This window comes from Musca vetustissima, unplaced genomic scaffold (assembly GCF_032173495.1).
Source record: "Musca vetustissima isolate MV318-11 ecotype Yass unplaced genomic scaffold, APGP_CSIRO_Mvet_v1 utg900, whole genome shotgun sequence".
NCBI classification, from domain to species: domain Eukaryota; kingdom Metazoa; phylum Arthropoda; class Insecta; order Diptera; family Muscidae; genus Musca; species Musca vetustissima.
The window spans coordinates 335,504-405,932 of NW_026885828.1; the positions used below are offsets into that span (position 1 = coordinate 335,504).

At 35.5% G+C, this 70,429-nt stretch overlaps 9 protein-coding genes and 1 non-coding gene across 10 annotated transcripts; 8 read left to right on the forward strand and 2 right to left on the reverse strand.

Annotated features, from left to right (window-relative positions):
• Positions 1-7,805: 7,805 nt before the first annotated feature.
• Positions 7,806-10,875, forward strand: LOC133333109 (uncharacterized). The gene is made up of 5 exons (XM_061541453.1): positions 7,806-7,979; positions 8,781-9,020; positions 9,094-9,194; positions 9,710-10,029; positions 10,178-10,875. Exons 1-5 carry the CDS (start codon positions 7,839-7,841, stop codon positions 10,873-10,875), a joined length of 1,500 nt encoding a protein of 499 aa, XP_061397437.1. The 5' UTR covers positions 7,806-7,838.
• A 623-nt stretch (positions 10,876-11,498) lies between these two features.
• LOC133333079 (WASH complex subunit 2) lies at positions 11,499-16,784 on the reverse strand. The gene is made up of 5 exons (XM_061541410.1): positions 16,695-16,784; positions 16,352-16,558; positions 16,144-16,289; positions 11,692-16,082; positions 11,499-11,611 (listed from the first exon to the last, which is right to left on the reverse strand). Exons 1-5 carry the CDS (start codon positions 16,782-16,784, stop codon positions 11,499-11,501), a joined length of 4,947 nt encoding a protein of 1,648 aa, XP_061397394.1.
• A 1,154-nt stretch (positions 16,785-17,938) lies between these two features.
• On the forward strand, positions 17,939-21,589 carry LOC133333080 (protein phtf). Its single transcript, XM_061541411.1, has 11 exons — positions 17,939-17,983; positions 18,077-18,219; positions 18,528-18,823; positions 18,886-19,082; positions 19,153-19,852; positions 19,906-20,083; positions 20,150-20,284; positions 20,346-20,745; positions 20,803-20,932; positions 20,988-21,245; positions 21,313-21,589. Exons 1-11 carry the CDS (start codon positions 17,958-17,960, stop codon positions 21,538-21,540), a joined length of 2,691 nt encoding a protein of 896 aa, XP_061397395.1. The 5' UTR covers positions 17,939-17,957; the 3' UTR covers positions 21,541-21,589.
• Positions 21,590-23,157: 1,568 nt separating this feature from the next.
• LOC133333081 (SRSF protein kinase 1) lies at positions 23,158-29,544 on the forward strand. The gene is made up of 4 exons (XM_061541413.1): positions 23,158-23,248; positions 24,026-24,948; positions 27,475-28,452; positions 28,525-29,544. The coding sequence occupies exons 2-4, from the start codon at positions 24,207-24,209 to the stop codon at positions 29,442-29,444; spliced, it is 2,640 nt and encodes an 879-aa protein (XP_061397397.1). The 5' UTR covers positions 23,158-23,248; positions 24,026-24,206; the 3' UTR covers positions 29,445-29,544.
• Positions 29,545-34,106: 4,562 nt separating this feature from the next.
• LOC133333082 (ubiquitin conjugation factor E4 B) lies at positions 34,107-38,597 on the forward strand. Its single transcript, XM_061541414.1, has 10 exons — positions 34,107-34,166; positions 34,271-34,391; positions 34,480-35,286; positions 35,363-36,069; positions 36,177-37,157; positions 37,233-37,345; positions 37,416-37,593; positions 37,660-37,806; positions 37,869-38,211; positions 38,282-38,597. Exons 1-10 carry the CDS (start codon positions 34,116-34,118, stop codon positions 38,578-38,580), a joined length of 3,747 nt encoding a protein of 1,248 aa, XP_061397398.1. The 5' UTR covers positions 34,107-34,115; the 3' UTR covers positions 38,581-38,597.
• Positions 38,598-39,918: 1,321 nt separating this feature from the next.
• LOC133333103 (N-alpha-acetyltransferase 35, NatC auxiliary subunit homolog) lies at positions 39,919-42,546 on the forward strand. Its single transcript, XM_061541446.1, has 6 exons — positions 39,919-40,306; positions 40,363-40,936; positions 40,994-41,175; positions 41,240-41,778; positions 41,853-42,342; positions 42,406-42,546. The coding sequence occupies exons 1-6, from the start codon at positions 39,962-39,964 to the stop codon at positions 42,544-42,546; spliced, it is 2,271 nt and encodes a 756-aa protein (XP_061397430.1). The 5' UTR covers positions 39,919-39,961.
• Positions 42,547-42,610: 64 nt separating this feature from the next.
• LOC133333083 (programmed cell death protein 2) lies at positions 42,611-43,853 on the reverse strand. Its single transcript, XM_061541415.1, has 3 exons — positions 43,680-43,853; positions 43,430-43,609; positions 42,611-43,354 (listed from the first exon to the last, which is right to left on the reverse strand). Exons 1-3 carry the CDS (start codon positions 43,851-43,853, stop codon positions 42,611-42,613), a joined length of 1,098 nt encoding a protein of 365 aa, XP_061397399.1.
• Positions 43,854-46,472: 2,619 nt separating this feature from the next.
• Positions 46,473-49,362, forward strand: LOC133333084 (protein tamozhennic). Its single transcript, XM_061541416.1, has 3 exons — positions 46,473-46,615; positions 46,691-46,890; positions 46,954-49,362. The coding sequence occupies exons 1-3, from the start codon at positions 46,492-46,494 to the stop codon at positions 49,360-49,362; spliced, it is 2,733 nt and encodes a 910-aa protein (XP_061397400.1). The 5' UTR covers positions 46,473-46,491.
• A 4,202-nt stretch (positions 49,363-53,564) lies between these two features.
• On the forward strand, positions 53,565-53,636 carry Trnat-ugu (transfer RNA threonine (anticodon UGU)). Its single transcript has one exon. It is a non-coding gene; the product is annotated as a tRNA-Thr (tRNA).
• A 1,057-nt stretch (positions 53,637-54,693) lies between these two features.
• Positions 54,694-57,796, forward strand: LOC133333119 (SET and MYND domain-containing protein 4). The gene is made up of 7 exons (XM_061541461.1): positions 54,694-55,024; positions 55,130-55,325; positions 55,829-56,185; positions 56,260-56,502; positions 56,564-56,899; positions 57,181-57,520; positions 57,597-57,796. Exons 1-7 carry the CDS (start codon positions 54,703-54,705, stop codon positions 57,789-57,791), a joined length of 1,989 nt encoding a protein of 662 aa, XP_061397445.1. The 5' UTR covers positions 54,694-54,702; the 3' UTR covers positions 57,792-57,796.
• The last annotated feature ends 12,633 nt before the right edge of the window (positions 57,797-70,429 follow it).

Genomic DNA, 70,429 nt, shown 5'->3' on the forward strand with positions numbered 1-70,429 from the left:
ATAGACAGACAGATGGACATTTGTAAATCAACTTAAAATTGTCTGCAAACGGGTTTGGTCATGGAGTCTAAGACCAATATTTTGATGAGGCATATTTTTGGCCTATCAAAGTGTAGCAATAAACAAAATAGATAATCAAGTTCTGTTTACATAGTTTTTTGATTTTTCTAAAAATATCAGCTATTTGATGTAGATTGTGAAAATTTGTTTCTACATATTTTCCATAAAATTGGTTTTAGTATATAAGGAAAATGCCAACCAAATGTATTAAAATAGGAATGAATAACAATAAATAAATATTTCTGTAAAATATCATGTCATTAACGATCAGATCGATCGTTTTCTATACTCATCTTGATAATTTATATGTTTATTAGAAAATATGCACACACATACACAAATATTTATAATAAATCTGTAAAACAACAAATCGACCACCTATAGAGTTCGAACACAACTCTGTTTTTTGTTCAATAATTGCCTAATGAAGTCCAATGTTGGGCATTCACTGAACTTGAAAAATCATTAAGAGCCGCCGATGATACAACAGTTTGAAAATGTTGTGTCATTATTATGACAACAAGAGACAACAAACCGCCATCAGTTATACGATATTAATTCAATACAATAGTGCAGAAAATGAAAGTATTTTTTTGGTTTTGGATTGCAAGATGTTTGATATTAAAATGGACCAATAATATTTAAAAATGCATCGCTGTGTGATATCAATTTGTTTTTAAATAAATAAATCAAATTCAATGTATTTTTATTAACATTTTATATTGAAATTATTTTTTATTTATTTATTTACTTTTTTTGATAAACATTTCTTAAAAATACTTTCTTCATTTATATTATTTGTATTATCTTAACCACTGTAGCACCACACACCATATCGAAAACTCTCATCCTACACAAAATAATTCATGTTTTCAATTTCATTTTCAATTCAAATCAAACCAAACCAAATGCGTGTATTGTCATAATTAACGTAACAATTATGCACAACAAACCAAACCAAACCGACTCACAATGTTCGCTGAAAAGTTTATTGGCTTTTCATGGTCTAAACACACACGGTTTGTTTGTTTACAATAGGGAGGAGTTAATAACCAATTACAAGTACCCACAATAATTGTATTCAAAAATAGATATAACATTTCATAGCGGCAAAATTCAAATTGAAATACATCATCATCAGCACCGGCATCATCACAATTATGGCAACTTCAGATGTGAGATGTCTTCTTCAATGTTAGCGTAGCACTCCTTCCTGTATGCCAACAACAATCAATGACTGCCCACATGAGTGGTGGCACACAAAAGCAGACATTATTCCATATCATCTTCCCACAAATATATCAATCTACATTGAAGTTGTTCAATCACAGATATTAATCTCAGATCTGCCAGCAATCTTATCGCAGTTTATAGAAGTTTTTTTTTTCAATTGTCATTAATTGTTTTGTTTTTATTTTTTTTTTTCATCTGCATCCATCAGCAACATTTGATTAGACGACAGGTTAAACAATGTTTGTCCAAATAAGGCCAATGTGCATAATGGGAGTGCTTGTCATACCATTTAGTTGACACGGATGCACATAAATGTAGGTGAATACTGCATAAATATATATTTGATAAAATATGAAATATTTTTGGCATAGACCGATCCTAAGAGTACACGATGAATATAATATATTTATAATACGTACTGGTGTTCTTGGTACATGGTGTAGTACAAATATTGCAGATATATACCCTAAGTTTATTTCATACTAACCCCGACTTTTGTAAGCAATTTGTAATTTGCTGATGTCTACGGTTTAATTTATAATTTTCCAAAATTGTGAACATTTGTGGGTGAGGTTCCAAAGATGAGGGACTTATATAGCCAAGAGTTGCACTAAATATTTGATTAGTATTAATATTAAGGTCAGCCAAATTTAGACCACTTGGGATTTGCTATTTTCTTTATATTATGCATATGTTTTTTTTATCATCTATAGTAAGATACCAGTAGAAGTTACGCTATATTCGGATTTCGGAAAAATATTACGATATCCATTAATTCATTAACTTAATATAAAATTTTAAAATTGGTCTAACCTTCGGAATTTGGCAAAGTACGCTCAATATGGGATTTAAAAAATTTCGAATTTTTTACCCTTTTTGATGCTAGAAGAATCGCACCGATAAGTCCCATCTTCAAACATTATTAAGGCTTAGTTTGAAAAAGTGCCTGTAGAAGGATTACCTCAAGTCTGTTAGTTTGCAAGTTGTTTTAAATTTATATTCAGCGAAATTTTGACCATTTTGTGAGGGAGGTATCATAAGAGGTAGACTGATATTCGAGATGGTACTAGAAGGAGTGGATTCGTAATTATTTTTGAACTTGATTTATGTTCGGAAGAATTATTACCATACACACAATTTGGACCAAATCGGCTACTTCCTTTGAGAGTTATCATCCGCATTTGTAAATCGTCTCTAAATTCCCTGAAACGTATTTTGGGCCAAAGACACTTGGGGTCAAACACCAATACTTTGAGTTTGTAAATCGATGTGAGTGTGTAAACTTCATATTACCTAACGTAGGGGTTTTACTAAACTCATTTTTTATACAGGCGAGTTTTCCATTCACTACGAAGAAGAAACAAGGACCTGAACAGCCATTTTAAGTGGCATTCCAACCCAAAATATAAATTAGACGGACGATCTTAAATAAAATAAAAAACACTATAAGATTTAGTAGTTGACATTTTTCCAAGAGGAATTAGGCGTGTCAAAACTCAGTTTGATCAGCATCAAACATTTTGAACTTTCCAAACGATTTATTTATTTTAGTATTATTTTTTATTTGCAATTTATTTAACTTTTAATTTGTGGGGGTCCTGATTCTTTTGTTCATTTCATCAAAGTACGTTTCAATCGATTTATTACAATTAATTTGCATATATTTGCATATAAATAATACGAAATTGCAAAATATCTCCGGGGGCTATGGATTGTGGTATCGACATATTATATGCAATAAAAGTTTGTGTCTTAAATCTTTTGTTTACTGTGTAATTTGCAATATGAAAAATGCTATGCATGTGGACACTTGTGTGAAGAAAATCACACAATGTATCTATATACTATATTCGTTGACCGGAACCCACAGTTAAAAGAGGAAATTAAAAAAAAAAAAAGCTGTTTGCAGCAAAAAAAAACGAAAAAAACCCGTACGGGCCTGAATGATTTTACATTACTTTAACTGAAAAATAATAAACAGTATTTCAGAAATGGTTTACAACGTATTTTGTTGTTGTATTATTTATTCACATTACATACAAACATATTTGCAAACCACCAAGAAATTATGAATGTGTATGGCGGTAGTGGTGCAGACTTTTTGAACGGCTCAACCCAGAACACAAAGTGACTAATGTATGTATTGTACTAAGAATTTGTAATCGAATAGGAAAAGTCGTTGATTTTGTCTGTAATGGAATAATTTCACTCAATTTTCGATAAGGAAGTTGGATTTAATTGCCATTGATTTTATAATTTCGGCACGAAGTTCAGAAAATAAACTACTAGTTATCCATTAGTTCCGCATACAAATAGTCATTTATGCAGGTGCACTCTCACACAGTATGTTTACCATAAAAACCGGAGGCCGGATATATGAACATTTATACTAAAAAACAACAACAAAAAATAAAATAAAAGAAAAACGTCAGTTAAGAATCTTGGCTCAAGTCAAACCACAGGCCCAGACAACACCATACACATATACAACAAATTCATATTCCAACATTCAATCACCGTTCATCGCTCGTATTTAAATGAAAAACATAAAAAGAATAAATACTATAAGAATGAAACAAAAAAGGCCTGTACTGTTGTTTTTTGTTTTATGGCAGCATAAACGGTCGGTATTGGCCATACTTTTGTTGTAGACGCAATTTAATGTTTAATGCGGTAACGCATATTACGGCAACACGCATGCTTATTGAGCAGTTTTCCCTATTTGTCGACAGCAACGGCAATCGGATTATCATAAACGAATGAACGAACGAGCGAACATACACATGAACTGACACCAACGGCAATAAATGAATCTTTTCTTTCTTTCTTTGGCGTCAAGTCCAGTTGAGTACTTTACAGTCATGACAAGCTAAGCGTGTAAGCGTTCGGATTTATATGCAAAATATGAAATTAGAAATTTATGGTCATACAGTTTTCGTCTTTCGTTTTACGTCAGAAATTTCTTTCAATTGAAGACTCAACCGAAGAACAGTTATTCCATTTCGTTTCGTTTCCCTTCTCTGGTTTTATTGTTGCTGTTGTTGTTGTTTCCTATTCTTTCACCACTCTTTGCCCTACTCTGTTTTTTTCTTCATCACCCAATTTTTTCCGTTCCGTTTCTGATTTGTGTTTTTTTTTGTTGTTGTTGCTATTGCTATTCAATATCAAAATTCTTTCTTTTGTTATCCATTGATAAATGGCGTTCTTTTTTATTTATAGACAAACACACACACTCTAGTACACAAACAATCTATTGAACAACCTCAACATAACCGGCTCCGAACTGAATGGCCAGAACAGCAAACAAAAAAAAAATGGTTATTATTTAAATTGAATAGAGGTGTTTTTCTGCTAACCACCTGATAATGAATGTTAAACGCTTGGAGAGAAACGTAGAAGCTTGAATTTATTTAATTAAATAATCCAAAAAAGATTTCAAATTGCTTGCCAAAAAAAAAAAATAATATTTTATATATTGTGGTCATGAATGAACTGGGTCATGTTCAGATCATAAAGAAATAAAAGTATAACCTAATAAATTTAATACGAATGATGGTATAATTGGGAGATGATAGGAGAAATGAATATTTTCATATTTATTATATTCGCAGAGTACACAACAGGAAGGAATTCTCTGTCCATATTGTATTGTAATTTTTCCCAGTGTATTTTGCGAAATGCATGTCAACAATAAATATATAATTGGTTGATATGCCATAATCGTTAAGAGATTGAGCAATAGCGCCAAAGGCTAAGGGTATATCCCGCACTGATACAAATTATCTTTGATTCGTTTGTGATGTTTGTGTCTTAAGTCTTTTGTTTTCTATTCGGTTTCGTGAATTTCACAATCATTGGTTTGATATTTTATCGACATTTTCCAATAGAAAATAGTTAAGCGGCACCGTTGTTGTATTACAGATATGAAGATTTTTCCTTAAGAGGGTCCCACCCATTCTCAGTTTAAAAAATAATAATAATTTTGTTTTTTGATTTGATTGGAACCTAAATTAATTCGAGAATGTCTCTATAAAATTTCAAGTGAACATCTCAACAACTCATGAAGATATAGCCGGTTTATTGTGTCAGCATTTCAAACTTTAAAAGCACTTTTCTCGAAACTGTATTTTTAGGAATGGCGGGCACGATAACTCAAAACTAATAATCTTTTCAAAATATTGACACGTTTGTTTGTGGGTGTATACCTATCGTAGGAACTAAATCCAATCGGCGAATATCTTCCCTATTTTTTAACATAGTTTGTGGTCCAAAATAGACTATTTTTTCAAACGTCCGCCATTTTGTTAATTTTTGAGCGAAGTCAATAATATCCTAGTTCCTACGAGAACCAGGCATGAACTCTTCCTAACACCGTTGGAATGTTCCAGTGAGGAGTTATCATGTCTGCCATAGAAATAAGGTTTTTTCTTTAATCACAAAAAAAACAACAAGCTCAGAAATTGACTTTAGAATCTGCTTGCCGTTTTCACTATATCGAGGGTTAACTACACCCAAACATGACTGTATATATTCGAGAAAATGGCTGAAGTTATCAACCTTTTTAAAATCGAGAAATACCGATATATAGGTTTCTAAACCAAATCATAGATCAATCTAGAATAAACAGTGAAAGCGTTAACTTTATTATTGCCAGCTTCATAATTGTTTAAAATAAATAACTAAATAAAAAATATCTTACAAGCGAATTAGAAATAAAATATACCCTTCCATATAATAATAGAAGACTTTAAAAGGCGTATACGGGTTGCTATTTATTTCCGTAGATATCAGATTATAAAAATAGTTCTTACTTCGATTTAAAATATAGAAGTATTAATTGCTTGGATATTTGAGGGTCACTAGACAAGACATCCAAAGCTTTCTATTTAATTTTCATGAGCTAAACATTAAATCACACCGTCATCATCACATCGTCGTAAAGACTGAATTTCTCTTCAATTTTACAACACCACAATAAAGATATCCACAACAAGAATGCAATAAAACACAAACTTTACAATTTTGAAAATAAAAAAAACGCACACACACACATACACATTTGCAAAAAATTCTTTAAATTCTTAATGCATTGGACTTCGTTCGTAATCCTTCTCCTCGGTGATGACTTAAATAATTCAGGTTTTCTACATTAAACAAAATCATTTGTCACCTCGAATATATGTCTCAAACTAAAGTTGATATGGTTCTCGATGATAATTGTGTATTGCTCTTCTTCTTCGTCGTCATTATTATCAGTTACTCGCACAAATTAAGTGCAACTTAAAAGAAAACAAGATTTCATTATAACAGTTTAACAGCAAAGCTGGTTAACCAGTTGCCAGTTGCCTTGATCTCCCTTTGTAAGCTATATGGACACTGATATGATATTATTAAAACGTTTTAGTCCACAAGTGTCCGTCGCTTTTTTAATCGGCAACCTTGAAGAAAATAGTCATTGAAAAAGGAGAGGTCAAACAATTGTTGAAAATACAGTCGGGAATAGTACATAACAGGAGAATTTCAGCTATAGTTCATTTCATTAATATTGCTTAGAAATAGAGGGCATCCAATTTGGAAAAAAATAATTTCTTGTTCAATTTTCTCCTTTTCGTACCACGGTGTGCGTGAAAGAAATCCCTCTAAAAACTATATAAACCAAACTTGTTAAAACATTTAATTGCATTTATTGTTTTATTACTTCTTTTGTGTAATTTTTTGTTTTTGTTATTCCATTTTTTTATTTAATTTCTTCTAACTTTTAACAGCTTTCATTTTATCGCAACACCATTTTTAATAAAAGAAAATAAAAATTAACTTAAAATATACACAAGTGCAAACATTTTACGTTCAAATATCAACAGAAGTCATTCCTACATACATGAACGTACATGTGTACGAGTATTTATAATCAGCTTACAACACCTGCCGCCAGTAAACCAAAAAAAAAAAAAATCAGCCCATTTGACAAAATAAACTAAAAAAGAAAGAAACTTGGAAAACATGCGGCACAACCAACGAAGATGATGGTGCTACGCCGCTCAGCATTTCATAAAACAACAATTATACGAAACAAAAAATAAAAACTAGACTGACTTAGAACTACATTCGATGCTCTAAAAAAATAATTTTTATAAGCGAATAAAAAAAGCATTACAGCTACTTAATACTCCAAGCAGTGCAAACAACAAATCCAGCGAAGAAAGTAAACCAAACAGAACAGAAGTATTGCTTTCAAAAACAGACAACAACAAAAATAGAAAACAACAACATTTTGGTTTCCTACAATTTAGTTTTGGTTACTTTGAAAAATTCATAACCCACCTCACCGCACCGTACGGCAACAGAGAATTTTGTCATAAGCCTATGACTCCATTTAACAGAAGCTACGCGTAAAACGTTTTCATTTTCCACCACAAAATAAGCTCTTCAAGAATCATCACAACATTGGAATTTGGCCACTCTCCTCCTCCATCCTCAGCTTCAACCTCAATCCATTTATTTGTTTCCCATTTGTCATCGGACAATAACAAATTAATAATCGTGCAATGAATTGTGAAAAACAGAGTGAGACATTCAAAAGCGGCGGAACGGATGGCATAACAAGCTTTTGGAATCAGCACATTATGGAGCGCTTTATAAAAGCGAATCTCTTTGTTATATGCTGTGTTGCAGCCGGTTTGCTATTGGTAAGTTGCACCACATACAAATGTCAAATAATTAATAATATATTTAATTTAAAAAAAAATTAATTTTTTAATCGAAAGGGTAAACAAAAGATGAAAAATGCAAAATAAATTACAGGGATTGTTTAACAATTATTATTGTATTAGGATTTCAATTCAATTTATTTATTGAATAATATGGAAGCCTAAAAGTATTTGGGATTAATAAATTATTTCCTAACAAAATTAAAATTGTTTCGGAATAAATTTAATTCTAAGAGAAACCATAAGCGATGAATTCCGGAAGTAGTTATTTCTATTGAATAGAAAATATTACGATTAAAAAAAATATTGTACAGCAATTGTATAAATAATGTAAAATTTAAATTGGGTATATGCTGGATGTGCTCTCCCATTAATACACTAAGTTTCAATACAAAATTATAGGAAACAAATATATGAAATCGCATTTTATTATATTCTGGAATGACCTATTTATTTTAGCATAATTAGAACAAGTTTTTTTATCTTCATCGACATCTCAATAGAACCAAAAAAGGTTCTAGACAGTTTATTTATTGTGATATCCATAATTAGATTGTTATTTCGATTCACCAATAAGCTGTCGTTCATGCAGGTCCATAAAGAAATCACCCAATTTCAGTCCTCAAAGCTATATTTTACCTCAAAGCTATCTTTCAAATTCTTCGCAAACAAACCTTCGTTTGAGTCAAATCTGAAATGAAATACAAATAGTTGTTTTAATTCCAATTTAAATAGTATTTCTAAAACATACAAACCACATTTCTCTTTCTCCCATTTCAGATTGTATACCTGGGTGCATTTTCCTGTGAAGTTTCATGGATTTTAGAGGCGCGCGGTGATTTACCCTATGCCGCTTACGTTCTCTGTACACAGTATTTTATTGTCTTTGTGGCCACAACGATACTCATCCATGGCCTGGTAACTGGTCTACCATGGGGTTTATTCGCATGGTCGGTGGTTATTGGGATACTATCGATACCCGAGTTGATATTTGTAATGATTATGACAACACAACATTGGGTAGGTTAACACATCATTGCTACTTGCAACAACACCAATAACAACAAATATTTTATAATTTCTACATTTCTAGGGTTTGCAATCGGTGCACGGCCTAACAGAGTTAATAGCCTACCTCATACGTTTGGTTATAAATTGTTTTGCTTTAATTTGCGTGATACCAACTGGTCTAAGGTATGTTGAACCAAATAATACAAATAGTATACGTATTTATAACAACAAAAACAACAAATTTTATTACAATAACGAGTTGTAGAAAATATTACACAAATTTCGAAACATTGAACTAAATCCAAATTAAATAGCAAAAGTGAAAGAAACATCTGAAATATTTAGCTGTTGCTGCTGCTTCTGCTCCTAATGTAGATTAATCTATCTATGGCTGTGTTCAATGCCGATGATGGTTCGCATTGATAATTGATAATGTTTTTTTGTTGGTTGGCCATTAAATGACAGCACTTTCATTTGTTTGATGTTGTTGTTTTTTAGCTCCAGGGAAGCTCTTAATATAATCATAAATTAATAGATTATAGATAGACACAGTTTTAGGTCATCTTACCGTACAACAAAATCAATGATTACGTTAATAAAGAAAATTATTACTCAATACATCTTACATATTAATATATGTAAGATGTATTTTAATGTTCCTTCATTTGAAATTCTATACAATTCTGTATATTTTTTAGATGGCGTCGCGAGTCTCAAGTCCTCACACAATTACAGGATTTGGCAACACGACTACAACTACAAACACCGCCACCTAGCGTACCAATGCTGACAACAAAATCTGACTCAAGACGTTCGAGCAAACGGATACAAAATCAACAGAGTGCTTTTGAAAATTCAGGTTACCAAGTAACAGAGGTCACCACCAAACCCGTTAATGGTGGCTCACAGCCACAAGGACTAAATGTATTCGGATCGCAGAATGAATTCAATGCCAGCATGTTTGCCCTGCCATTTTTGCAGCAGCAATTTAATCCAGCAAGTGGTATCAATCGTAATGGTAAGACAGAGATGTACACATCAAGTATTATTGAAACTTAGAGATATTCTATTTTCAATACAAAATCCATTCACATAGATTCTAAAGAATTCATTTGTGTATTACGCGACAGAAATTTGATGAAAATTTATGTCTATTATAATTTCAGGCAATCGCACCCAATCATTAATGGATCTTCGCTGTACCCTGCCGGGTCTTTACAATCCTCGCTATGTCATAGAGAACAGCGATGAAAAGAATGGAAAATATTTCAATATAACAATAGATGATTTGAAAAATAATCTACAAGATTCCCACAAACAGCCTGCCTCTCTGGTCGGTTCCAATGATCCCATTTATTGTTCTATTGAACCAAAACAACCATCACCTCCCACACAACCAAGGGGACAGCGAGAACCAATGGCGTTGCCAGGACAATCACAATCGCAACCGCCAACAAAGTTGGCCCGCAATTGTATATCATTGGAAAATTTGGAAGGAATAAACAAGGTACAAAGTGACCTGGCAGCCTATGGACACAATCTGCTGCAGAACTATAACCAGCAACAGCAGTACTATTTGGCCATGTTGGGCTATTTGCAAGAGCACCAACAGCATTCGCCCCAATTTGCCATGAATGGTGGCATCTATCGGAGACCCGGTAGCCAGACAAGCCTAAATCCTCAAGTTTTGGCAGGCAATGGGGTAATGCCACAACAATTCCAGCGACGTAATTCCCAACATCTACAATATTATGGTGGTTTTGGTTATGCCAACTATACGAATCCCTACATTACAGCCAATTCGAAATTATCACTGGGCAATGAATCCGACGATTACCGCAAATATCGCGATGTGGCTCTGTAAATAGCAACCACCCAGTATAGCAGTACTAGTTTAAGTTACTACTTGTAAAATTTTTTTCCTTATTTTTTTGTTTGTTACATCTTAAGGTGCTAAACTATTCACACGGAGTAGTATAGTGTTTTCCAGTCATCAATGTTCGTTTTTTATTTTATAATATAAGATTTAAGATTTTTTATAAAAGCAATTTATAATTAGTGTTTAGCCAAAGATCGATAAAACCAACTAACTCAAGTGAAATACCAACCAACTATAGGCTATTTTTGAAATTACGATCCACAAATAAACGTATGGCAACCCAGCAGTGTTTGCCTCTGCTCTCATTCGAATGAGAATAATTATGCAGTGCAATTGATTTTTATTAAGAAACAATTGATATTTATTTATATATTTTTGTAATAACATTTAAAAATTAAGTTTACTATAAAGAACAAACACAACGATTTTAGTTTACAATTATTATTATTTTTTGTTTGCTTGTGTAATATAACTATTCGTATGTTTGATATTTCTAAGATAAATTCAATGTAAATACAAAAAAATGGATAACTGAAAATTTCTTATTGAATACAATTCGTTATACGAATTCTGAATGCACTTTTGCCTTCTCTTTGTTTGTGGGGATGTTATAAAAGATCTGCCAAGGGATTATCGGCAATGGGGGTTTTCATGGTTTGTTTTGTATCCGAAGAAGCAGGAGACGTGATTGCACGCGTAGTTGCACTGGGATTTATCGTTGCTGTTTTGGAATAAAAAATATGAAATTTCAATTTAATACTCCAAGCTTTATATCGGATCATATCCATCATTGTGTCTTACCTTTGGGTGTACTCTTGAATAGATCATTATCATCATCATCACTATCTATGTCGCTAAAAATACTACTGGAATGTGTTGCTGTTGTTGATTTGGTTTTACTTTTTGATAACTGGAGTTTAGAGCTCGACTTCAAGAAATCTTCATCGTCGTCACTGTCATCACTGAAGATGGACGTATGTTTATTTGTTCCGCTCTTTCCATCGATTGGACGAATTTTTTCAGTTGCCTCAGTGATACTTTCTGTGGTATGACTCGTTATATTTACTTGTTTTGTTGAACCTATCTTGACAAAGAAATCATTTTCACTTTCAGATTCGGAGTCTGAGAAGAGGGGTTTAGTAGAACTGTGTTTTACATCTTTGTTGAGCGTGGCTGATTTCGAAGACACTTCGTTAGAATTTGGCTTTGATGCATCAGATGTGACGGTTGTTGCTAGAGGATTCAGATTGCCTACATGACTAACTAATGGGGGCAATGGAGACTTAGGATTGGAGTCAGAATTTACTGACATATCTAATGGTTTTATCTCTGTATTTGCATCCATAGTTATTGCAGGTTTGGTGGTTGATGATCTCATATCTTTTGTGGTATCTGTTGAGCTTTCTAACTTCATAGCAGATGAACTCGAATTGCTATCTGTCTTACTGATAAGTTTTTTATTTAGAATACTTTTGAATAATTCATTATCGTCTGTTTCATGGTCATCATCGTCCAGAAAACTAGGCACAGAAATTTTTTTCACACTTTTTGCCACTTGTTCTTTAACATTTTCAAGATCATCCTTTTCATTTGCTGGGAGGTCTTCCGTCTGTGTGCGAGTAGTAGAAGGATAGTTGTTGACATCTTCCTCTAGTAAACTAGGCACGTTTGCTTTTTGTACACTTTTCGTCACTTCTTTGACTTTTTCCAGACTGTCATTGTCACTTTTGAACACATCTTCATTGTTAGGGAAAATGCCGATGTTTTCCTTAGTCGTAGAAGAAATTACATTCGACATATTTGTTGCATCTTTTCCATGCTGAATAGTTGCTTCAGTATGGCTATCAAACATCTGTTCCTCCAACAAAGATTTCCGAATATTTTCTTGCCTTGCCTTTCGGGTCGAGGGTCTTCGATTAAGTGGTGCCCTTACACGATTTTTGTTTACATTCGGCAAAATGTGATCTTGTTGAATGTGTGTAGCGACGTCAGTTCGAACTTTTCTTTCGTCAACATTGTGTTTTGGTTGTGTTGGAATCGGCATCGAAGGTGGTAAAATAGTTTCACTTGGTCTTTGAATATCTTTCTGTGTATTCGGTTTACCTACACTTCCAGGCAACAAGGCCTGTACATTTATATTTAAATTGGGCATTTGCAGTTTTGAAATGGGCCGTTTATTAAATGCACATGTATGGGACACATTCTCCTCTATCTTCTTCTTTTCAAGCTTTTCATCCTTCACAGTATTATCAGTTCGATTTTTAGATACAACTTCAGTTTTATCTTCAACGATGGGATGTTTATTAGGCGACGGTCTTCTAATCAAATTTTCACCTTGGATTTGTTCAACATTAATATCTTTTTCTGTAATCTCAGACACATTGTCTTTGTTTCTTTGACTAACAATCGTTTCTTCGCCACTACTCTCCTTTTCGACAGCGGGTGGTTCATTATCAAATACTGGATATGTAACTGTTGCCTTTTTATTTTCACTCCTTTCTATGGCCTCTATAGTTTCACTAAAATCATCATAAAATACACTGCTAAGTTGTTTTGTGCCCTCAGCTTCTTTGGTGTTTGGTTCAGTCATATTTTCAAAATCATTATCTTCCGGCGGAATATCACTAAATAACTGCAATCCTTTATATTCCGATAACTTTTCGGCTGGTGTTGTTGAAGTTTTAGGTAATTCTGGTTCGGAATATAAATCGTGCTCTAAGTCAAAGCCACTAAATTTCATAGTGGGGGTTTGAGAGGATTTTCCAAGAGACTCAAAGAAATCATTATCATCTGGAGGCTCATCAAAAAGAAGACTAGAATCAAAATTGTATGTCTTCTTATTGGAAGATGTGACATCATGTGATTCACTGGTCTTAGATGTACTTGTATTGGATTCCAATTGAGGAGTAGTGTCTGTAGTAGGAGAATCATTGTCCATCGTAGTGTCAGGCACAATGCTAGTTTGGGCATTAACATTTGGGATATCAGTTGTCTTTCCTAAATCTGAAGTGTAATTATTTGAATGCAAATGGTGATCATTGTTCGCCGCTGTATCGTTATCTTCAGCAGATGAAGGTTGCATCACTCGTTGAGCTATATTTTCGGTACTGGCATTTGAAGACACACTTTTATTCACTGCGTTTGTGACCTCAGTGTCCGATTCATCATCCCCATCGAACAAGTTTGTAATCTTTCTTGGATGGGGGAAAATATAATCGTTTTTAATGCTTCCACCGACATCAAATTCTTGTTTTTTCAGAGAATCATTTGAAATATTTTTGTCTTCAATAGCATTACCAGACATTGCTTGAGAATTAACACTTTCAACATTAGCTGTTAAAGGCGTATTTTTATCAACTACACTGCTGGACTTTCTTGGCATCGCAGAAGGTATAACATGATTATCCTCAAAAATAGCTTTCTTACTTTCAGAAACTACACTCTGATCTACAGGTGTTTCGTTTAAAGTCACAGTGTCATCGAATATATTGTTGATTTCCAATTTACCAGCCATACTTTTAACATTCGAATTATTTATTTCTTCTGGATTTTTACTGGGTTTTCTTGGCAAAGGGGGAATTATTTTTTCAACATCTTCTCCTTCCATGTCTGTATTTAGAACATTATCAAACAAATTAATGCGTCTATCCGTTGAAATGTTTATATGATCTTTTTCTGAATTCTGTTGTTCTTTCTGGACTGTTTTTATAAACTCTACAGATTTCTGGTGAATCTCATGTATAATGTTGGGTTTTGTAGGCAATGGAAACATTTTGTCGAAATAGTCGTCATTTTCTCTCGCATCTTCGGCTTTTGCTTCTTCATCATCTTTAAATAAGTCGATTTCTTTTGCCTCTAATACCGAAATATTTGTTTTAATCGTATCTCTTTGCTGTGAGTGACTTTCGCCGCTTTCGATTTTAGATTTTTCTTCGTTTTTATCCAGACCTGCTGAAAATAATTTTGGTTTGACTTTAAAAAGATTTTCTTCATCCTCATCTTCGTCATCATCGAAAAGATTTGTGGTTTTTAAACTACTGAACAGACTCGACTTAGGAACCGGCTGCTGCGCTACATTTGAGTGTTTAGGTGTTGAAATTATATTCTTCTCCGTTATTAAATTGGCATTATTATCGCCATCATCATTATTCTCTTCAAATAAGTTTATATTGCGAGTTGCAATAGTAGGCGTTGTGGGTTTCACTACACTTTTGTTAGCTAAAGAGGGTACAGTATCGGTTGTTGGTGGTTTTTGCCTTTTCACAAAAGCACTTAGAAAATCACCATCATCATCCTCATCATCAAAAAGATTTGTGCGAATTTTTGGTAGAGCAACCGGAGGAATATTATCCTCTTCCTTCTTACCAGCCGATGCAGTGCTTCGGGGAGTATCTGCTGTTTTGTTGAAGAGTTTATCTTGAAGTTCATCAACAAATATTGGTTTAGATATTTCTTTTGTTTTAGGCTTAGCAACACTTTGTATTTCCTCTATTGGCCTGTTTTCAGTATAACTGGATTTGGATTCTTCAGCCGTATTTGCCTCCTTGCGTTTACTTCCGGCAATGCTCAAATGTTTGTAAACCTCATCATCGTCATCGTTGAAAAGATTAATAGTTTTTCGCGAAACACTCGATGATGGAGTCGACTGCACATCCTCAGGAGGATCGGAAAACAAATCCGTATACGGGGGTATGTTTGATTGCAAAGTTCGAGATTTTGGTAATGGTGTGGCTTTTGTTACAGCAGGCTCAGGTAAACTCGGAGTTTTAGAAGTCGTGGAACTGCTACTTTTCGATCGTTTAACATAATTGTCAATAGGAGTATGGATATTTAATATCTTGGGATTTGACGAATTTGCAGAACTTGTTTCACTAAATGACTGGGAATTTGAAGCTTTCTGGGGCGGCAACAACGTTGATGTGGCGTTGTGGACTTCAAAATTGCCACCAAATGTATTGTTGCTTACCGAAAAACTTGAAGCGCATTCTGAATTAGTCTCGTAAGAATCATCGTTGTCGGCGGCCGCAGACAATGAGGATTCGGAAAATGCGTCCGAAGCCTCATCGCCAGAATAAGAATTTTCTCGCTGTTCATATTGAAGGCCAACGTGTGATGTCATATGCCAGTCTTTGGAACCAAAGATGTGTGGCAATGGTCTTTCATTGTATGGGTTAACGGGTTGGAAAATGCACCTGAAATCGTGCAGATATAAATGAATAAATACCGCAACCAATTGTGTTTTCCTAGACTTACGTCTTTTGGCGTTTTCTCTCGTCCACATTGTCATCATCATCTGAATCGTATACGTCAATGGAATACTTTTCATAAATACGTAATAACTTTAGATTATTATCCAAAAAGGCGGCAAAGGCTTCCTTTGCTGTTGGCTTATTCGATTTCTAAAAAAAAACAAAGACATTTATGTGTTATAATCCTCGTTACCAGCGGCATGAGGGCTTACATCAACCCCATTGATGGGTGTCTGTTCGTTTCCGACAGGTGAAACTGTTTCATCGTCGTCCTCAACGCGGCATTCCACAAACTGATTACCGTATTGAAGTGCCGTCAAACTGTTGGTTACATTATCCAGAGCAATGTGAGTACATTTTATATTATTATTTAGGCGATCGAACTTCTGGGCTGTACTTGCGGCTCTTGATTCCAGATTCTAAAAACACAAACAAGTAACTAATTCCATTGTACATAATTACAATCCCCAAAACAGCTATCCCAAAATGACATAGACACGAGGTCCATGTTTTGAAATAACCGGGAAATTTGGGTTTGGTACTCAGTTAATTAACCTGTGATATTGTTTTCATCCATTGCAATAATTGACAATCCCCAGCAAATGTCCATTCGCCAGCCTGATTTAATATTGCCTCTAGATTCATATCAGTTGGGTCTGACTCCATGTTGATAGGTTCCTTAACTCATTGAGCACTTTAATGTCGAGAAATACTGTTTCCTTTGGGTTACCACAATCTTCACTACGTTGTTTAAACTACCAAATAGCAGATCAACAAAATAATATAAACAATTTACACAGTTTGGAACAATTGAAACCAAGTCGTCCAAGTCGTAAAACAAAATGATTATCAATTCCACTTTTGTTTTGATACCATTCGCTCATCAGCTGCTAAACAAAATGGATTTAGCGATTAGCTTTGTTTTGTTTTTGTTATGCTATGTTTACATCACAGCTGTCCTTCATCGTTCGTTCGGATGCATCGGCAATATATTACCATTTAGAAATGTATTCCGAGTCCATTAAAGTTGAATTTTTATTCATAATTTTCACTTTTTTTTATTTTAAAATACTAAAACTTCTTTGACAACTAATTGCACTAACTGTTGATGCGTCTATTTTATTATATTTCATTGGTTATAGAGTTGCGGAAAACCATACACTGTGCCATTAGGTTAAGTCAAAATTCAAAATATCGTTCATTCAATACAATATAAATAGAAATTACATTACCATGGACCATTGGTCTCCGGATGAAGTGGCCGCCAGATTGACGGACACGGGCCCTTAAAACTAACCTATGTAGAAATTAAAATTATAACTTTTTGCGTGGTTAACCTACTATATCCGGCAATAGATATGCATCTATTGAAAGTTTACCGATCCCCTTATCACTAGTAAAGATAGAAAACTATCCAACAGCTGATGAATATCACAATTATGCCTCACCCTCATTCGTAAACAATTGGAGCCTTTCGCATTTGTATTACTTGCTGAGGTTTATCAATAATTCTCTCCTGTCTCCCCCTATTCGTAGCATGAGGAACGTTTTTATATTCGATCGGTTCATTCGGCTACATCGATATATACATACATCGACATTCAGACATTTATTTATTTGGTTTGGAATTGAAGAACAAAAATAAAAATAATAAAACTTGGCCAATGCTGTTATTGCAGAAGCACTCCGTACCAACAACAATCAATAGTTCGGTTAAGGCTTTTTGAAATTCGCAGCTGGCCAAAAGCAGAAATCACAATTTTAATTCATTTGTGCTTAATCAATAACGAACGCAACAGAACCCTTGTGATTGGTATTATGATATTGGATGAAATTGTTTCATGGTATGTGGTTGTTGGTCGGTTGGTTGTAGCGATAAGACAAAGCAATTCTGAAATGCAGTCACATCATCATTGGATTTCTTTCTTTATTTATAGGTATCAGAAAAAGATTGGCACTTACGATAAAGAACCATGGGAGAAGACAGTTGAATTGAAAATATTGGATGGCTTTAATAGCGGAGTAACATTGAAGACAGCAAAACTGAAGACCGAGTTAATTGATGTCGACTTGGTTAGAGGTAAATTATTTACAATGGTCGTAGAATTATTAATCTTATTAAAACCAAAATAGTTAGCCACTCCTACGCTTCATTTGTAATGAGGATTGTGGTGTCATGCACTTTGAATACTAAAAATGAATCTTGCTATGAATGCACTAAACAAGAATGATTGATTCATTGAATTCAACAAAGAAGTCTTCGTTAGACATTTATCTAGTAAATATGTCCAATAGCATAAGCAAATTAACATTGTTCATAAAACGGCCTTGACAATAAGATTCAGTTAATAACATTTGTGTGCGTGTGTATGCTTATTTATTCTGCAGGTTCAACCTTTCCTAAGGCGAAGCCAAAACAATCATTAACAACTGTGATACGTTTGTCTATACTGCGTTACATATTTCTGCCCCTTTATGCACAATGGTGGGTGAAACAAACCTCACGCAATGCATTCGGCCTATTGTTCTTCCTTTATATGACGCAAATGATAAATTGGGCTGTTTATACGTGCAATGTAAATCGTTTGGAAGCTGCAGCAGCATTAAATGTAAGCGATGGTATTTCAATGACGACAAATATAACACAGACAATAGCGAACAACGACGACAAGTCGGAGAATGATGTAAGGCAGCAATGAATAACCGTGTAGTAATTTTCTAAAAAATCATTGTTTTACAATTTCAGCATATTGTTTCAATTTCGGAGCTTCTAATTCCTATGGCCTTAAGTCTGCTTCTAAGTTTAATACACTCTCAGATAGTCGCCACCAATATAGCACAAAGTGGCGGGGTCAAGTGTAAAAGAAGACGCTATTCCAATGCAAGCCAGAGCAGCAATGGACGGCAAGGAAAATTATTGCGTAGACGCAAAAAGCTTGTCAAGTGAGGCATAATCTATTTGAGGGGAAAACATGTAAAGCATGACAATTACATTTGGTTGGTTTTCTTTCAGAATGAAAAGCCACGATCAATTGGATAATAAGAAATATACAACTGCGAGCGTGAGCAACAGTGACGTGACTGCCACTACAAATCCATCTAAATCCATTTTGGAAATACCATCATCCGCATCCACCAAATCAAATGCTGGTGCAACGATACATCAACCGCCATCATCGTTAAAACTGAATGTGGCCACAACACAGCCGCATTATCTATCACAATTGAAACTAGATCTCAGTGATTCAATCACAAATTCTGAAGACTTTCTACTGAACAATGCAGCCGAGTGTACTCTGCGCAAACGTAATGTCAAGTTTGCTGTTACACAGGAAAAACAACAACAAACCTCACCACAATCTGTCTCAACCACCAGCAGCACACGAACTTCGCTAAGAGGTGACAATTCCAGTCCATCGTCGAACAGTCCGTGTGTATCGCCCACCAAGACTGTTCGCATTGATGACTGCGTACAAGAATTCTATGATGATCTAATTAGCAGATCGTCAGCGCCAGCACCTCAACAATTATCAAATGTTCCGTCAGAAGGGCAAAATGTGTCGAATACGCGCCGCATTGTGGGAGACGATGATGGTTTTGAGAGTCTCAATGGCAAAAGTTCAAGTGGCGAGGATAACAATGCTTCGCCACATGGCTTGAGATTACGTACAAACATCGGTAGCAATCATGAAAGAGTTGAACTCTTGGCAGAGGTATTTATTTATTGTGGAACACAAAATGATGATAATACGTTCCCTTTTTTCAGCGTAAACTTAAGCCTATCAACAGCGACGTCAAATCTCGGGATGTTAGCAGCGATGAAACAGAGGAGGATGGAGATGATGGGGATTTGATTTCAAGTCCAGCGTCACAAGGCGGCAACACATCGAACTGCAATGAGTGTACAACTTCTGCCACAGAATGGCTGGGCATAACAACAAACAGTAAGTTCGCCAGCCACTAACCTGCATTTACAATTAATTATTACTATGCGAACACCCATTTTGTAGGTGATGAATGCAGTTACAGTTCCGAGTACGATAACTCGGATGATTACAAAGCAAACCAATATTCTGACGAAAATTTATCTGATTTGGATTATACACCAACGGTTATTCTAAATCCCCATGGGACCAGTGATAGAAGTAAATACAATCTACAAAATTCTATTTGCAATAAAATAAGCTTCTTTAATTGTAATTTTAGTTAGCTGTACTATTTGGGATCATCGTGAAATTAAAAAGGCACAAATGTCTGTTTTGGAAATTTCTTCGGCTATTATTGAAAATGTCGAATTGATGCCCGAGACAAATGACTACATTTATATTGGTATATTCTTTTCGTTTGTATTATCACTGATACCTGTATTCTGTAGGCTGTGCGAAATAACAATGGATTCAGAAAAGTCTAGCGATATCAATTATTTTGACTTGCCAATGATGTTGTGGGAGAAGGCCTCATTTTCATTTACTGCCATATTTCGTTTTGCCTTCGGTGACACAAAGTGGGAGAGAACCGTCTTGATAATAGGATTCCTTAATCGTTTGTGTTTGACGCTGATACTTTTTATGTTTTTCAGTGTGGCCGAACGTACTTTCAAGCAGAGGTAAAGTATAATGCCGTCGATGTTAAATGTAACCAACAGGTGTCTTATTTTTTCTAGATTTCTGTACGCCAAGCTTTTCTCACATTTGACATCATCAAGGAGGGCCAGGAAATCAAATTTACCTCATTTTCGTTTGAACAAAGTGCGAAATATAAAAACCTGGCTAAGTGTACGATCCTATCTAAAGGTAGGGCTATTTTGAATTAGCAAAAAATGTGTTTATAATTGCCCTATACTTTTAGAAACGTGGGCCTCAACGTTCGGTGGACATCATTGTATCGGCTGCTTTTATTGTAACGTTGTTGCTTTTGGCTTTCCTGAGTGTTGAATGGTTGAAGGATTCGGTACACCTACACTCACATTTGAACCTGGAAGCATTGTTGTGGTCGAGTACAATTGGTATCTTTCTGTTACGATTTATGACTTTGGGCAATAAGATTCATCATAAATATCGAAGTGTGTCAGTTCTAATAACTGAGCAAATAAACCTTTACTTGCAGGTATGCCAAAAGATAATGGATCTACAAATATATTGCATATTGATGTATGTTTTCGTATTATTTCTAGATTGAAAAGAAACCCAAAAAGAAGGACGAACTAATGGTCTCAAACAGTGTTCTGAAACTAGCATCCGATCTATTAAAGGAGCTAGAAACGCCATTTAAAATTTCCGGTCTTAGTGCAAATCCATATCTTTTTACAACAATTAAAGTAGTGATTTTATCAGCCTTATCTGGGGTTCTAAGTGAAATGCTGGGCTTTAAGCTGAAATTGCACAAAATCAAAATAAAATAATGAATGTACCTTTAGAAATGTAGCACTTGATGTCTGTACTTTCGTAGTTCATAGTATCTATACACATTATTAGTAGATTTCTGTTAATGTTTTTGTTTTTTCTTTTTTTTCAAATGAATTGAATACACAGGATTGAATCAAATATTTACAGAACAGACCAATACGGTTGTGATTTCTATGTAGTATAAACGATATAATATAATATAATGAGAACAAAAAGATGCCATAGAAATATTAATGTTAAACTAACAATATGTGTATCTGTCTATTTCTCTATTAAGAAATGTATATTTTTGCTGATGTTGTATTTGTTTTCAAATCTCACAAAAGATATTCTCTGAAAATGTGTAGTATATAAGAAATATCCATCTGAAAAGAGGCAAGTTTAGAAATCATTCAGTAATAAAAAAAATATTTAAAAAACAATGTTTTTTTTAATATATTAAATAATAATTACTCGGTAAGGTATTTTGTGTGAGAAAGAGATATTCTTGTTCCAACAATAACCATGACATAATTAAACGAGGTAATCTCATGCAGTCAAAAAGTAAAAGAAAAAAAAAAAACAAAATTTAGTACAATTTTTCAAATTCAATTTCTCTATATTTTATTGAAGTTTTGTGTAATATATAAAAAGACAACCAATAATCGTAGACAATATCCAGTACACAGACACTCTTAAAGACATGTGGTAATTAATGGTATGTATTCACTAGAGTAAAAAAAGAGGCACAGTCACCGTTAAAATACATTTTAGATCCATCTTTCATTAACTCAATATATTTTTGAGAGGTCTTCATAAAATCAAATTTTAAACATAAAATTAAATTACTTAAATGATAATTTTTAACTGTTATTAATACAGTTTTCCAAATTGCTCTCAGCTTTGAGTAATGGAAAACATCAGTAAAACTAAAAAATTAAATTGATTATTTTTAATATTACAGTAGATATCGGATATAAGAAACTCAAAAAAGCCGGCGATTTCTCTCTTATATGCGTTTTTTTTTCTTATATGGAATTATTGGATATAAGACAATTGTTTGTTTTTCAAATACCATTGTCAGCTTTGGTGTTTGACAAACATTTCTTATATATGTGTTTTTCTTATACGCGTTTTTCTTATATGAAACAATTTTTACACTGATGAGATGATAAAAGGCTCGGTGTTTTTGACAATCTTTCTTATATGCGATTTTTTCTTATATGCGATGTGCTTATAACCGATATCTACTGTACTTATACGTTTGTCATTAGTCCTTAGATATGTATGTATTCTGTCATTTAGGGTCCTCAAAAGAAGATACTGAATAAATATCTAGAAAAGTACGAAAACCAATGTTGTATTTTCCTGTTGCCTAAAGTACGGAAACAGAACTATTAGCTAACATTTCATTTCCTCGGTTAAAAAAATTAGTAGATTCTTGCAGTGCGCGAGCAGACCACCATATCTCACAAAACATTAACCGAATTTTAAAACTAATTTAAATGCAAATTACCGTTACTATTAAAATCATTGATTTGGACGCTTAACAAACCTACATGCCAATCGCGCTCAGTTCAATGACGGCGACAAATACACATACCGGACGACTTGGAGTTTCGTTCAGTAGTGGTTTTTTCGCATTTTGTGTCGTTTCTAGTTTTTCTATCAAGCAACCGAACCAACGTGTTTTTACCACTTGGTTAATGTTGTTATTGTACCTATGTAAGCAGTTTTTCAACAATTGGAAATCACATACTTTACAAAAAACCCAAAAACAAATGTTTGTGCAATTATAACAAGATGCTAGTGATGTAAAATAAAGTGTGCAGAAATTTCTATTTGTATGTCAAAGAAAAATATGCGAAATATATTTCAAGTGGCGGGGTAGAAGTAGATAGCTATAGCCACCAAGTTACTGCGACCTCCATCACAGTCTGCGCGAGAGACAAGGACGAACATATGTCCAATTAGACATTTTACATTGTTCTTGTTGTGTGTTTTTTGTTAAATGTGTGTGAATGTGTCTGTGCCTGTTTTTTCATAAAATTCACCAAATCAATCGGTCTTGTGCGGAAGAATAGAACTTCGGTCTCAAATTATTAAAGTAAAATAGCAAAGTACTCCCTGAAATATCAATAAAACTGTGAATTTAATTGTCAATCGTAATACCTAAGGATACAAATTACTGGTTCGAAAGGTAACTGGGTCGTTGCTTCTATTCCGAGTGAATAAACGTCTGGGTCTCTCTTTTTTATCGCATCCAACAACGTCAACGTTGTCGTGGCCGTCGTCGTCGTTTTTGTCCTAAACCACCCATTCCGCTGTAAGTTCGAGTGATTGATTTGGATGAGAGCATAATAGTAAAAGTGTGCGTGCGTGTGTGTGTGCTGTTTGGTTGCAAATAACACAATTCTTTTCCGAACACAATAAATAAATAGATAAATGGTTAATTTCTGTTTGATTTATACTGATATGTATGTTGTGTTGTCGTATGTTTAGGAGTACAAAACAATTTTTGTCGTCAGGACTCCCGGAAGAAGGTCTATGAAGCACTGATAACATAACACGGGGTGCAAGTAAACTGCCTGCAGCGAGCAAACCGAGATAAATTTGACCCCGATTTCTAAATTTGTGTTTTGTTGGTCTGTCACCGCCTCTGAAGAAAAAATATAACACAGAAATGAACAAGGCTGACGTCAACAGACGGGTTTTGGCCATCCAAGCCAAAAAGAAGCGACACAAGCCAAATAAGAAGCGTGGTAAAGCCAATGGCAATGCTGGTGGCGGCGGTGGTGGGGGTGGTGGTCAACAGCAGCAGCATATGTCGCAGAACGATGCAACATCGCCATCACCGACCGATGCTGCGATCAGCAATCAACTGCTCGAGGACAATCTTGATTTGAAGTCACCCAATTCCATGCCCGAAGTCTGTGGCATTTCTACAAAAATCTCAAAATCATTTTGTGCTGCACCCTCGTCAAGTGGTTCGAATTCATTGGCGGGCAATACACCCATAACTGGATCATCGAATACTTTGGATGAGTCGACATACATCGGCACACCTTCGTCCAAAAAGTATTCAAATTTTATACACCCCAATGAGGGTTCCAATGACGATTATATGCCGCAAGACAGCTACTTGGAACAGCATCATTTGAATCATGACGATTACATGCACTATCATCAGCAGCAGCATTATGTCGATCCCATCTATCATGCTGAATATGTGAAGAAACAACAATTGCTGCAACAGCAACAACAACAGCAGCAGCAGCAACAACAACAATATCAATATCCACCACGTAGTTCTTCCAACGATTCTGAAGAATCAGAATTGAATAGCGAAAACGAGGAACAAGAACTAAAAGAAGACTATTGCAAGGGAGGCTATCATCCAGTAAATATTGGAGATCTATTTCAAGGTAATTATCAATCATTTTTCATTTCAACACCGGCAATGGTAAGAAAAGGCAAACTTATTTGTTTATCAATTTAAAAAATACCCCTAATAATAGCATATAATCTCCCTAGTGCTTAGAAGCAATCGGGCCACACCACCTGACAAACGTTCTTCGTTCGTTCATGTAGAAACTGTGAAAATGATAGTTAGATTTTGTCGCTTGCTCTGTGATTCACTCGGACCACAAATTTGGATGTTTCGAGAAAGAGAGCAAGAAACGACAAGTATCGCATTTTGTTAACAACGTTTATAAACGTATATCAAACAACTAAATATGTGTCAATTCGCCTATTATGTAGTCAGTCAGAATTTTTATTTTTGTTACGATTTCTCATCATCATTATCTGGCTGCACAACCCTACCCTACAGACGACCGACCTACCTATTCTAATGTTCATTTGCATTTATGCATTGTTTTTGTTTTCTATTTTGTTTACATTGCGAGCAACAACAACAACAAAAACACCAGCGGTGACTGCCCCTCGAATAGCAGACAAACACAAACGTATATATGTCTATAGAAGAGAATGAATTAATACGTATGAACGCCCTAATCAGCGATAGAGGAGGGGGAATAATACAATGTGCTTCCAATTATTATAACACCTGTTTTGTTAGATTCCGGAAATTTGAATGGAACAGAAATTGGTTTTTATTTTCTTCCATAATAGGATAAGAACATTACACTTTTGAATTAACAATTTTCCAAATGCTGTCAAATATCTCCTGCTTTTTATATTCCGAAACAAATTCGAGTCAGTATTTCGAAACTCGGCATACTTGTAACTAACGAAGAAAGCAGAACATAATCTCTTTTGTTAAAGCCTCCTCTTTATAGAACAGTTCAGTTAAGACTTAATGTTGAGCATGCTAAACGATCAGAATAATGTTCATGAAAGTCTATTACGCATATTCAAATGCTATTCTGCTCTAGAGCATAGACATGTTTGTATATTTTACATTAATTAGATGGAATTAAAAGTTAGTGAGAATGACGACTATAAGGTCCCTATCCTGCAATTTTTAGCAAATCTAGTTAATGTAAAGATTAGAGAACAGGTATAAAACCTTCTCTCACTTTGGGTCCGCGCTATATACCTATATGGACTAAAATGTTTCCCAAACTCCAATAATCCGCAATCGTCATCTAATATCATTTGAATTATTTTATACTCATGTACATGATTTATTAAACGGCTTCATAAATATTGTTGGAAATATATTGCCTTGCAATGGTACTGCCACATTTTATTATATTCTATAAGAAGAGCAACTCTGCCACAACAATAATATGTTTTGTATATTGTCTTGTTAAATAAAGGTCCATTAAATCGTACAATTATTTCTTTTTTGCAATTACATTTAGTCTACGTTCCGGACGGTATTGTCAAGTCCGTACATTTTGTCACTTATCATTTTTTGAAATATTAATCGGACATTTTTAAGTATTCTCTATACTACCAACTCATGTCCAAATATTTTTGTGAATTCAAAAACCACAACGGCATTTTTTGAAGCAATCATGCTGCTTGCCAGCCAATTTAATGTTATATGTAAAGTATTTTTAGAACTCATGTACTTTTTATGACTGAAGGAACTGAAAAAATATATTTCAGCAAGACATCGTTAGGGATATACATACGTGTTGGTCAAACATCCATACATATGTAATCAATTTGGCAATATTTAAAATATGATGTAATATTGTACATTACAACACATACAGTGCAGGAAAAATATTGTGGAGCATCTAATTTACAATTTCAAGAATAAGATATGATTTCTTATAAATTTTAAATGTATTCTAACATCTGAAATATGTTTCAAACAGTATTGTCAATACATATTGCGAAAAAAAAACAGTTTCAACTGAAATTTTCCTTCTTGTCATGTTTTCACTGTCGTTAACCTCTCTTTCACTGTGATAATCCGCAAACTGATAGCAAACGAAGCTGTTGGATTGTGGAATTACAGACCCCAAGTTCAACGTAATGTGACATTACTACAGAATAAAAATCCAACAATTCAATGATTCACATACATATACATATTTGCTTGCCTACATACATATATTTGCAATTGAAAAGAATGCAATGAGGAGGTCCGACCATAACAATGGTCAATGGCTATGGTGATGACGATGATGGGATAACAATAACAATGTCGCGGAGGTGAGAGATCGACTGTGGTGTATTTAGTATTAAAAAACGTATTATCGTTACATGAACCATGTCATGGAATTAGTATCAAGCTGATAGTAACATTAAACAGTCAAATCTAGCTTTAAAATTTCACGTCGGATTGTCTGACGTGATTTGCCAGCCAAATGGACTTACTCGATGATTACATTAGTTTTACTGACTTTGTATATCTGTTAGGTGGTTATAATGTATATATGTACATAATCATCTTTCACTCAGACAGACTATCAAAATTATTGGAGGTCATGTTTTCTATAAGTATTTTATGGTTCTATATGCATTCACAGGTCGTTACCATGTTGTTCGAAAACTTGGTTGGGGTCATTTCTCTACAGTCTGGCTTTGTTGGGATCTAGAGGAAAAAAGGTACGTGGCCATCAAAATCGTCAAATCAGCTCAACATTTTGCCGAAACAGCTAAGGATGAAATAAAAATACTCAAAGCGGTGCGCGATTCAGATCCAAATAATCCACGCCGTCAAAAAACCGTCCAACTGTTGGATGACTTTAAAATATCGGGTGTTAACGGAACTCATATATGTATGGTGTTCGAAGTACTTGGTGACAATCTCTTAAAATTGATACGCAAATCCAATTACCGGGGTATTCCCATCGAAAATGTGAAAACAATAACCCGACAAGTTCTCGAGGGACTTGATTACCTACATACATGCTGCAAAATCATTCACACCGACATAAAGCCTGAAAATGTCCTCTTGTGCGTCAACGAGAATTATGTGCGGAAATTGGCCAACGAAGCCACCGAACTTTATGTCATGAACTTCAAGATGTTTCCCTCGTTTGTTAGTCGGGCTCCCAAGGAATACAGGGAACCTCAAATAACGGGCAAAATGAGCAAGAACAAGAAGCGTAAACTGAAGAAAAAGGCCAAGAAACGTTTGGAATTATTCAAGAAACAATGGGATTATTTGGAGCAAAGTGGTGCTACGGCCAACGGGGAACAGCCGCAGGAAAAACCTGAGATTGACGGAAAGTCCCTGCAGAATGGCGATGCATCGGATAATGAGGAGGATGAAGATATTCAAGACGACATTGCGGAGGAGAAGGCTGCAGATGCTGACGCCGACGACGATGATGAACATGCAATGGAAGAGCCAGCAAAGCCCACAAAGCCGGCCAAAGCATCTAAGCCCAACAACGGAAAGCAACAACCACAACAACAGCAACAAGGTGGTGCAGAAGAAAACAATGCTGTGCCAGCCCCAGTAACGGAAAATAAAAAGAAGAAGAAAAAGAAGAATAAGAGTAAGTACAGATTCATTCAGTAATTATGGTTATAGTAGTTGTCAAACTTTTATCTTTAAACTTGTTTTACAGAGAAAGCCAATCAGCAGCAACAACAACCACAACAGCAGCCCTCGACACAATCCGAAAAGACTACAAAGGTTGTTGCGGCCAATTCAACAACATCGTCGAGCAGTGGCAGCAATACAATCAAGGGCGAGCAAAATGAATCAACCAGCAGTTCATCGGCTACACTGAAAGGTCAATTGTCCAATGATTCGGGTGGACAAAGTAAACAGCAAAAACAACAGCATCAAAACAAGACTCCGGCAAAGGGCAACAACAATAACAACAACAGCAAAACAAATAACAAAGCAAACCCGAAGAACGCCACTACCAATCAGCCAGCCCAACATAGCCCAATGCAACCACAGTTGCATCAACCTGTGGCAATGACCAATGGGCCTTCAACGGAGCCTGAAGCCCGGCCAAAGGATCCAGCCTTAGAACCTTGTGATTTTGAGGTAAAAATTGCAGATTTGGGCAATGCTTGCTGGGTGCACAAGCATTTCACCGAAGATATTCAAACTCGACAATATCGTTCCTTGGAAGTGATATTGGGCGCTGGCTATGATACATCGGCCGATATATGGAGCACAGCTTGTATGGCCTTCGAATTGGCCACGGGTGATTATTTATTTGAACCGCACTCAGGTGATAACTACACCAGAGACGAAGACCACATCGCCCATATTATTGAACTGTTAGGACCCATACCTCCCCATATAGTCTTTAGGGGAGCCTATGCAACGCATAGCTTCAACCGCAAGGGAGAATTGCGTAACATTACCGGCTTGAAACCATGGGGTCTAGTAGCTGTACTGCATGAAAAATACGAATGGTCATTAGAGGAGGCCGAGGCATTCGCCGACTTTTTGAAGCCAATGCTACAGTTTGATCCTGCAAAACGGGCAACTGCAGCTGAGTGTCTGAAACATCCATGGCTAAGATAAGATACACTTAATAACCCCCGTAACCAGACCCAATTTCCCCACCACAGCCACTCCTCTACCAGCAGCTCTCACTCAGCATCAAATACAACCATAAATACAAATACAACTTCGAACGACGATGACACGGTATCGCCTACCTTATATGTAGTAAGTCGACAACAAAGAAGTTTATTGCCCCGTTTGTCATTACCTCCTCCTCTTGATAGTGGTGGTGGTGGCGAATCCTTAGCAGTTGCGACTACATCGTCGGCAACTACATATTTACGATCGCCATCATTGCCCGCCGCAATACCATCAGTAGCTGCAGATTTATTGTCCGAAAGTAGCAGATCTCCCTCTCGATCATTGATGACATCCTTTTGGCGGTTGTCGACCTCAAAATCCTTATCACCTCAACCGGTAGCTACAACAAATGCTGCGCATAATTTGTGCTGGCGCAAAGCAAAAACCTGGCGTCGCATTTTCAAAAAGAATTAATAAACCCGTGTTTGATCATCGGGAATAGCAACGGCGGTTGATCTCTCGATACCGATGATGATGATGCTGCTGATGATGATCGAATAAAAAACATCAAAACTCGTCGTATAGGCACCATTTCCTTCCCCTATTTATTTATGTTCGTATATCTATCTCCCAAAATTAAAAAAGGAATAAAATACATTGTGAGAAATTCAATAAAACTCTCTCACAAAACATAATAAAAATAAACAACAGCAAACTGCAACAACAATAATTTTGTTTAGAGTTAAAGAAAGAAAAAAAAAATAATTCCTTTATATGCGAAACCCTTTATTATAGAAAGGACCCTAATAATGACAACCGAACACTATCAGTTAGCAAATAATATAAACAAATAAAAAACAAAATAATATCGAGATAATATATCTTTAATGTAACAGCAACTCATAAAACACCACGAATTATTTTCTGAATATTATTTATGTTCCATATGCATTATTTTGTTTTGTTGTTCTTTTTATGAGATTGAATATTTGGAATATATATAAACATATGTATGATGACTGCATAATAATTTCAGTTTTGTAAATTTTCAAGAAGCCAACCCCACATGGAATACCACACGCAAAGTTTCCGAAGCAATTCAGAATTTCTTTTAGTTAAACTTTGCACTTTAAATTGTAAAACATTTTAAAATAACTTTGTTTTAATCTTAATAATTGTAATAATAAATTAACTTATTTTTCTCATATAAATATGTATGCTTGTTCTTCTTTTGTTAATTTAACAAAAAACAGAAACAGAAAAAAAAACTTAAAAAAAATAAATTAAAGTATTGTAGATGAAAGAAAGAAATAAGATACCTTTCGACATATAAAATTTATAGATAGATTGATCGATGGATGAATGGATGTTGAGCCCTCCTCATCTGCAAGCAGCCTACTAATTTAAAGAAGTTAAACAACACAATTATTTAGCAAAAAAAAAAAACAAACAAACTTAAGAAATACGAATATATAAATATGACAACTAACATTACTCACAAAAAAACATTGTAGTGAATATTACAATATAGAAAAAGAAAAAAAACAACAACAACAAATAGCAAAAAATAAAACACCATATTGCAAAAAATTTTGAATGCAAAAAAAAGAGCAGAGTATATACATGTATGTGTGTTATTTGGCGTTAATGGGTTCTCTTGCATTACTTTTTATAACCATGCGTGCCCAACAAACAATTAACCCATTTTAAATTATCTATTATGGAAGGAGAAAAGATCATTTATTTTTCTGATAACAATATTTATTTTTTCAAAAATTATTCTATTTTTATTTTATAAATGATTATTTTTAGTAATTCTATGAATCTTTTCTAAGCACTGCGAGATATTGCAATATATTAGTTTGAAACCAAATTCATTGTATATCTCAAACAAAAAAATCTCTTCCGTTTAGACAGATAGAGAACTATGATTCTACTATACTCTGTGGTCTTTGTTTCAAAAAATTTATTCGCCCAGGCATCAATTACTTCGAGTAGGTGGTGGCATAGGTAAAGTCAACGCTATTAAAAAGTTGACAAAAAAGGTGTGACTCTTTCTTTTGCCCTTGAGATGAATTCCAAGAAAATATCATCAGAATAATTAAAAAATTAGTGATATATAAGTATAAATTTATTTCCTTTTTTACACACAGAAAGATTAAACCATATTGCCTTAAACATTTTTGGTAATGCCTGAAGAAAGATAAGTTTTCACAGGTTGTATATTACAATTATTTGCCCTTGCAAAACAACAGGTGTAAGTGTGTTAAGTGGAATACTTATCCGGGTCAATCACGAATACAATTTCTGTATTTTATTGTATTGCTTATTAAAGAAAAAATCCAATAGACACGATAGCCCTGAACCCGAACCCATAACAGTTGCTTACAGCCTTACCTAAAATTCAACTAGCTCGTTCGACGTTTTTCACCACAAAAGTAGAACACATGTATTTATATGAATGTTACCGAAATACGTCGACGTCCGAATTTTCAAAGTTGAAAAAATTCAACTATGACAGAACGTAGTTTAGTTTTTTTTTTTTTTTCTTTTGTTGAAAAAAGAAACAAAACATATAGAAATATAATTTTTTTCAATAAGAATATGATCAAATATTTCATATTCTTATTGAAAAAAATTATATATTTTATAATTTCTTAATTTTATTTCGCGATTTTGTTTAGTTCGCTAAGAGAAGTGGATTCGACGTATTTGGGTAATACGGCCGTACAAAACATTTTGCCATAGTGGGGAAGTTGAATATTTTTGTACGCTTCGTTGAATTTTAGGTAACTTTGTGAATGTTACCGAAATACTTCCACCGTACAAAATTTCAAGTTGAAAAATTTCAACATTGACAGAATGTGTTTTTCATTTTTTCATTCAATTGAAACCCACTGGGTTAACGAAATCCGGTTAAATGTAAACGTACTGTAAAAATATGTGGATTAATTAAATAAATTTTCAATTTTGTTTTGCGGTTTGTATTATTTTCTTGAAGATATGGCTTCGACGTATTTGGATAATACGGCCGTACACAACATTTTGCCATAGTGTGGAAGTTGAATATTGTTGTACGCTCCGTCAGATTTTAGGTAACGTTGTTAGGTTACATCATCATCTATTTTCCATAACAAAAAGAAAAATAAAACAAATATGTAATAGTTGGTAATAAAATGGAATATTTTAAGGATGATCAACCCCATCAAATATTACAATATCGGAAATAAATAAAATAACAACAATTAAACATATCAGTTTATCATTGAATATTGAAATGGAATTCATACCAATGTAATGACAGCCAAGGAATCGGCGAAATTGATCGATATAAGCAAGTTCAAATAAAAGTAAGAACTTGTTCTGACACTTTTGAATACCGATGTCCATAAAAATTGTGTTGTTACAAACGATTTCGTCTGTTCAATCACACTCAGTATAGAAGAGCATGTGTTACGATTGGTTCAAATTCGGATATAAATATTGCTTCCAGTAAAATTATCGTTGGGTTTTAATATAAATACTAAAGCACCTCCTACACATTCCCAAAGTGGTATAGGGTATCATATAGACTCCCCGATCGTTACTTTCTGGCAGATATTTGCAGAAAACAGTTTATTTATTCTGTCCATTTTTAAGTACAGTTGAGTACGGTTATAACGAACTTTTCTTATTGTGAACACATTTCCTGGTGCCGAAGTTTTAAAACATATTTTTCATACTACGGATATAACGAACTAATTATTCGGTCCCAAAATTCAGTTTTCATATGTTTTAATTCCGTTATAACTTGGTCCTTACTAGTTTAGTATAACCGTACTCGACTGTATTAAGTTTTCTTCTGGGCATTGTCACAAAAAATCACCGAACATCAAAAGAAGTAACCTTTTGATGCCAAGGATTTCGTTTGCATTATGCCAATTCAGCTACAGATTTGAGGGTTAATCCACACCATGTCCGCGATACCGCATCACTAATCGCACACACAATCGATATTTTTGTCAGTAACCATAAATGTGTCGTCGGTAGTCTATAACGGTCGGTTACTTGAATGCAAAAAAATGTTTGTCATTGTATAGATGTGTGTGTTTGTGTGTGGTGGGCATATTTTTTGTTTTGATTCAGAAGTTCAGAAGCAAATTTAGCTTCGAATATTAACAATAACGGGAAATTACAATTGCACTTCGTAATATTATCAATCGTTAGCGGGAAAATAAGTGTATAAGACACTTGACAAAAGTGTATAAGAATTTTCCAATTAGAACAAAGGACAAACGCACCGCAGCAGCAAATATCTCAAGAGAACTACATATGTACATGGTGCAAAAAGTGTAAAGCCGTCGAAATCGAGCAAAAGCAAACAAGATTTAATTGCGTTAGCTGTCATTTCGGTATTCGTATAGGAAAATTAAGTGTAGAAGAAGAAGAATCAGCAAATGTAGCGCAGAGGCAGGGAATCTATTATCTGCAGTTTCTTTGTTTATTTTTTCATTTCACATCAGAATCAGGACTTCCTCAGTTCCTCGGATTATCTGGAACGGCAAAATAACGATTTGTCATTGTTTATTCGAAACAAAAAGAAAAAATTAAAAACAAGAAGTAAGCAACAGCAGCAAACAGACAATATATATATTACATTGAATATAGAAGAAGAAAAAAAGAGTCAAAATGTCGGAACAAGAACAGAACAAAAAATTAGGAGAATTAACAGCAGAAGAGGTGAATATCCGCATTACTTTTTATGATCGAAGCTAAACAAGAAAATTATATAAAATATATTATTTATGTGTTTCTTTGCATCCTCCCCCCTCATCGGACGACAGATGCGAGCGAGAAGACTACGCACTTTGGCCAAATCAACAAATAGTGCCACATCTGCTGGTGCCGCAGAAAGTGGCAGCAATGTCGCCAACGTACCTCTTCCCTCCACCAACAAAACTGAAGGTATTCCACATATATTGACTGTGTAGAGTAGCGTAAAATAGTATGGTAATAATGTAATTTTGTTTTCTCTTGTTTTTCACGCTCCAAGTGTGTGGTGGCCAACGTCCAGCCACCAACGTTTCAAATTCATCCCGCTTGGTGAAAGCTGCAAATCAATCTGGTTCACCCACAACTGTTGGCAATCAAGACAGCATTGTATTGCCCCTAGACCAAGGAGAACAAAAAATGGATGTTGATGTGGAAATGAAATCGGTCAACACAACGCCAATAAAGTCACAAACAACGCTATTTAACCCTGCGGTTGGTGCCACCGAGGAAGACCTTTCGGCATCGAACAAAGTGAAATGCAGTCTGGCCCTGAAAGATCCAGACTCTGGCATTGAGAATATGGAAACTATAGAACAAATGTCACCGGCTGAGACCCCACAAAAAGACCAGACTACAAATAATCCCCTGGATGGTGTTCAGAAGAGCTCAAAATCCGCAGAGGAACGCTTGGAGGTTATGCTCTCCAAGATAATGAATGCTACATGGAATGAATATTGCACGGGATCCATGATTTGTCCACAGACAGCCAGTTTCCTTGAAAAACATCCAGAACTAAGATTCAATTTCGATTGGTTAATATGCAACGTGTTGATGGAGAGCGTTTTAAGATTATACAACGACGAAGAGTTCATCGAAGATGGTGCCAGTGGTGGCGGAGATGCAAACAATGACGAGGAGATGAAAACTGATATCGGTGCCAAAGGAGGCATGGACACAACTCTGAAAAAAGACAGCACTCCCACATATTCCACGCCGAAAAAGATCAAAAGCGACGATTCGGAAGTGCAAGAAATTTTGGCAAACGTAATCGATGACCAGCCCTCGACATCAAGGGGTTTACAAAGTGGTAGGTGCACTTTGGATAATACATAGTACGATGTTGATGTAAATGCGTCGATTTTCTTTGTCTCTTTTCTCTGCAGGTATTAATAGTTCCGAGTTGATTGGCACTTGCCCAACACCATCATCCAATATCTTTACACCAATGACATTGGCCAAGCATAAGGTTTTGTTACATTTGATACAATGCCACAAGAACCATCGTCACATCAATGACCGGTTTATCGCCAATCTGGCACAAGAACAGCCTGGAGACGCCGAGCGGATTCAACGCTCCTTAAAAACGGTACACCAGCAAATATTTCGCATGACAATCTTAGTGCTTACCGACCGTATTCACGATAACCTCAACTATGCCTTGGATCAATCGACTCTGCTGGAGCTCTACTACCAGTTGCGTGTGCCAGAGGAATTCATATTTGATCTTGTGGCCGAGTCGTACGAAAGAAAAGAAGACTTTGAATTCATCTTTAGCCAAATGTTGAGGGACTTGTTCATGGGTATGCAACGTAACATATGTTCCCCTACCATCATTACCCATCACATGGACCTGCTGTCCAAGTTGATGTCTGTCAAAATTGGCACCATCAGACCATTGTGCGATTTGCTGGCTAGTCAAACGAACTTCTTGCCTCCACTGTGTACCCATATACCGGGTAGGGAAATAGTCAAGTGTAGTTATTTGGGGCCATTTTTGTCGGTATCCTTTTTTGCTGAAGAAAATGTTCGTTTTGCCGAAGCTCATGGCAATGTCGACACATTGTCCCTTAATTCGGGAAAATTCCAATGGGTGAGTATTCTGCAGACCACAGTCGCGTTTGAAGATATATATGTGCATGTGAACTAACAATTAAATTTCTATTTTATATTCACAACAACCCAATCAACCCACCACAGCAATTGTTTACAATGCGTCAACTTATGTATTCAGTTTTCCATTCCCTACTTGTCAATGTCAATACTCGGCCCAAGACTTTGGATTATATATCCCAAATATTGCGCCACAATGAACGGCGTGTCCAATTTGCCAGCGATGAGAAGTTATTGGCACGCGACGGCTTTGCCATCAACTTAATGTGTGTTTTACAACAACTCTCAGTTAAAATTAAGCTAGATCGTATCGATCCGCAGTATCCATTTTATAAGAATTCATTAATCTATATCGAACAAGATACAAAATTACGCTTCACCGAAGAAGAATATAAACAGTTCCTGGATCAACATTTTACTGCCACCAATACGGAGACGACGCCACAGCCCAATTTCCAAACTCAATGTTGGTTCTTAACACTGCAGGCTCATCACTTGGGCTTTATGCCAGCCATACAGAGGTACCGACAAAAGTGCAGGGCCATCAAGGAACTGCAGAAGCTGATCGAAGAAATAGACCGCACCACGTCCCACTGGGAAGCCACACCGTTTGCTTCGCGTAACAAACAGTTTAGGGATCGTTGGCAAAAGCAACTGAAGAAATTAATGCGCTCGAAAATGTGCAGTGAGGTGTGTCTGTTGGACCCCAAGCTGCTGAATTCATGCCTGTTCTTCTACTCCACTGTGTGCGAGTACCTTCTGTACCAAATGGAGGGACGTCCAATTGAAGGGCCATTCATGTCAAAAATACCTCCACAACAATTGAAACCGACTGATGCATTCTCCGCACTGCCCGAATGGTATATCGACGATATAGCCGAATTCATTTTGTTCGCTATGCAGCACGCCCAAAATGATATACGCAACGCTATAGATCATTCGATCATAACATGGTTGCTGACCAGTGTCTGTGCACCTCACATGATTAAAAATCCATATGTCACTGCCAAACTGGTCGAAGTTTTGTTTGTCTTCTCCTTGGGTCCGGCAAATATTTTAAATATATCGGTAAGTGTGTAATGAGATGGACTATCCAGTCAGTCGGCTTTTGTATTAACCGCATTGGTGGCTCTCTTCATTTAGATATGGAATCACGAGTTGGCACAAACAGTTCTCTGCAGTTCACTGATGAAATTCTATGTAGACATTGAGACGACGGGCCAAAGTACAGAGTTCTATGACAAATTCACAATAAGGTATGCCAATGTCCCTGAAAAGGTACCTCCGAGCGTATAAGGCAATTTGTGTATAATATTTTATTTATAGATACCACATAAGTCATTTATTCAAGTCGATGTGGGAGAGTCCTGTCCATCGTCAGGTCATGATCAATGAATCGAACAATGGCAAGCAGTTTGTTAAGTTTATCAATATGCTTATGAATGATACCACATTCCTGTTGGATGAATGTTTGGAAAATCTCAAACGTATACATCAGACACAGGTGACTAATTACGGAGTTTAACCACTGACATGGTTTTTTAATCATTGATATGGTGTATGTTTTCAGATTATGATGGCAAATGATTCGGCTTGGTCAAGTCTGGGCTCAGAACAGCAACAAGCCCGTCTTTCACAGTTGGCAACGGACGAACGACAATGTCGTTCCTATTTAACATTGGCCAGAGAAACCGTTGAAATGTTCCACTATCTGACTGTGAGTTGAAGCACGATTACAGGTTTAATTCATTCATTCGTTATATTATGTTCATTTTGCAGGATGATATCAAAGAACCATTTATGCGTGACGAACTAGTTGATCGTCTAAGCTCAATGTTAAACTTTAATTTACACCAACTTTGCGGTCCTAAATGTAACGACTTGAAAGTACGCAATCCCGCCAAATATGGCTGGGAACCCAGGCGTCTTTTGGGACAGATTTTCGATATATATTTGCATCTTGACTGTGATAGATTTGCCCAAGCCTTGGCAGCTGATGAACGATCGTTCCAGAAACATTTATTTGATGATGCTGCCAATCGTATTGAGCGTCTGAGTATACGTTCAGCCATAGAAGTCGAGAAATTTAGAGCCTTGATATCCAAAGCGCATGATATATATGGTAGGTGGTGGTAATAGTTTGCCACGTTTTTTTACCCCAAAATTTAATTCGTACAATTATATTTTTTTAGTTGCAAATCAACAGTCTGAAGATGAATGTGCTGATGCTCCCGATGAGTTTAAGGATCCTCTTATGGACACACTTATGTCAGACCCGGTCGTTCTGCCATCTGGTACAATTATGGACCGTGCAATTATAACGCGCCACTTGTTGAACAGCAACACAGACCCCTTCAATCGCCAGCCATTAACTGAAGACATGCTGGTGCCGAACATTGAATTGAAAGAACGTATCGATGCCTGGCGCAAAGAACAACGCTACAAAAGGCAACAGCAGGGCAATTTAGATTTGAACGACAAGAGCTCCTAAATGTTGGCTAATCGTTTGCTATCGCCAACGAAATGCGAATACGTCTTCGTTGGCAGAATTCAAATAATTTTTATACATAAACACTTAGCTTATAATTCAAAATAGTTGTACTACTTAAAACGTAAAATATTAATTAATTATAGTAGTCATCCGTATGACTTTATCTCATCTTAAGTTTTCCTGTCATTGTCCGCAGCTCTCATCAGGATGATGGATGACGATGATCGAGGAGAGGTAATGCGTAGTGTGTTTGTATTGTATTTGGGGCAGTGTTGTACAGTATGCGTATGTAAACAAATACAAACCAATCCAATTAGATTGTTTGAAATGTCGTAGAATTCGCCGCCACCCTAGCTATCTCTCTATTTCTATCTCACTTTCCGGCCCAGTTATATTTATCCATGTTCTATATGAATTCAAGAATATACTGCAATGCTAGCAATACTCCAGGAATGAAATATTAAAAAATAAAACATAATTGATAAAAAATATATATGTTAAAAACACTCCAATGTTTTTATTTATTTTTTTTGTAGGAAAAGAATGTTTGATCTGATTTTGTGAAATTCAATCGAGGAAAGGTATACATTACAGGTCACCATATCACTCAAAATCATATGCAATATTTGCATGGATCAGGGAAATAGCGAAACTATTGGAAGCTTAGTAACAGCACCTCCAAAGTTAAGTTCAAACTTAAAGTGATTTTTTTGGGATTGTATGGGCTTGCGTTGTTCGTTCTTAGACACTTAATTAAGACGGAAAAATCCTTTCAGCTTTGAGTATCACGCTATCATGCGAGTAAAATTGAAACTGCTGCCACTAAGAACTTTTATTTTTTAATTAAACCTCAATAATGAAATTAAAAGTACACTATTAACCGTTCGTCTACAAAAAAAATAATAAACAAAATAACTTCGTACCAAAAAATGTACATAAACATTTGAATTTTGTGCAATGTACCATGCAATGTCCTATCGATAACAATCAACATGATATTGTAATATCGATAGTGAAATTGTCAGTTTGTATTTTCGATTTCTGTCATTTGTTTTGATTACTGTACTTATTGCTAATTTCTCCATTCTCATCTTCTTCAAAGAAGTACCAGCTGTGAGTCGTGCGTGTGTGTTCTAATAAGTAAAAATAGGAAAAAAAAACTCATTGTGAAAAATCTGTGAAAACCGACAGAGGACACACACACAATTCTTATTTTTTCGAAAATAGTTAACCAATTTCTTTGGTTTGTACGCGCCTAATTTTGGAGAGATTTTAATGGATCCCATGTAAGGCACATTTCATTGTCCATTCAAGGAATAATGATTCGTAATTTTCACATATTTATAGTGTCAACGAACCTGGATTTCAGGCGGCATCAGCTATGACAGCTGCTATGGCATCCATAGATTCCATTGATTCGGAAACATCCGATGCCGCTGGCCAATATCCAATGGAGGAATGTGTTTTCCTAGATCCAGAAGTTCAGCGCATAATGCGCTCCAATAATGACGATACCAGTGAGTACCCAAAATATGGATGGGTAGACATAACACAGGACTTCAAATCGGCATGCTCTGAGTTGAACTTGGGAGAATTAGCTCAGGACATGCTTTTTGGGCTATTTGAAGCGATGTCGGCCATAGAAATGATGGACCCCAAAATGGATGTCGGCATGGGATACAATAAAAATGACACCGCTCCACACACTTTTGAATCGGCAGTTGAGGTGAGCGATTTAATTCGATTCATTTGCTACTTACACAGATGATTCGTTTAATTCAGGCTGGAGTGCTGAAACTAAACAATTTGACCAACGGAGAGTTAATTGGCATTTTCGATGCACTTTTTTCGTGCATAGTTTCCTGGCTGGAGGGGAATTCAATGGATCAGGTTCTGTTCACCTGCCTGTACTTGCATGCCCCTGCGAAGATTGAAGACAAGCCCTTAAAAGCATTTGCACACGCCGTTCGCCAGTTGATTATTATTGTGAAGAACATCATCATATCGAGCAGTGTCAATGAGGAGGAAGATTTTCAGTTATATGGAAATTCATCCTTGTTGGCGCCTGAAGATTCGTCACATGTCGCCGGCATACCTACTATGCTCAAAGAAGCTGAGGACGACCTGGTGAGGCAGAGCAAAAGCTCGACCCAACCTGAAGACATTATGGCTGTGGTCCACCGTTTACGATTCATGCGGCACTTCTACCAGGCAATATATAGCTTTGATTGTGCCATGAAGTCAGTGGTTGATGAGCCCACAATTAATGATATCTATAAACATTTGAATGCCTCTCTTGAACTGACTCCGCAAATTAAGAAGACTATTGACAAGGGCACCCAACCAAAAGCCGGATGTTGGTATGGTTGAATACACGTTTGTCAATGTCTAATTTTGTTTCTTTGTTTTACAGCCGATTGTCCCAACGCATTGGGATTCTCCCCAAGAGTACATGACAGAAGCCAGCCGCCTACTTTCCCACGTAGTGTCAAAATGAGGGATCGGCCATCCAGCATCACGTTCTTGGAAGAACTGGTACATCGTCTAAAATATGCCTGCAAAATTATACGTATGCGGGACTACTACTCAAGTTTGGTAACTTTTGATTTCAAAAGAGAATATGTCCAGTTACCGATCACTGATCGACTTATCGTTACAGAACTTCTTCATCGAGTTCAGTCGTAAATCTGGACAGTGTATATTGTCACGAAGCGTCCTCCAGGGATTGTTTTTAAGCTGCAGGCGATTGGTGTTTGGTACCATTGCTTTCAAGGACTTTTTATGGGATTCGGTGAGAGCTTTCAATTCACCACCGATTCTAAACCCCAAAAACCCACTGGCCGCAGACCGCGAGATTCAAATGAACTTGAATTCGTTCTTTCGCTATTGCGTTAATACGTTCACTCAATTTTTGAGAATTTGTGGTTTCAACAGTGCCCGCCAACGAGATAAGTTAGGCAGGTTCATTGACAGTTTTGATCTCATTCAAGTGGAGGCAGCCCGATTGGATTCGTACCTTAGCATGTTGGCGAATGAGAAGTTGGCTGAAGGAAACGAGGTCGCGGCCACAACGCTCAAGTACAGTACACAATTTGCCACTTGGGTTCTGTACAATTGCTTTAGAGCCATGATGTTATATCTAATGTCGGGATTTGAGTTGGAATTGTATTCGGTTCATGAATTTCTGTACATCTATTGGTATGTGAACTGTGTGTAAATCTAACGCGGGTTAATGCTAAATGACATCATGTTTGTGATTCTATGACCATTAGGTATCCGTATGAACTGTTAATCGGTTTTATTGTTTCTGCTCTAACACGCACGGAAAACAATCTGTTGGCCCAGGAGGAATATGAACGGGAACAACAGAACAAAAGCCAGGTCGGAAGTGCCGCAAAGAATCGCAATAAACCAAAGCCGAAAAAGAACAAAAAGCAACAAAAACCATATCGTCAAGAAATTTTCTATTATCACGCCCTCCTAAATATGTGCGGTGGTTTTTATAAGGCTATGGGCGCCCTAACCAAGGATGGTCGAATACGTCAACCCATGCCAAAATTCGATAACGAAGAGATTCGTTTTAATCGCCGTTTTGCTCCATTTGCCAATTTGACATCACCTCCCCCCGTGTCGTATGATGAATTCAAGAATATACGCGAACATATGATGCGACCACCATCCTCGGAAATTTATGCAATAGCTGCTAAACATTTTGATCAAGCGCGCAATGCTTTGGAATCCATACAGAATCCTGAGCAAGAGGTTTGTGTCGTTGGTATATCTTCTTACAAAAACCAATGCTATACAATTTTGTGTTTGTTTCAGATCCTCGATATGCTGCAGGTGGCCAAAGTTAATTACGTAGTCATGAATGTACTAGCTAAAGGCCACCAAAAGGACACTAAACGTCAACCAGAATTTGACTTCTCTAAACATCGTCATTTCCCCATCATCAAATTGAATTAACCAGGCGCGGAAATGTGAACTTAAAGGACATTTATTTTAAAATAAACTTGTGAAGAATGACCAACTATCTGCTCTTGTCGTTGTCTACCACTATATCCTGTTTAATTACGAACTCTTCTGTGTAGCCCTTTCCACCGGGCAGGGGACAACTGTTGGGACATGTGTAAATAGCCAAGACGCCCCAATCCAAGCTGGAATCCTGTAGATAGTTAAGCATTTGTGGCATTATTTGGAACTCGAATTCTCGTGGAGTGCCGCAGATGCTGCATGCCGGTATATTTTCAAGGACATCTTTGATTTTGTCTTTATTTGCTATCCACAAGGGTGCACCTTTGCGCATATACCGAATGACTTGTCTTGGTGCTGCAGCGCATTCCTTGCGAAATTTACGAAAATCCTTGTCATCCACTTCCTCACATCCGCTGGTATATTTTTCCAGCTCTGACTCGGGTAAATTCTGAAATTGACCTGCCTTACCAGAGCTAATGAGTTTGTCCAACTCCTGTAATTGTTCTTCTTCATTTACTTCAGTTTTATTGGCGCTTCCTTCGCCGTCGGTTACACTTTCATCGTCCGGGTTCATACAGATTTCCCATTCGGGGAAAACAACCTCTTGAATAGGTTGTCCAATGGCTGATTTCTGTTCATCAGAGGGTTTCTCAGCAGAACACACTAGTTTATGATATTTCCATTGCAATCGTTGATGTTCAGGTCCACAATAGTTAACTTTCCGACAACGGCTACACAGCAGTTTACCAACACACCCACATGTTGCACATAATTTCAACTTGGGAGGCAGTACTTCAGGCTACAAAGAGACGTTGCAACAACAGCAATTACTAAAAATGAAATTAAAAAAGCAAATTCTATGCAGGAAACGTACAACTTCTACTCCATCTTCTGTTGGTACTGCCGAATAGAAGCGGTTACGCATTGGCAGTTGACTGCGTAGGGCCGTGATACACTGGCTGTTGTCATTGGCCACATAGCATGATTCGGTCCGACAAACAAAAACAAAAATTGTTCTATGGAAATTGTGATCATCCTCAAAAGGAGCATAAATCTGTTTAAGGAAAAGCAATGAATAGTTAGGTATATAATGACATTTGTGGTATCGAGATTTGAAGTCCCACCTGACAGAGAAAACTTTTTGGTTTTCCACATTTTTTACAACGAAGTGTATCGGTTGTAGGCAGATCATCCAAATCTAGCCAAGCAGGTCTACCACCAATCTTACTCGGAAAATTGGCATTTGTCAACCACTTGGATTCACATTCTTCTGCAAAACCCAAATCAATATCAGACATTGTTTATTTTTAGAAGAAAAAAGAATAGCTATGCTATTGGACTTTTCGTGTAGTTTTTCACGTGCGTTAAGATGTTTAGTTCATGAACGCTCTAGTTCAATTCTGCGATTCACGGCATAGAGCGAATGAACTATGTATGATAGGTATGCACTGTGAAATGACTACTTGTCAGATTATAAAACATGACCCAAAATAATATGAAGGCTCATTTAGACTCAATTTATAAACCTAGGTATATAACTCTAGCTGTTTAGAATAAAATTAAATTATATAAAGTCAATTTTTGTTTACGTATATATTTCCAATTCCACGTAGCCGGTCAATATTCTCATAATTCTAATCTGAATTGCTCTCCATTAGGTTAAAAGCATGGTACATTAACTAGAGTTAGGCTATCTTGACAAAATTAACAATAACTGTAGTCTAGTGTAATGTCTTATTATTAAACATTTTAACGATTTTTGAGCTGCCAAATAGATACATGAAGGTGCAAAAGTAGAGTTTAGCACAGGATTTTGAGCTTCAATTTTTTATGGCTTTTTTGGTTTACTCAATTCAGTATAATGTAAATGTACTACAAGTCGAGATAAATACAACTCGATTTAGCAATTACATCGAGATACGGCTAGTGTTTTATTTTATTTACGATGTAAATAAAAAGGTCTATCAATAAATTGCCTATTTCAACCCGCCTGCACGAATCTTCTATTAACCGCTTTCTTTTTAATTTGAAAAAAATACGACATTTTAAAACTGAATTACAAAAATGCAACAGTATTAATCCGAATAAAGACCGAACTACTCAAAAATCACAAGAAGTTATATAATGCAGTGTGCAATAAAAATATGATTATAATTATGTAAATGTGACTAGCAATGCAACCAAAAACATTTTTTTAATACAATTAGAATATCAACTCCAAACAAATGTAAACACAAACACATTTAAAGTTTGGAAACAGACAAAATCTAATATTAATTAACTACTAGTTTGATATAAGCGTTTTTTTTTTTGTTCTCCATCAACTATAATCGTAACAGCTGCTTTCGATTATTGACAACACTGTTTAATGTCACAATTTGCAAAAACAACCTGTCAAAGTGCAGAGAGACACAGTTGTGTGTAAAAACAGATTCATTGAACAGAAATAATATACGAAGACGACGTACGCACATCCAATACATATAATTTCGTAAATACAAATTCAAGAAATAAAGATACTATCTGCAATCGATCGAATCGAACGGAAAGTGGACGCAGCTGAAAGATTTTGTGAAATTTTAACCAAATCACGAGTGCGTGTGTGTGCGTATACGGAGGAATGTGTCACCAAACAATGCAGAAAGAACGGAAGTGAAAAAGTGATTATAAGCAGCAACTACGCCAGAAATATCCCTCTCACGACGTACATATATGGGCGATACAAAGACAAAAAATGAAGTTTTAAAAAAGAAGGAATTTATGCAATACGACGACGTTTTTTTATCGGAAAAAAGTACGTAGAAAAATGTTGGCACTAAAGACTCGGCATGCGAATGTGTGTGTGTGTTGTTTACATTGATTTGCATTGGGTAATGTCAAAACATTCGAATGACCGTAGGCGGGGAAGAGAGAGGGAGACGAAGAGAGCGTGAGAGTGACGGACTGTTGTGGCCATAACATTTGAAGCAGGGAATGCTTTGGAATTACGGAATATATGGTGGGGTAGGCCTACTGTAATCCGTTGTCTTCTTACCAACAAAATATCACGACTACCACCCAAACAACGCAACAACCTCTGCACCCTTTGAATTCATAAGTAGATGGGGTTTGGGCTATCGCATTACTCATTGCCTGCCTTCTTTGTTTGGCAGCACCGACGAGGGTAATGAAATTATTAAAAACAAACAACAAATATCGATAATATTTAAAGACATTTGATTACGCAAATATAAGGAGCGTGTTGAATGAAACAGTCATGAAGGGTATAGGACCATAAGGAGGAGGAGGCGCCGGCGGAGGTGAAGGTTTTGTCGCGACATTTGATTCGTTTCTTGTGTTTGGGATGTTGCCGCTGTTGCTGCTGCTATGGCCCATTGTTTATAAATAACATTTAGAGCAACCTGCTCTATCATAAGAATTAATTTCAAAAAATATTCGGAAACTAACGCTGTCGCCGATGACGCGCAAGAGTGGTGAACGATTCGGTCTATATTTTGGTCGCATTTTTAAACAAATGGTGATCCCATGAATGCATGCATGGGCCCTAATTTTCTCCAATTGAAACATTGCCAATTTTGTTGTTGTGTTGTTTTGATGACGAAATGGCCACAGATGGACGTTAATACCGGCTATTTATATACATATTTTTGGATTTCAATATTTCTCCTTCATTTGGGGAGTATCTAGTGCAGATAGTTGACAAACAGAATGAAATACCTCTTTTTTTGCAAAAAACTTTTAGTGGACTGAATTTTTTACAATTTGGGGAATTCCCTCCTCAACTCAATTAATTTTGAATCGGGGGACTTCACTTATTTCTACAACAAAAATAGGAATTAATAAGATAATTGCAAATTCTATTCTTATTTGCTTGCAGTAATCCACCACAGACTACAACCCTCACATAAGCGCCACACATAAGATCTAGGGTGCAAAATGTCGGATTTTATGCCGCGAGATATTTTACCCGATTTGTGGGAGGAAATACTGAAACGCCATTGGACTTATTTGGAGACTGAGGAAAGTATACACAAATTGGAGGAGCGTAAAAAATTAGAAGGTAAGTCAGTCGATCGCAAAATCTCAAAAAATCAGATCACTAATCTGTCCTACTTTCTTTTTCTCTTCGTTCTAGGATGCTTAAAGGAATTGCTGTGCATTGTTCGACATGATCGCAAATTTTTTTTGCCCGAAACCGCCTTGGTCTTAAAGAATTCAATACGCGAGCTTAATGATTTCAATGCCCAGAAGGCTATTGGGGCTTTCGAGGCCATAAGTCAATATGCAAACAACCTATTTACCAAACCATGGCGTAAGGAGTTTCATATTTTAAAGGTTTGTACATTGAGCTGTGTGTGTAGCTTGCTTTCATTGACCACTAACTTTCGTAATTTGCAGATGTATTCGGGTTTCTTTCAACATGAAATTCACTCAAATTTGATAGATGCCGAAAAACTATTTGAGGCCATGGGTTATCGTCGTTTATCAAATGATACATTAATTTTAGACGGTCCGATATGCCCCGACCAGGTTACCAACGTATCACGCGACGCCATGGCAGCCTATGTGGAATTGCAAATAATGAAGAACATCTACATGGCATTGAATGGAAATAACATGACGACTACTTGGCTGGATATTTTTCGCTATCGAGAAAAACATATTGGTACGATTTGTTATTCTTATTATATCTTTGCCTCTACTAATCGAAAAAAAATGAAATCTTATCTTATAGGTGGTATCTCACAAGCTGTAAAGGATTTAATCTATGTGTCGGAAGAAAAACGTTATCGCCTTCGGGAGAAAGCATTAGCTGGGGCTGGAGACAATTATGGCTATATTGATGTGCAGCCATCACCAAGCTATGTCCCACAGCCCACTGCATGCCAATGTGGTAATGTTCAATATCAAATACACCAACCGCCAAGACAAAGAATAGCGTCCAATGGACCCTGCTGTGTACATGAAATGCAACGCAGTCATCCCAATGCAATGTTCGGTAATATGAATTTCTCAAATCATATTCATTCACCGGCGGCTATGGGAAATGAAAATATAAGTCATCTACCTCACTCTAGAAGTCTGGAACATTATAGTGAACCGGCAAGCATGCATCAGCATAATATGTTGCCACACAGGCATTCATTTGATCATCAGCAAAAGGGCTGTACTGCTGCTGGCCATCATCAACACCAGAATTACGGACAAATGCAAAGATTACATCATTCGATTCAACAGCAGCAACATTTCTATCGCAATCCTGCTCAAAATTTCTATGAATCACCCTACGAGTGCGTAGATGACACGTCAATGGGAGGAGGCAGTAGCATTTCTTATGCAGCTGTGGCAGCCTCGTCCACTGGTCCTGAAATTCCAAACTCGAATAATTCAAATCCCTATAATGTATCTGGTAATCGTTATCCCTTGCCGTATAACATCTCCAATCAACTATCAGCCTACGACAAAGTTTCTTCACACTCAGCATTGGAATCCTCCTCATATGGTCCCGACAATCACATGTATGCCCAGGTCTCCAAGGTGCCTCAAGGATACATGATGAACGCATCGGGTAATATGATGGGATCTGGAGTTGTTTATGCAAAGCCTATGCAAGCACCCCCTTCAGAGCAGTTGATTGATTTCGATGACCCTCCCATTATACCTCCACCACCAGCTGAACAATTTGATCCCTATCATCAGCAGTATCAACACCACGATGCATTGAAGGCGAAACGCAGCAGTAAAGTATATGAAACGGATTATGGTCAAAGGAGAGATCAGAGCTGTGGTAACAACGCAGCGGATATGTATGTCTATGCAAAACCAATACCAAAGGAAAACCGCCAAAGTCATAAACCATCTACACATAACTCCATGGACAAGTCGTATTCCAAAAAACCATCATACAATTCGAATGAGCGAGGTGGCGGCGATTCCACCGACTTTAGTTATGAGTCGGGCAACGATGATTTCTCGAATATACATAGGCAACATTCGCCGACTCAATTCAGCAAGAATCAAGATGGCGTTGGATCTTTCGAGTCGTGGAATTATGTTTTCAAAAACCTGGAACGATCGGCATACACAAAAAATCTCGGCGATCGGGAAGATTTGCTGGTAAAGTCATTACATTTGGATTCTATGAATATAACAACAAACGACTCAACAACTACACCGAGCCAAACAAGTTCGGTGGAAAAGCGTAGATCTATCCACAAGGAATTGGAAAACAACCAAACTGCAATGCCTGCTACCAGTAAGCAGGATGTCTGCACCTCTCCGCCAAACAATAGTTATAGTAAACAGCAGCAAAAGCCTCAGATAGACAATAAACAAAAAATGAAATCGACGCTGAAACAGTCTTCTCTTGCTGTCAGTAATAACACCAAACAACAGCAGCAACAACAACAAACAAGCAACAGTAATAGGAAATCTGTAAATTTGTCCAAAACTAACGACAATAAGAGCAAGGCCAACAACAATGATAATAATAACAGTGTGGTTGGCGGCGGCGGTGGAGGCAGGCAGAACAAGAAATCGTCCTCCACAACAATCAATGCAGTGAAAAGGGGAGCTTCCGAAGCAGTGCCCGCAGCCAATAGTGCGACTAATATGCCGTCATCGACGCAAATAATTGTCACGGGCACAAATGAGTGGAGTTGCCGCTTTTGCACCTTCATCAACCCGGATTCAACGAGAATTTGTGAGATTTGTTGTCGCACCAAAGATAATAATTTAAATGCCTCATCAAGTGGCGCAAACGCAACGCAACAATCTGTGAATCATACAGCGCCAACATGTGTCTAGAGAAGTTCTCTGAAGCTCTGCTAACCCCAATCTGCATTACTATTTTATAAATATGTACCTGCTGCTATTTCTACTACAGATGGATACCCGTTGGTTTTTTTGGGATATGGTTTCTTGACACCTGTCATCACCTCCTGCTCCTCGTTATCCCGTCCCCATTTCCACCAATCCAAGTGGATAATTTGTGTTTGTGTGCGTTTATTTTTTACTGGAGGCGAGAAAACAAACTACGAATTTGATCATTTCTCTAAACCAGAATAAAAGGACTGAAGAATTTATTAACGATAGTCAGAAAATGCGTGGCAATCCTTTACTCTACAACAAATAACTTAATAACAGATAATTCAAAACCAGGCTTTACATACATACACTCTATATATATATTTTTGAATTCTATGAAAATAAAATACGTATTACAGTAAAAAGCCAGATCGATAGCTAATTCACACACTATTTATTATACCCCAAATGTGTATAATAATTGCAAACAGATAGATAAAAGAAACTTCACGAATTTTGAAAGAGAAACGAGTGAAACATTTGTACTTTTAAAAGGATTTTACAAAAGATTGATACGATGTTAAACAAAAATATAAAATTGTACTCGAAATTTTGTGAAGTTTAAACATGTCATGTAAATAAATAAACAAACGTACATACATACTTTTCTCATTGTATTATACGATGGTAGATTTTATTTGGAAAGACTTGTATAATCAATGACGGTTGCAAATATCTTGTTTTTTTATGAATGTTATTCTGAATTATTTTCATACATAAAATTTGTTTTAATATGTGTATGTATGTAATTCTCGTACTTTAATATTTTTACAATGAGGATTGTAATTAAATATCAGTTGTCTCCATATTATATCCTTTCCAAATAAAATTTACTAACACGAAAGAATGAAATCGTATTAATTATAGTCTTAACCATATTAAATAGAGATAATAATAAAAATACAACATACTTACATTAAGTGTATGTATGTACAATATATACAGATAAGTTTCCAACAGAAAAATGTGCCTCCCCTGCGTTTATGAATATAGTTTTGATTTGTTGTTGTTCACATTGTTTTATTTACATTTGAATATGAAATTATATATAAAGAAAGAAATATAAACCTACATGTATACAAAAACATAATTATGAATATGGGTTTGCATTGTTTGTTTGTCATAACGAATCTGTGTTTTAAACTGAAAACTGACAGATATTTTCCCATATGAAGTGAAATTGCTTGATGTCATCCCTTTGTTTTTTATTTTATCATTACATTTAAATATATATTTATTTAACTGAAACTAAAATATAATTTGTATTATTTGCCCCTTTGAGAAAAAAATATTAACAACTGAATCCTATTGAGACAAGAAAAAACAAAAACAATAAAAAGAACTATAAATAGACTTGTAATATTTGATATTTCACACATACACACCCTACATACACCCACTTACAATGGAAATATAAAAAAACAAGACACCAAGCAACTATTTATTATTAAGGCGTTTTCATAATAATATTGGAAAATAGACCTGACCTTCCATTAAAGCAATTGAAGATTTGAGCTTATTTGTATCGGATGATGAATGTTTTGGTTCTGAACCTATAATTTTACTTGAGCTATAATCCCCAGTTTTATGTTTTAATTTCTGTTAAACGGGTAGTAATCTTACGCGAATTTTACTTTTTTATTCTTTGTTCTCTCCAGAAACATAATGGTTGTTAATCACCTCATAACAGAATTGAAGAGTGGTAAATATTTGATAGACACAATTTTCGTATTAATAAAAAAAGGGAAGGATGGAAGAAACAACAATATTTTGAATGCTTTAAGTATTTTAATATTAAAAAAACAAACACACAATAACAATGGTTTAAGTATTAATTCAAAAGAGGATGTTTAATATATATCCCTCTAATATACGTTTATAAAACTTACTCTGTTATACATACAGCCACAACAAACAAATACATTTCGCATAATAAAAACATTAACAAATATATCCTTTAGAGTTTGCTGAATTTTGTTTTGTAATCTGGCATTTGGTAAGACATAGGAATCGGGATATTTACACATACCTGAAAGAAAAAAAAAACATATATATGTATATAAAATTATCGTAAAATAAAAAGGATGTTTTACATATTCGATGTAGATGATCAAAGTAACAAAAACTGAAAGCTGAAAAAAATTATTCTGGCTTAACTCAAGTTTATTAAAAACGATCAATTTTTTTTTTTTGGATTTTTTCCAGAGGTAGATATTTTTACCCTAATTATGGGGATATATTTTTTCATGGAGGCGTTCCCGGCTATTTGACCCGGAAGGTCGGGTACCGATACCCGGTTATTTGACGTGGAAGTTTGGGAACCGGTACCCGGTTATTTCAAATCAGTAAAAAAAACCTGGGTTTTTGATTCCGATTTTTTTTTTGAGAAACTCGCTAAAACTCAAACTTGCGTCCGTTATAGTCCCTCCCCAATCCCGACTCAAATGATACTCTACAATTTACCTCTTTCAAAATGGTGCGATATGTGGCTTTATCCTGTGAGGATCAAAAGATATGGGCCTTAGAACCCTGCAAAATCAAAGAAACTCTACCGTAAGAATTGTAGTGGGACTATAATGGACCCAAATTCGACTTATAGTTTTTTTAATCGGGGTCCAAACCCCAGTTTTTTTACTGTTTGAAATATCCCCTTCATATCACAACTCAATGCAAAGGTGTAAACTTTACAATGATGCCCATTTTGTATAAATCGGATCCGTAGAACCACCTACCGGTACCCGAACTTCGGGGTCAAATAACCGTGTACGTCCCACAAGAGATTAATATATATATCCCCATAATTAGTGTAAAAATACCTACATCTGGAAAAACTTTCAGAAAAATTTGATTGTTTTTACTAAACTAGAGTTACTTTGTCTCATCTTTGTCATCGCCATAGGCTGTCAGTACGATTTGACCTTTGTAATTATTGCGGGCACGATTCCTGTCAACGTACGCACAAAGGGCTTCATCTGGCATCGCCTTGGCAGAGTTTTCGACAGGGGTTACTACTATACATGAGGTATAGTAGTTCCCTTGAGCGGAGAGTCTCTCCTGAAGCTGTTTCTTGGTTCGATGAAATACCTTTTCGGACATTGAGTTGGGTTTTTTTATCTCTGACAAAAGCAAATTGCCAAAATTATCCAGTGCTTCATCCGTTTTAGAACTTTTGGGTACTGGTGTTGGCTGCGAGGCTATAAAATAAACGTTGGAGCTCCCGACCACTCCGTAGCTAATTGTTTTTCAAATATAATTTAAATAATACTGCTTTCCGAAACTCCTAATTGATGGTCCACCTTCTATGTTCCGAAGCACTTCATGTTTCATACCAAACCGAATGAATTTTGAAATAATAAAAAATCTTTGAATACATTTCATATGTTCATTTGTATTTAAGAGAAATATAGTAGATCACAAATAAGAGAGCAATTTGAATACGTGTTTTTCAAATATAACCTTTTTAAATAATACCATTTCAGTACCATTCCAATCCTCCATTAAACCATGATATATATATTTTTTTGGATTAGAATTTGTGATGGATTTGACCGGCTAAAGTATTGCAGATAAAGATACTGATGTGATTGCAAATTTTTTCTTAAAAAAATGAATGGGTTCACGACTGATAACTGTTCAGTTATGATTATAATTACAAACATTAAATTAATTTATCAGTTCCAATCTCAATTTGGCGTACTCTGTGCTATCTCCTGAGGTAGGCAAATTGATGACATTCATAGTCGTCGTGATTACTTCAATAATTTCAAGAGCACTTTGGAACTGAAATTCGTGTTAGTTTGGGGTATATTGACTTTCGAGGAAGAGGAAGTCAATAGCATACATATTCAAATGCAATCGAAAGAAGCAAGAATTCTCATATTATTACCATCAGAAAGATAGACTAAGTGGTGATATCTTGAAAATCGATCTTTATGAAACTGAATATTTTTTTTTTATTTTCTTGAAAAAAAAGTACTCTTTTATTACAAAAAGTACTCTTTTTATACCTTTTCACATTTTTCATTTTCCATCCCTGGTGTGGAATAGTAAACGAGAGAGAGGACAGAGTAAACAAGTAAGAGTGTATGGTGTGCAGCCAACCGAAGTAGAAAATAATTTTTAACGTCAGCCTATCAACGTACGCCTCTTTAGCTCAGTGGCAGAGCACTGGTCTTGTAAACCAGGGGTCGTGAGTTCAATCCTCACAGGAGGCAACTGAAATATCTCTTTTTTTGGATTATTTTTAAAATTTCTATATTTTTAATTAGCATATGCTTATGTATTTCAGTACCTAAACAATAATAAGTTCTTAATATTGATTTTTTCTAATTCTCATTAGTGGAAGGCACTTTTGTTTGTCGGAAGTGGTGGCGGTGGAGGTGGTTTACAATAAGCTGTAAATAAAACGCATTTGAATAGTGAAGACTCAAACCATAGTGTGGTGAGGCAGTGAGTTGTATACTAGTTATGTAGGTTAGCTAGTATAACAGATGCATTTTGATCAGAATGGGAGATTTTTTATTATAATTAGATTTGAATATATTTTAAAATACTAAAAATGTAATATCATCAACTAATTTAAATTCACCGGTAGAATACCTTTAAAATATTTCAAATGTGATGGGGCCAAATATTCGTCGTATTCGGACAAATACCAAAGACATCCCTTGAGAATAGAACTTTTACTAGGATGATTCGTTTCAGAAAAGTTTAGTGCAGAAAAAATTAAATAAAGGCCAATGGAATACGGTAAATACTATCTCATAGAAATTTGTCAAAAAATAAAAAAAATATGTATATTTTTCCAAATTTTTTCAAACTTCGATTTCGAAATTAATAAAAAAATATTTGACTGTTTTTTTTTACTGTATTACTCCGATCGTTATAATAGGCCCGAGCATCTTTGGGCCCTAAGATCTATCAACCAAATCTCCATTAGATTCTCAGCATTGTATCTATAAATATCGGCATGTGGGAACAGTAAACATGAGAAACAGGCACAACATATGCGCGTGTATGTAAATCGGTGTGTATATTCGGGCGAATACATTTCACTTTTCATTCTCTCTTCTCTGCAGCATCAAAGAAACGGCCACATGCGGCCGAATTTTCTTTTCAGAAAATTCATATTGCAGTTTTCATTCAATAGTTACGCTATTAATACGTCGTGATATCTGCCTCTTGTTCTGTGGTGTTGAAAAAAAAAATACTTAAAGAATTTTCTTGAAAAAATTAAACAATTACATTTCTATAAATTCTGTATAATTTTGAATTAAAAAAATGTCTTCAACATTGGGCGAAAAGAATTATTTTGCCAGTTATTATGTTCAACTTAAAAATAGTATTGAACATTTCGATGAAGAAGTGGAAAAAATTGGACAGTGTAAAAATGATTTGGAACGCGTACATTTTGTAGAGAATTTCAAGGGTCTCAATGAGGGACAAGACGAAGCCCTACAGATACGTCGAGAATTCCGTGGTAAAAGTGCCGCCATCGCCCTTGACTTTAAGGAAAAGGGTAATATGGCATTTAAGGCCCAAAAATGGTTGGAGGCAATGGTATTGTACACCAAAAGTTATGTGGCTCTGCCGGAAGATAATGGTATGCTATGCATGTGTGTTTGTGTGTGGTAACGAAATACTCTCGCGAGCACGAGCTCTAGTCGAGAGCATATTCTCATTTTCATTGTTTCCTTTCTCAATGCAGTGAACGAAAAATCGATTATTTTGGCTAATCGTTCGGCGGCGTTGTATCATCTGGAGAAATACGACGAAGCAATGATCGACATAAAGCGGTCACTGGACTATGGCTATCCAAAGGATTTGTTATATAAATTATATGAACGTTTAGCTAGATGCTACATGGCCAAGAAGGATTATCCAAATACAATCAAATATTTCAAGTAAGTAAATAAAATTGTGTTGGAAAAATTAACGATAGTTCTTAAGGATGTAAATTTCGAAATGATATTTGTATTGGAAATTGTTATAAACGGTAAATCTCACTTAGAAAAAAGAACAGGAATTTGTTTGTCTTAAAAGAGACATTTGTAACAGATAAACTGCACAGATTTGCCAATAGGAAAATTATTTTTCTTATAGGAAAAATAATTTGTACCTAATTTGACTTGTATGTAAGTTGTACACATTTCAAAAAATAAAAACAAATAAAAATATAATAAAAATTCAAAGTGAATGAACATTTTACAAGCGGAAAATTTATCGAAAATATTTAAAATCAGAATTATTTGAATATAATTTTGATGTACTTGGAAATATAGACTGCGAAAATTCAGAAAAAGTATTGATGTGCAATCATATATACTAAAGTGATTATTTCAATCCAAATTATGTAAAGCATTTTTTTCAAATCAATTGCTATTAAAAATATTTTAAATTCTTTTAGATTAATGATAACGTCCATGGATGATGCCAAAAATTTACCAGCTACGCGAAAATCTCAATTGAATACGGTGGCCATGACAATGATAAAAATGTTGGAACGTGATCCACGTACCAATAAACAAATGGAAATCAGGAAAAAGAAGGGACTACCAGAGGAGGTGCCACTGTCGCTGGCCATAGCCGATGAAAAAGAGTTCATCAGTGAGGCAATACGTTTCGATGAAAATCGCTGTGAAGGTCGTTTTGTTCGAGCTGCAACCGATGTTAAGGTTGGTGATGAAATTCTGGTAGAGAAACCATTTGTGGCTGTTCTTTTGGAGAAATTTGCCAAGACTCATTGCGAAAATTGTTTCATAAGGTGCGTATTTCCGATAAAAAAAAAAAAACAAAAAAAAAATGCATGCATACATTAATCGAGAATGGAATTTCCAGAACTGCAATTCCCGTGGCCTGTCCCAAGTGTGCTGATGTGGTTTACTGTTCGGAGAAATGTCAAAAACGTGCCGCCAAATCTTATCACAAATATGAATGCGGTATTTTACCCACAATCTGGAGTTCGGGAGCTTCGGTGAATTGTCACATGGCTCTTAGAATTTTGACCAGTAGATCTATGGATCATTTCTTGGAGGTATTTGACAAGATTGACGACAAACTTACTGCAGATGAGATTCAAAAGTAAGTTATGGCCATATTTTATGGGTTCGCTGAGCTTATTTTAATGAATTTATTATTGCAGAATACCCAAGGATGATTATCGTCGCATCGCCCATTTGGTCAGACATGAAGATGAACGTACTGCTTCGAATTTCTTCCAACATGCATTGATGGCCCGTTTCCTAACGAAATGCCTAAAAGCGGTGGAGTATTTTGGTGAAAATCCCAAAGCTGAAGATATTCTCAAAATTGAATCGATTGCATTGAGAAATTTGCAATTTTTACAATTCAATACCCACGAAGTTGCTGAACTGCACAAATCTCAAACGGATGGTAGTGAGAAGACAGCGTTCATTGGTGGTGCATTGTATCCGACATTGGCATTGTTCAATCATTCCTGCGATCCCAGTGTTGTGAGGTTAGTTTATAATAGGGATTTGTTGCTGTAACGATGTATTATATTGAATCTGGATCCCGGCCCCTTTTGGCAGACTTTCGATTATTTGAATCTCTCTTAGATGATTTTCCGGTTCCCTTGAAACATACCACGTTATTATGTTAAAAAACTATGTCTCTTGAGTTTCAGATTATCCAGAGTCGACTTTAGTTATTTAGAATTCAGATACGACACAGCAGCTTTTATTTTACAAACCCTGCAAGGACATTTATTTCATTCAATATTATCTTTGCCATTTTCAGATATTATCGCGGTACCACCATACACATTAACATGATCAAACCCGTTGAGGCTGGCTTGCAGATATGTGAAAATTATGGCCCCATCTATACTCAGGAAACGCGTAACGAACGTCAGGCCAAACTCAAGGATTTGTATAAATTCGAATGTTGCTGCGATGCCTGCCTGGAGAATTGGCCCACATTCGATAAGTTGCCCACAGATGTTATCCGATTCCGTTGTGATGCACCAAATAAATGTAATGCCGTCATTGAGGTGCCACCGAACTGCAACGATTTCATGGTCAAGTGTTTAACCTGCAACGAGAGTACAAATATTCTAAAGGGTCTGAAGGTTATGCAGGTGAGTCCGGCAATGAAATATATTGCGAACAAAAAGGGTGTTAAATAAATGGTGTGTGCTGTTTTCTGTTTTTTAGGATACGGAGATGATGACACGTACCGCCAAACGTCTATACGATACTGGCGACTACTCGAAGGCCCTTAATAAATATGTGGATTTAATTAAAATCATGTCCGAAGTTTTGGCTCCACCTTTCCCCGATTATTGCCAGTGTCAACAATTCTTGAAAGATTGTTTCCTACATTTGGGCAATTTCTATAATTTGGATTAAATTGGATTTTGATAATTGGCTAGACTCTATAGCAAATTCTTTCGGTTATTTTTTTTTTGTAATTGATGACTATTTGAAATAAATGAAACTCAGAATAATGCTAATTTTAGAATTCATGATAATTCAAAATTAGAAGAATTGGAAATTTTTTAAGTGGAATGCGGGAGTGAAAAAAATTGTTCCGTCTTGGGAGTGGAAAAAAATTATTCCGTCTTGGAACGTTTCATAAAATATGAATAAGTTTGACAAACTTCGATAATCCCTTGACATGATATTTCTGATTTATTAGGAAGTTAATAATAGGAGTAGACCTGTGAGTCGTTTAAGGGACATTTAACTTAATAATTTAACCTCAATACAAGATTACACGTCTAAAAATACAGACCCTTTTGAATTACAAGGTTTTAATAATTTTTTATTTTCCAATCTTTTAATTTTTCAATACCTTAAAATTATTTGTTTCCCCTCAATTTATATTTTATTGATATAAAAATGTATTGTCTTTTGTTTTAATTTAAATTTTCTATATAATATAGTATTACATAAATGACATTAATGGTGTACGGAAAAATTAGAAACCCTTACAGCCGAACGAATCGCTTGAACTTTCGGCAATTCGAAACTAAAAACAAATTAACGAAAAGAAATTGAGTGTAAAAATCTGTCAGCTAATCCAATTATGGACCATGTAACAGAATGTTAAATCGGGCAGTTAAACGGTTATCAACTTCATTGACAATGGCATCGAACACAGGGGCCGGCCGGCTGTTGACAATAACAACGACGAACAAAAAGGTAGGAACGGACGATCGACCGGCTTATAGACCATATGTGTGTAACTAAAATATGCTCTGTAATCACACATATAAATCAGATCGAACAAATGATAAAAAGGATCAACGACTGATCAACGGATGGATGGATGGACGGGTGAAGGGGACGGCATCGGACAGAAGCTAAACCAAAAATCAAAGACATAAAATGTAATGATCGAATCGTTAAATTGAAGTGACAGATTACATGAAAATTAAATCGTGTGCCAGTCAGTCAATCAGCCATTCAACAAAAGTAGCAGCAGCCCGCTAAGCAACAACCGACCAACCAACCACCTATCTTTTGTAACCCAACCTCAACCGACCATTCATCCGGGGCGAGACAATTGTCATCAACTCAACGTAAAACGGCAGCTGTACTCTTTGGCCTATGAAAAATTATCACGGAACGTGTAAAAAAGGGTCGTCTCTGCCATTAGTCTGTTGGTTGGTTGGTGGCGTTAGACTCTTGCCGTTCTTGTTGTTGTTGTGGCGTTAGAATGATTTTTTTGTTTGTTTTTGAAAATGTCCACCCTTAAATGTTACAACGGAAAATCCTTTTATGATTTTGTTGTAACTGTATTTTCTTTTGTGTGTTTGTTTGCGTGTTACATGCTATGGTTTATGATTTTTTGTGTGATTTGCATAGCTCATTAAAATGATGTACTCGTATCTATAGTTGTTTCTTTACACGTCAGTCATCGGAAGTGAGAGAACATCACTTTGGCTTTTAATTCGATATTCCATAATAATATTGGATATTAAAATTAGTAAATTGTATACCCTTCATCATGAGTTGGTGTGTATATAGAGTTTGTCATTCCATAGGAACATCTTGAAATATTCACCAGACACCCCATAGATTTTTGATCAGAATAAAGATATATGCTGATTTGATGTCTTTCCTTGAAATCACTGTAGAACTTGCAATATTTAATATTGAACTTTAACATTTTGTACATATCGACGCCTCCGTACCATAGTATGCTAAGTCGACTTAGCATATTTTAAAGTTCTTTACGTTTTTTGATACTACGGTCCTTAATTTAAATTCTCTGAAATTTTGGTAATCATCGGCCAATCCAAACCAAAGTTATAAGCAAAAATGTACTTAGCATGGCACGTACGATTAAAGAAACTTCCGTACTTTGAAAGCTTCTACTGAAAAACTCACTTTTCAGACTTAGCATACTATTCTTCGGAGGCGTCGATATGTACATTGGTACTACTTCTAGGATGTTTTTGAATTTGTAATGAGATATATCGGTCCACTTTTTGGTATAGCCAAATAGTAAGTATTTTGGATTTTTGAACCGAATTGATATTTATTTGGAATAATTTTTGTAGCAAATCTTCCAACTAAAAATTATCAATATTGCCACACTTTTTAAAGAAAAGTTGAGCAAGTTTTAAATCGAATCGTATCATATTTGATATTTTGTGTTCTCTACCAAAATCAGAAGTATCGGTTATGGTATAGCTTCCATATAACGGAAACCAATTTTTTTAAAGTTTCTTCGCCTCATTTTCCCATCGAGGGCATAGCTTGTGGAGGGAATGAAACTGAATCGCACAATCTCAGACATTGTTTGGTGTTTTGTGCTCAATCGCTGACTGGATCATTGGGCTTCCTGGATAATTTAAATTTTATGTTTTTTTCTTATTTTGAATTTCTGAGTTCAACATAAAGTCTAGGATTTTTAATACGTCTTATTGGTCCACATTTTGATATATGCGTCATATAACAAATATATAGACATAATTTTTTGTATATATGATCATGTTGGGTTCCATATCTTTTTTTAGGTAACCACTTTGCAAAAATTACTCTCTACCTTTTGTTTTTTTCCTATTTACTCTAAAGATCTGTGATGTTGATGCCGTATTGTTCTCTGCGCGAAAGGTATTAATTTTAATTTAGCCATAATTCCCTTTTGATGCATAATCTCCCTCCAACATTTAATTGCAGTGCATTTTACAGGCTATTATTATTGTTATTATTTTACTTTGGAAAGAGTCCATGAACAATAAAATCAAGATTAACATCGCTCTACATTTTAATTAAGGTTGACGATCTTTGTTTCGGTAATTCTTTGTTTTAATACAACAGCCTCAATACTCTTGGCACCTCAACTCACATCCAACAACCACCACCACCAACATGGGCTGACCATGCAGTAAATGTTGGCCCGGCACTCTCGCTGGCGCAGTAGGTGACAAATGTAAATGGCGTTATCCTTTTTTGACGCTGCATCCCTTAATGTAAAATGTATTGTTTCAAAAAAATTGAATACAAAAAAAAAATATATATATGGGACAATATTTAGTGGTGTTCTCATTAGGTGTGTATGTCTGTCTGTCTTCTGGCATAATAAATTATCAGATATGCCAAGGCAAACAATGAAGGAAACACTTGAATTTGTTTGTATGGGATGATCCTTAATGGCCATGTCAATGTCAATGACGACGACAACAACAAAAACAGCAGCAGCACCTATAAAGTGCACCACTCCATTGTCCCAATGAGGATGGCAGGGTGGACGGCCCAAGTGTGATTTTTAAAACAATAAAATATGAACTGTAAAAGAGCAAATTTTTGGGAGACACTCCTTTGTCTGTTTGTTTATGCCACACCAAAAAAATTTGAATATTAATTTCTTTCATTTCCCAAAACCAATAAATTCAATTTTTTCCTGGTTAGGGATTATATTTTCAATTTAATGGCGTGTGGAAATGAACACTTCGGACAAAAGGGAAATACATTTAATTATAATGAAAGAAAAAACATTCAATTAGTTTTATTCAAAAATACTTTTCCAATTTCCAATACCGATCGTTTTTAGAGTTTTTTTTTTTTTTGTAGAATTTTGTTTTCAAAACGCGACAATGACAAAAAGTGCATCCATTTCCGCTGCAGGAAAATAGGCATGGTTCACATTACGCACTTGAATGAGAGTGATTTACTAATCAAAATTCAAACCAAGTATATTTCACGAAGCTTTTAATAAAATGTAAAAAAATGAATTCTGAAAATAAAATTAAGTCAAATATGAGCCGTCATTTAAAGATAACAAATTTAAAAAGTAGGGAAATACCAACAGAAATCCCTCCTAAATGTTTGAACATTTTCGGTTCTGCATATCGGAAACCGATTCCCCGGGCTGTTAGGATCGCCTTCAAACATCAACGAGACGCTCAAAGACTTGACGATTATATAATAAAACACGATTACTTTACTCCTCGAAATTTGAACAAGACTATATGAATATATAGATGAATATATAAATATGGATTTTTTCACAGATATTGATGAATCGGTTTTCAATACCGTGAAATAACATCAAGCTTCGATCTATTAAACCTAACCGATTATATAAAATTGAAATTATTCCGTTCCTAAGAAATGTGAATTTGTTTCTGCTAATGACACTAGGCCAAAGCTTAACACGGTATCGATCCAAAAAGTTGACGATTATTGTATATTAAAATGATTTCTAAATGAAATCAGTATTGGACCTTATATAAATATAAAGAACGCCGAAAAATTCGCGGAGTTATTGATCTCTACCCATATAATTTGTGATGATAAGGAATTAGCCTTAAAAATAAAATATTAGCCTTAAGATGATAAGCTAGCCTTAAATATTAGCATTAAGGCCAAGTATCCTCAACATAATATTTAAACATCTGTGACATACATTATTGAAAATAGAGGAAATTTTTCTTATTTCCAAAGATTACAGCATTTATCCTCAAATTTAGATCAATCAGACAAAAGCTGAAGTCAGCCAACCAGCCAGTCTCTGATCGACAATCCAAAGGGAATATGACAACACGTACGGGTGTTCTAACATTTGTCCCATTTGCTGGTCTTTCCAACATATGTTGGTGTGTACCAAACAAATGAACTCATAAGGATTTAAGATGATAAGCTATTCAAAGTTAATCCCATAGGGATTTTATTTTATGGTCTACAGGTAGCCGTTGCTGCTTCTGCTGCTGCTGACACCAAACAGGCGTACGCGTTACAATTTAATAAGAATTTCTTTTTCTGAGCCCTTCAATAAACTGCATTTTATGACCTTTCTTTGAAATGAATATTGGAAAAATATTTTTATCGGATATTCAAATACGTGGTGGCATATGTTTAACATCCCTATTTGGAATAGGAAAGGAACATTGCCACAGTTGACATGGAAAATTGTAGCCATAATTGTCGGGCATAACTTTAGATTAGTCCATTCATAACCTCCTAACCCTTAATTATGAAACCAGATGGTTGCCGATAAAGGGGGAAATCAATGTGGCCCTTTTAGGGAATATGAAATTAGTTTCCTCTTTCTTTGACTTTTTCTGCAGTCGTACATCTCGCAACCAAAAAAAGGGGGACACACAACAATCACTTCGCTTGTAATCGAGTAGCAAAGCATTAAACGTGCTGGGCTGGCAGTTCGTTTCAATGCTGACTGACTGCACAACAATTCTTTGTTGCAAAGAAAAACAATCAAGATTTTTTCTTGGTAGGAAAGGACGTAACAAATTTGTTGCCAAACATTTTGCAATTTAGAAAGGAAGGAAAGAAAGAATGGAATAGTAGGGCGCATTTCACCCCGCTGTAAGAAATGCAGCTGGTTTACAACGGAAACTGTTAACGCGAGAAATACCCTTTCTTCACTCCCCTTATTTTTCATTCCAATTCATATCTCAAAAAGGAGCAGCATATCGAATTAATTTGGTGGAAAAAGGTGTTGATTTATAAAGTGTTTGACTTCTTCGGCCGGTCTCTCGCACAATAGAAAAAAAAGGAAATATCTCCCAAAGAATAGAACCTGGTTAGAAAAACAAACATCTTTGTTAGAATGCAACAACCGACGAGAACAATAAAAAATGAAGACACCCTAACCACTTTTTAGTTTCCAACACTTTTCGTGGTGTTTACACAATTAGCGTTAAAAGCTGGTGTTGTTGGTGGTGGTGTTGGTATCATCGTCATCACCACCACCTATTCTTCCCTTGTAATTCAATACACACACTGTTTGTCTTGGAATCCGTCTTGCCTGCCTATCTCTCTGTCTGTCTTAAGATTTTACAAATTTGGCCGTTAAAACAGGAAATTGTCGAATTAATTGTATGCTAATTTTTTTCTTCGTTGCCTCAGTTGGCTGTGATCGTTGGCTGGCTTATTTTCCTATTTGGCTGGGGTTGAATTGGTTAAGTGGTTTGTTTCGGGGTATCTTCTTGGGACTTTTGATGACTCGGTTATTGGCCGGACTAAATGGCACCACATTACAATACCGCAACTGCCGAGGTAGTGACATGAATTATTTATGATGTCCATGCGCATGTAAGAGACACTTTGGTGAGAAAGCGTGTAAAGACAACGTCAAGTCATCGAGTAATTTTCGAATAATCTATCAGCAGATCAGTGTTGTGGTGTAATTAGGACAAGCGTAAGTTATGTGGGATTTGGGGAAAGGAGTGTCGTTTTTTTTCTTTAGCAGATATTTAAGATTTCTTGATCAATTGTCAAACATATGTAGTTGCGGAAGTGATGAAATGAAATTACGTAATGCACAAGTAAAAACTTGGGGCCAAATTTTGAATCTATGTTGTCAATAAAAGAAAGTATTGGAGTTGTAACAATGTTTGTCCTAAATTCCATTCCATATTTTATTTTTATTTAATATGAACCTAAAACTTCTCAAGAATGTCTCATTAAAGTTTCAAGTGAAAATCTCAACAATCTTTTGAAGATATAGACGATTTATGCTGTCAGTATCCAGCGACGCATATAGTCGATTGTTTTCCTTCTTCTTTAAGTCTTCAAATATAGGTATACAAAGCTACAAGTCATTAAGATAATGTATGCTCATTTGCCAGCCGGTTGAAACTCATCGAAATATGGAGAATGGATGGGTCTTCTAATATTGTCTGACAAGAAAATCCACTGATCAAATTCTGATCAAAAAAGAAAAAGGTATAGGGCTTCTAATGAATATTAATAGGTCTCAGCCTACCTGACTCAACTGAATACATTACGGATACCATATATTGTTTTCAGTTCACCATATGATATTTTCTACTAAGGAGAAATAGAGGACATTGCTATTCTCTTCAATCATAATACAATTTCGATTCTAAATCATTTGTAGGCACATCTAATTGATACACTGTTTTAATTATCGATTATGATTTTTAATTCTACTAGCGGTACAACAACTCGATTTTACAGATTTAACAACAGCACTAAATAATGAGGATTTTTTTTCGATAACCGGATGGTGTACTCTGCGGTAGGTATAAAGTCTTCAACACGGATACAATTTCAACATTATTTTTTTTTTTTAATTACGTAATTATTTCTTATAGTGTGACCAAAATTCTCAATGGAATTTCTTGGAAATACAATGGGATAGGTTTTTTACGTGTTCTAGAAAAATATTACATTTTACTTGACTTTTCATTCAATACCCACCAACAATCGAATCCCCCCCTGCGGTATAACGCACAACACACCACAGTGCGGAAGGAAAAAATCAGAGTTTATTAATAAAAAGGGTACAAATGACGACGACGGGCAAGTTGTTGACGGCGAGACAAAAGAAAAAAAAAGCCGCCAGACAATGGAATTGGAAATGGGATATGGGAGTGAGGAGACTGACTCTCTGGGAAGGAAAGCAACATTTATTGCAACCTAAAAAACCAACAACAATAGCAATGTAACAAAAAACAACATCAGGAACGCATTATGAAATTGTAAACAAAACAAGACTTAAATAGTTTTTTTTTTAGTTTTTCACACTCCTCAAAACAAAACCAAAGAGAGCGTTGCGAGCAACACGAACAATAATAAGCAACTAAAACAACAACATTGGATGTGCTCTTTTCTATTTACATTGCCGTGAAACCATAACGTAATGCAACAGAGCAACAAGGCATTACAATAACAACTGCTGCTGCTGGTTCTCACAGCACAGTGAGACATTTTCCTGGGAGGTAAAAAAATAAGTGGGGTTTTTTCAACTGAAAGGGGAACTGTGATAATAATTATGGAAGGGATTAAAATTCGTCTTAAAGAATTTGAAGAATTTAAAGATATTTGAGCTTTTTTTGAGGAAATTTTTCTTTTCGATTTTTTTCCATTTTTATTGTCACTCGTTTTAACACTAAGACAAAGAGTCAGGATGAAGTACATTTATTCGGTTTTCTACTTTTTGAGAATGAATATTTTTTATTTTGAATCCGAAATAGAAATTAGAAAAATTTTGCTTGTATTTTATGATCCTATGTCATGGTGGACGAGTTTCAACTGGTTGGTTAATGAACATACATTATGTTAAATACTTGCAACTTTGCATACATGTACTAGAACACTTAAAAATAAAGAAATAAATTGACAAACTAAAGAATGTTGGTCCTATCCTTATTGGTTTTGAACTTTATTTGTGACTGAAATAACACTATTTAAAAAATAATTATCTTCCAATTTTTTTTTTTGTGCAAAAATAAAAATTCCTATAATATTTTTGGTTCCAATGAGGGAAATTCAAATTCGCCACCGTAAAGAAGGTATTCAGCTTGTTCTGATCTTTTCAGAATTTAGAGTGTCCATTCTGACCATAAAAATCTGAACCCGGAGAAACTTGAAATGTTAAATTCAAAACATTTCGTGGTGGGGAATATTTTTTAGATTTGAGTACATCCGATATTGTCCAAACGTTTTTCATATTGGTTATTTACCAGCCGAATGGAAGAATAAGAATATTCTCGCAATCATCTTAAAAAATATTAAGAAAATATAGCCTGTACTGAGTATGCAAATTTACTAAATTATGTAATTAACAGGGAAAACAACAAGTAACACTGTGTGCCATTTTTTTTATCACAAGAGAGCCAGTGAGAGAAAACAAATAACCAAGGCTTTGTTTCCACTCATCACAATCAGAACTGCAGTGGTAGCTCTAACAATGTAACCTCAATCAAATTTCATTCTGCTCTTTAGCTTTATTTTTATTTCATTTAACGCTTGAGTAAAGCCAGCAGCTTAGCTGTGAGCGAGAGAAGAGATGTTGCTTCATTCATATAGCCAGCCAACCAACCAACCAACCAACCAACCAACCACCCAAACAGCCCAACTAAGCAAGCATTTGTAGTCAGCTAGCCAGCCACCAGACTAAACCCGCAAACCACCTAACTCTAGCTGGCGCATTCATCCATTCATTCAGTTATTCGTTCGTTCGCTTGCTCGCTTTCAATTCTAGAGCGGAGGTTCAGTTTGAATTTGTCTAGCAACGAAAACGTTTGTTGATCAGTTCGAAACGGAACAAAAAACGGTGGTGCGCCTGCGTTGTCGTACAGTTCCTGTTCCAGTGATTGTGAGCGCGTGTGTACTCGAGTCAAATATTCTTATAAGCAAAAGAGTAGTAGACTAAAAAAATTAGAAACATTTTGTTGCAAAATAAAACGACATTTTTCAAAAGAAAAAAATATATTCGAATTAAACCTCCGATCCAATTGCGAATATTGAAAGTAAAAATTCCTCTATAATAGTAGAAAAAAATAAATGGCAATTAAACAATAATAAAATAATACTCAACGAGATCCGATCATACACACAACACAACAGGTTATTAATAATAATATTGAATGAAAAAAGAAGTGGCTAATTATTATTATTATTGCGGCTGCACAATTGCTTTGTACCTATTTGAAAGTGTTAAAGCAGAATGTAAAAAAAACAATAACAACAACTTGAATAAAATATTGATGGACATTGGCCATTTACTTGGTGGTTTAGTTACTTCAATAACAAAGTAAACAAAAAACGAGGCAAAAACAAAATAATAATACAAGTACAAATAAAAATTCGCAAAGCCCAAAGTTTATAAACAATAGTAATAAAATTGCAACAAAAACATTGTGTGTTTCATACAATCACTGAATAAATGGCAAATTAAAATTCCATCCATCCCCTGACTGCCTGGCTTTGAAACAATCATCTACCTGTTTTGTGTTCGTGAATTCTTCTCAGTCTGGTGTTGCCGCCTCTGTGAATTCCCTCCTCTGCACCTCACCTAAAAAGTTCATCTGTTGTCCAGAGCGTTTAGACCAATTCTGCAGCAGCAACATCATTGTGTTGCGATATTGTCGCCCGACCGCATTGACACAGTTTCATTTCATCGGAGGAGAGATCAGAAGAGAAAAATAAGCGTAAAACCGCCGTGAAATCATTCAAAGGATTTATGAATGTGTTCAACCCAAACCCAACAACAACATTATTATTATCATCATCAGCATTGACAACAAGAACACCGAACAGCTCCGGCACCATAATCATCCAAATATTTAACGACACTTTGAAATTCAATCCGTTTGAATAACGAAATTGTGGGGGTAAGTGGATATTTTAAGATATTCTGTTATTTGATGATGATATTTGAACAAATGTACCGCCGAACAGCTAGATTTAGATTTATGGCAATGACTTGCTTGATGGCAATCATTGTTGTAGTGTTTCTTTTTGTTGTTGTTGTTGGGGAATTAACCGGATCAAATTATAAACAAAACCAACAACAACAACAATAATGGTGAATACAATGTGAATGAGTAAGACATAATTTCTTATTGGAATTAGTCCATTCGGCACTTGTTGTGATTGGTTGTGGAATCAGCAGAGCAACGAATCTATACCGGCAATTAAACTTTTTGTTAAAAAAAGGTATTTTATTGATCTCCGGCTCCATCAACTTTGTATCAAGTTAGCTTTTATGCAATTTCATGTAAATGGGGCCCAATAGATAGTACGTCTCTCCAATTGACACAATAATTGAGGCTAGAGTGAGATATGTTGCGTTTTGTTAAAATCTATTCGGATTTATATATACTTTTCCTGCCTATTTTCGTTCTATTATACAAATTATACTATGCTGTCCAATTGAAAATTGACACAAAAATTTTCAAGCTCTTTCGATTTAAGTCTAGAACGACTTTGGTGCTTTCAAAATAAAAAAATAGAATACTAAGAAAACGGTTCTCTAACATTGAAGGTATAGAGAGAGATGTGACACCATGAAGTTCACTGTCAGTCCTGAAAGAAACTTAGTAAATTTCAATACCAAGGACATGTGTGAGCTCTGTCCCAATCAGTGTTGCCAATTTAGCGCTTTTCAAACTCGTTTAGCACCACAAAGAGTGATCCAGCACCTTTTTTTAATTTTTTTCTGGAATTAAGTAAAATTGGTATTATTACGATTCCACATTGACACATTAAAATGTCCTTAGTTTCACGCTATGAGTTTGATTTTCCAAAGTTAAAAAATGGCAAACTTTCTGGAAAGGAGTTTTTTATTCACCGGGAATCCGGAATGGGACGCTTCCCACCTTATAATGGGGTTATGTCAAAAGATGGACCTACATCAAAAAATTTCGGCAAACTTAATTTAAAATTACATCCAGTTCAGCGGAAAACCTTTATATGGGGGATATGTCCAAACATAGACCTATGTAGAAAATTGCACGCATAAATATATCCTACCCTACAGGAACCCACCTTCGAAATAAAAGAAGATAGAACAGAGAACTAAGTGCAAACCTTCACCTTGATAATAGACCCACTTCGATATATATGCCGACTACCATATCGAAGCGATTTGTATAGGTTTGAACTGCGTTTTAAATTGTGCACAAACTGCAGATTAGTATAGGGTACAAGCAACTCGGATAAGGACAAAAAATATTAATTTCCTGCCTTATAAGTGAATCCTTATCCTGATATAAAAATATACATCTATTTTGTGAAATGTATCCCTTATGTGGAAAGATAGACAGGTTGTAAAAAATAGACATATTTGAGGTATTTTTTTGTTGACATCTTATTAAAATAATAAGAAAGTGTCTTCGATTAATTTCGATTTTTTGGTAGCATAAACTTCAAAATCCATTTATCACCTTCTCTTTTTTGTTCATTTTCATTTCAGTTAACAATTTATTAGTTTTTATTATTCTTTTATTTTGCACAGCAATAAAGTGCAGCCAGACAGCCAACAGCTGGCCACCAGATCATCACACGCAATCTCCACTGAGCTTGAGCGATATTTTTTTTGTTTAAAAAATATTTGACTGCCGGCATTTAATTATTAATGATTATACAAGGAAAGTTAAGGGGGGGCATGCTGGAAGGTGAAATAGAAACTTCACTTTTCCTTCTAATGATTCTAAAATGCGAGCAAATCATTATTTTTGGGGTCATTAAGCAGAAGTAGTAAAGTAAAAAAACGTTGTGTGAAAAAAGCAGCATTAGTTTATTTTACAAATTAGAAAGATCAATGGGTATGGTAATTCATAATATTAAATGCTGGTGTAATAATAGGGTAGAATGGGGTACTAATATTGATTTTAGATTATTTTTCATGGGAAGCTAATAATTTATAATAAATGAAAAATTTTAAAGCAAATATTTTAATGGGTTTAAATTTAAGTGCATTTATTTTCGCCGTCACACCCCAATGTTGGTTATTTGTAGATGCCGAAAATTAAATGTGTTACTTCCCCATTAAAGTTCATTATTATTATTGTTATCGGTATTTATTATTTAATAACGGAAATGTCAATACCTTTGTTCATACTTTGTTGTTGTTATGGATCAGCAACAAAGCAAAAAAAATATGTTTTTTGTTTATTTAACAAATTTATTTGGAAAAAATATTTTTCAGACTGAAATCGTCGATACCACAAAACCTTCACAGCAAGCTGACAAGTGTTAGTTACCCTTGCCAATTAATTATTAAATGGGCAAATTTCACTTTCGTTTATTTTGTTCGCACGAAG

Bases quoted from the DNA above. Each gene is read 5' to 3' on its own strand.
- LOC133333080 (XM_061541411.1), top strand. From the start codon at position 17,958: ATGATATTGGATGAAATTGTTTCATG. The intron at 18,824-18,885 runs GTAAGGCAGCAA...TTACAATTTCAG, and splicing joins ACGACAAGTCGGAGAATGAT to CATATTGTTTCAATTTCGGA. The intron at 20,933-20,987 runs GTAGGGCTATTT...CTATACTTTTAG, and splicing joins GTGTACGATCCTATCTAAAG to AAACGTGGGCCTCAACGTTC.
- LOC133333084 (XM_061541416.1), top strand. From the start codon at position 46,492: ATGTCGGATTTTATGCCGCGAGATATTTTACCCGATTTGTGGGAGGAA. The intron at 46,616-46,690 runs GTAAGTCAGTCG...TCTTCGTTCTAG, and splicing joins GGAGCGTAAAAAATTAGAAG to GATGCTTAAAGGAATTGCTG. The intron at 46,891-46,953 runs GTTTGTACATTG...CGTAATTTGCAG, and splicing joins AGGAGTTTCATATTTTAAAG to ATGTATTCGGGTTTCTTTCA.
- LOC133333109 (XM_061541453.1), top strand. From the start codon at position 7,839: ATGAATTGTGAAAAACAGAGTGAGACATTCAAAAGCGGCGGAACGGAT. The intron at 7,980-8,780 runs GTAAGTTGCACC...CTCCCATTTCAG, and splicing joins TTGCAGCCGGTTTGCTATTG to ATTGTATACCTGGGTGCATT. The intron at 10,030-10,177 runs GTAAGACAGAGA...TTATAATTTCAG, and splicing joins AAGTGGTATCAATCGTAATG to GCAATCGCACCCAATCATTA.
- LOC133333081 (XM_061541413.1), top strand. From the start codon at position 24,207: ATGAACAAGGCTGACGTCAACAGACGGGTTTTGGCCATCCAAGCCAAA. The intron at 24,949-27,474 runs GTAATTATCAAT...ATGCATTCACAG, and splicing joins TATTGGAGATCTATTTCAAG to GTCGTTACCATGTTGTTCGA. The intron at 28,453-28,524 runs GTAAGTACAGAT...CTTGTTTTACAG, and splicing joins GAAGAAAAAGAAGAATAAGA to AGAAAGCCAATCAGCAGCAA.
- LOC133333103 (XM_061541446.1), top strand. From the start codon at position 39,962: ATGACAGCTGCTATGGCATCCATAGATTCCATTGATTCGGAAACATCC. The intron at 40,307-40,362 runs GTGAGCGATTTA...CGTTTAATTCAG, and splicing joins CTTTTGAATCGGCAGTTGAG to GCTGGAGTGCTGAAACTAAA. The intron at 41,176-41,239 runs GTAACTTTTGAT...TTATCGTTACAG, and splicing joins GGGACTACTACTCAAGTTTG to AACTTCTTCATCGAGTTCAG.
- LOC133333119 (XM_061541461.1), top strand. From the start codon at position 54,703: ATGTCTTCAACATTGGGCGAAAAGAATTATTTTGCCAGTTATTATGTT. The intron at 55,025-55,129 runs GTATGCTATGCA...TTCTCAATGCAG, and splicing joins GGCTCTGCCGGAAGATAATG to TGAACGAAAAATCGATTATT. The intron at 57,521-57,596 runs GTGAGTCCGGCA...TCTGTTTTTTAG, and splicing joins AGGGTCTGAAGGTTATGCAG to GATACGGAGATGATGACACG.
- LOC133333082 (XM_061541414.1), top strand. From the start codon at position 34,116: ATGTCGGAACAAGAACAGAACAAAAAATTAGGAGAATTAACAGCAGAA. The intron at 37,158-37,232 runs GTAAGTGTGTAA...CTCTTCATTTAG, and splicing joins CAAATATTTTAAATATATCG to ATATGGAATCACGAGTTGGC. The intron at 37,346-37,415 runs GTATGCCAATGT...TTTTATTTATAG, and splicing joins TATGACAAATTCACAATAAG to ATACCACATAAGTCATTTAT.
- LOC133333083 (XM_061541415.1), bottom strand. From the start codon at position 43,853: ATGTCTGATATTGATTTGGGTTTTGCAGAAGAATGTGAATCCAAGTGG. The intron at 43,610-43,679 runs GTGGGACTTCAA...TTCCTTAAACAG, and splicing joins CAAAAAGTTTTCTCTGTCAG to ATTTATGCTCCTTTTGAGGA. The intron at 43,355-43,429 runs GTACGTTTCCTG...GTCTCTTTGTAG, and splicing joins CAGAAGATGGAGTAGAAGTT to CCTGAAGTACTGCCTCCCAA.
- LOC133333079 (XM_061541410.1), bottom strand. From the start codon at position 16,784: ATGAATCTAGAGGCAATATTAAATCAGGCTGGCGAATGGACATTTGCT. The intron at 16,559-16,694 runs GTTAATTAACTG...TTGTGTTTTTAG, and splicing joins GGATGAAAACAATATCACAG to AATCTGGAATCAAGAGCCGC. The intron at 16,083-16,143 runs GTAAGTCTAGGA...GCACGATTTCAG, and splicing joins GAGAGAAAACGCCAAAAGAC to GTGCATTTTCCAACCCGTTA.